Source organism: Mytilus trossulus, chromosome 13, assembly GCF_036588685.1.
Source record: "Mytilus trossulus isolate FHL-02 chromosome 13, PNRI_Mtr1.1.1.hap1, whole genome shotgun sequence".
Classification (NCBI taxonomy): Eukaryota; Metazoa; Mollusca; class Bivalvia; order Mytilida; family Mytilidae; genus Mytilus; species Mytilus trossulus.
Window position 1 is genome coordinate 19,243,741 of NC_086385.1, and position 62,637 is coordinate 19,306,377.

The 62,637-nt window shown below is 32.0% G+C and overlaps 3 long non-coding RNA genes across 4 annotated transcripts; all 3 read right to left on the minus strand.

Annotated features, from left to right (window-relative positions):
- Positions 1-11,186: 11,186 nt before the first annotated feature.
- On the minus strand, positions 11,187-18,888 carry LOC134695065 (uncharacterized). Its single transcript, XR_010102678.1, has 7 exons — positions 18,868-18,888; positions 18,099-18,166; positions 17,193-17,257; positions 15,386-16,568; positions 14,590-14,659; positions 14,200-14,258; positions 11,187-13,102 (listed from the first exon to the last, which is right to left on the minus strand). It is a non-coding gene; the product is annotated as an uncharacterized LOC134695065 (long non-coding RNA).
- Positions 18,889-19,083: 195 nt separating this feature from the next.
- Positions 19,084-21,550, minus strand: LOC134695066 (uncharacterized). Its single transcript, XR_010102679.1, has 3 exons — positions 21,478-21,550; positions 21,110-21,171; positions 19,084-20,218 (listed from the first exon to the last, which is right to left on the minus strand). It is a non-coding gene; the product is annotated as an uncharacterized LOC134695066 (long non-coding RNA).
- An 8,412-nt stretch (positions 21,551-29,962) lies between these two features.
- On the minus strand, positions 29,963-40,010 carry LOC134695407 (uncharacterized). Of its 2 annotated transcripts, XR_010102755.1 has the most exons (7): positions 39,913-40,010; positions 36,505-36,795; positions 36,162-36,277; positions 32,851-33,288; positions 31,932-32,369; positions 31,013-31,450; positions 29,963-30,531 (listed from the first exon to the last, which is right to left on the minus strand). It is a non-coding gene; the product is annotated as an uncharacterized LOC134695407 (long non-coding RNA). The 2 variants fall into 2 exon arrangements; XR_010102754.1 differs by lacking the exon at positions 29,963-30,531 and having other exon boundaries at positions 30,543-31,450.
- Between the last annotated feature and the right edge of the window lie 22,627 nt (positions 40,011-62,637).

Sequence of the window (62,637 nt, forward strand, 5' to 3'; positions counted from 1 at the left end):
TGGCACTTTGGGCGCTCCGTAAACATAGAAGACAGGAAGTGTACCCAAAGTCCCTTTAGTCACGTTTGTATCTACCTATTGACTAAATGTCTGTTAAATATTAGAAAGATTGAGAGATCAGGGGGCTCTCACCATCACCCTGTGCCCTTTGTCCTAAAGTTTGGACATTTTTTGACTGAAAAGTGACAATCTTAGCCCTCCGTAGATATTGAAGATGACGTTTTTCTGGAAAATCCATCTAATACAAACTTTATATATACAGAGTCAATGATTTGGTTGAATTTTATGGACATTGAAAGACCAGGGGGATCTCAACCTCATTTAAGCGGTCTCGAGTAGGTTTTCGCTATATATTTTGAATATCCAACTGGCACTTTGGGCGCTCCGTAAACATAGAAGACAGGAAGTGTACCCAAAGTCCCTTTAGTCACGTTTGTATCTACCTATTGACTAAATGTCTGTTAAATATTAGAAAGATTGAGAGATCAGGGGGCTCTCACCATCACCCTGTGCCCTTTGTCCTAAAGTTTGGACATTTTTTGACTGAAAAGTGACAATCTTAGCCCTCCGTAGATATTGAAGATGACGTTTTTCTGGAAAATCCATCTAATACAAACTTTATATATACAGAGTCAATGATTTGGTTGAATTTTATGGACATTGAAAGACCAGGGGGATCTCAACCTCATTTAAGCGGTCTCGAGTAGGTTTTCGCTATATATTTTGAATATCCAACTGGCACTTTGGGCGCTCCGTAAACATAGAAGACAGGAAGTGTACCCAAAGTCCCTTTAGTCACGTTTGTATCTACCTATTGACTAAATGTCTGTTAAATATTAGAAAGATTGAGAGATCAGGGGGCTCTCACCATCACCCTGTGCCCTTTGTCCTAAAGTTTGGACATTTTTTGACTGAAAAGTGACAATCTTAGCCCTCCGTAGATATTGAAGATGACGTTTTTCTGGAAAATCCATCTAATACAAACTTTATATATACAGAGTCAATGATTTGGTTGAATTTTATGGACATTGAAAGACCAGGGGGATCTCAACCTCATTTAAGCGGTCTCGAGTAGGTTTTCGCTATATATTTTGAATATCCAACTGGCACTTTGGGCGCTCCGTAAACATAGAAGACAGGAAGTGTACCCAAAGTCCCTTTAGTCACGTTTGTATCTACCTATTGACTAAATGTCTGTTAAATATTAGAAAGATTGAGAGATCAGGGGGCTCTCACCATCACCCTGTGCCCTTTGTCCTAAAGTTTGGACATTTTTTGACTGAAAAGTGACAATCTTAGCCCTCCGTAGATATTGAAGATGACGTTTTTCTGGAAAATCCATCTAATACAAACTTTATATATACAGAGTCAATGATTTGGTTGAATTTTATGGACATTGAAAGACCAGGGGGATCTCAACCTCATTTAAGCGGTCTCGAGTAGGTTTTCGCTATATATTTTGAATATCCAACTGGCACTTTGGGCGCTCCGTAAACATAGAAGACAGGAAGTGTACCCAAAGTCCCTTTAGTCACGTTTGTATCTACCTATTGACTAAATGTCTGTTAAATATTAGAAAGATTGAGAGATCAGGGGGCTCTCACCATCACCCTGTGCCCTTTGTCCTAAAGTTTGGACATTTTTTGACTGAAAAGTGACAATCTTAGCCCTCCGTAGATATTGAAGATGACGTTTTTCTGGAAAATCCATCTAATACAAACTTTATATATACAGAGTCAATGATTTGGTTGAATTTTATGGACATTGAAAGACCAGGGGGATCTCAACCTCATTTAAGCGGTCTCGAGTAGGTTTTCGCTATATATTTTGAATATCCAACTGGCACTTTGGGCGCTCCGTAAACATAGAAGACAGGAAGTGTACCCAAAGTCCCTTTAGTCACGTTTGTATCTACCTATTGACTAAATGTCTGTTAAATATTAGAAAGATTGAGAGATCAGGGGGCTCTCACCATCACCCTGTGCCCTTTGTCCTAAAGTTTGGACATTTTTTGACTGAAAAGTGACAATCTTAGCCCTCCGTAGATATTGAAGATGACGTTTTTCTGGAAAATCCATCTAATACAAACTTTATATATACAGAGTCAATGATTTGGTTGAATTTTATGGACATTGAAAGACCAGGGGGATCTCAACCTCATTTAAGCGGTCTCGAGTAGGTTTTCGCTATATATTTTGAATATCCAACTGGCACTTTGGGCGCTCCGTAAACATAGAAGACAGGAAGTGTACCCAAAGTCCCTTTAGTCACGTTTGTATCTACCTATTGACTAAATGTCTGTTAAATATTAGAAAGATTGAGAGATCAGGGGGCTCTCACCATCACCCTGTGCCCTTTGTCCTAAAGTTTGGACATTTTTTGACTGAAAAGTGACAATCTTAGCCCTCCGTAGATATTGAAGATGACGTTTTTCTGGAAAATCCATCTAATACAAACTTTATATATACAGAGTCAATGATTTGGTTGAATTTTATGGACATTGAAAGACCAGGGGGATCTCAACCTCATTTAAGCGGTCTCGAGTAGGTTTTCGCTATATATTTTGAATATCCAACTGGCACTTTGGGCGCTCCGTAAACATAGAAGACAGGAAGTGTACCCAAAGTCCCTTTAGTCACGTTTGTATCTACCTATTGACTAAATGTCTGTTAAATATTAGAAAGATTGAGAGATCAGGGGGCTCTCACCATCACCCTGTGCCCTTTGTCCTAAAGTTTGGACATTTTTTGACTGAAAAGTGACAATCTTAGCCCTCCGTAGATATTGAAGATGACGTTTTTCTGGAAAATCCATCTAATACAAACTTTATATATACAGAGTCAATGATTTGGTTGAATTTTATGGACATTGAAAGACCAGGGGGATCTCAACCTCATTTAAGCGGTCTCGAGTAGGTTTTCGCTATATATTTTGAATATCCAACTGGCACTTTGGGCGCTCCGTAAACATAGAAGACAGGAAGTGTACCCAAAGTCCCTTTAGTCACGTTTGTATCTACCTATTGACTAAATGTCTGTTAAATATTAGAAAGATTGAGAGATCAGGGGGCTCTCACCATCACCCTGTGCCCTTTGTCCTAAAGTTTGGACATTTTTTGACTGAAAAGTGACAATCTTAGCCCTCCGTAGATATTGAAGATGACGTTTTTCTGGAAAATCCATCTAATACAAACTTTATATATACAGAGTCAATGATTTGGTTGAATTTTATGGACATTGAAAGACCAGGGGGATCTCAACCTCATTTAAGCGGTCTCGAGTAGGTTTTCGCTATATATTTTGAATATCCAACTGGCACTTTGGGCGCTCCGTAAACATAGAAGACAGGAAGTGTACCCAAAGTCCCTTTAGTCACGTTTGTATCTACCTATTGACTAAATGTCTGTTAAATATTAGAAAGATTGAGAGATCAGGGGGCTCTCACCATCACCCTGTGCCCTTTGTCCTAAAGTTTGGACATTTTTTGACTGAAAAGTGACAATCTTAGCCCTCCGTAGATATTGAAGATGACGTTTTTCTGGAAAATCCATCTAATACAAACTTTATATATACAGAGTCAATGATTTGGTTGAATTTTATGGACATTGAAAGACCAGGGGGATCTCAACCTCATTTAAGCGGTCTCGAGTAGGTTTTCGCTATATATTTTGAATATCCAACTGGCACTTTGGGCGCTCCGTAAACATAGAAGACAGGAAGTGTACCCAAAGTCCCTTTAGTCACGTTTGTATCTACCTATTGACTAAATGTCTGTTAAATATTAGAAAGATTGAGAGATCAGGGGGCTCTCACCATCACCCTGTGCCCTTTGTCCTAAAGTTTGGACATTTTTTGACTGAAAAGTGACAATCTTAGCCCTCCGTAGATATTGAAGATGACGTTTTTCTGGAAAATCCATCTAATACAAACTTTATATATACAGAGTCAATGATTTGGTTGAATTTTATGGACATTGAAAGACCAGGGGGATCTCAACCTCATTTAAGCGGTCTCGAGTAGGTTTTCGCTATATATTTTGAATATCCAACTGGCACTTTGGGCGCTCCGTAAACATAGAAGACAGGAAGTGTACCCAAAGTCCCTTTAGTCACGTTTGTATCTACCTATTGACTAAATGTCTGTTAAATATTAGAAAGATTGAGAGATCAGGGGGCTCTCACCATCACCCTGTGCCCTTTGTCCTAAAGTTTGGACATTTTTTGATAGAAATTTGTTTTCCGGCTTTCCATATATATTTCTATTTATAGTTAAAAATATTTCTAGAGTTATTGGTTTTTCTTTTTGTCGTAAGAAACATTATACACAAAAGTACATCTTTGAAGTCGTTTTTATGACAAACCTCTATATTACATACAGACAAATAAGTCGCACGGAAAAGGGTTTATATTCGAGGACAACGAGAAATTGCGACAGCTTGAAAAGGTCATTTAATGAAGTCTACGTATCTTATCAGTCCTTTTGACTATGAAAATCGTGCTTTTTATAATTTCAAGTATTTAATTTTCTTATGATTTTTCACTAAATTTTGAATATCAAACTGGCTGCTAGCAGCCGGTTGGATATTGAATATCGAATAACGAATAACGAACCGGCTGCTAACTTCACATACATAGTAGTTTGTTAATTGCGTGCCGTGTGCCAAATGTCGCCCCTCCTCTAAAAAAGGACGGTATAAAAACTATTTTTCATATACAATCTTGCAAACGATTGTCGTCCAATTATAACACTCGTTACATTGTTCTTTGGTATATTTAGAATCCGTAATAAACCTTAATTATCTGGAAAATGAGATAATGAATTATCTGACGGTATTCTTCAGTAAATATAATCTGGCAAACGATTGTCGTCCAATCAGAACACTCGTTACATTGGTTTTTTTTTGTATATTTATCGGTCAATATCAGCCCTCGAGCCATGCGGCTCTTGGGCTGATATTGAACCTAGGGCTGATAATACCGGCACGGGACATTTGCGCTTTTTCATAGGACATTTGCGCTTTTTTTTGTGGACACTTGCGCTTCAAAACATAGGACATTTGCGCTTTTTAAAAATGGACATTTGCGCTTTTCACATAGGACATTTGCGCTTTTTTTATATATATATCTATGACTTCCCTTTTCTTTTATCCGGGCTTGGGACCGGCAGGTTTGACCGGGCAGAGTTAAAGTCATTCTTTATGGTTAAAAGTTTAAAAATCATTTCATAGCACAAACATGTCATATTGTTGATATTTGTTTAAAAGTTTATGTACAGCTAAAAGTACACATTCTTATGAAATAAAACCATGCATGTACTGTCATCACAATTACAGGTCAGTTATAGCTTGATATTCGAAGCCCAATGAGTGAACAAATCTTTTGCTAACACGACCGGTTGGTCGGAGGCCCGGTATTTTTATGTCTCCTGCAACGCGTTTAGCTTGTTGTTTGCCTCATTTTTTTCATTTTTTTTTTTTTTTTTTTTTTTCATTGATAACTAAAGATCACAACTTAATTTTTACAAAAGACAAAGATAAAAAAAGTAATAATTAAAATCATTACAATATATAATTACAAAAAAAATTTAAGACATTAATATGAGAACAAATTTAAGAATATGTTCATGGAATGTAGGAGGTCTGGTGTCTGACAAGTACGATAAAACTAAAGATCCTGATTTTATTTCTCAGATAGCAAACTATGACATAGTACTCTTAACAGAAACACATATTGGCTATGATACTAATATCCAATTTGAAAATTTTTTATTCTATCAATTCTGCAGACAAAAGTCGAAAAATAACAGGTTTTTCGGTGGTTTAGGTATCCTAATTAGACCTGAAGTAAGAAAAGGTATAAAATTCATGAATGATGGAACCTCTGAGTACCAATGGATAAAACTTTGCAAAAACTTTTTTCATTTTAAAAAAGACATCTTTTTATGTCTAATTTATTATGCGCCAAAAAGTACAGTCAATATTTTTGAAATAATTGAAAAAGATATTATTGAAAAATACAGTGAAAAAGGAGATATCTTGTTGGCGGGAGACCTTAATTAACGCACAGGATCAGAACCAGACCTAATAATAAATGATTCTGTCAAACACATGCCTATAACTGATAATATGTATGATGTAGATTATGTTACTGAGGGGAGAGTCAGTCAGGATAATATTATTGATACAAGAGGAAGGGAATTGCTTGATTTATGCATATGTAACCAATTAAGAATTGTTAATGGTAGATGTTGTGGTAATGTTAATGGTACTTATACATGTTTTAAACCAAATGGATGTAGTGTAGTCGATTATATTATAGTCTCACAATCATTGTTGTCACAATTATTATATATGAATGTAAATGAATTCATTCCATGTTTATCAGACTGCCATTGTAAAATATCTTTAAAAATCTTAGCGAACTTTGAAATAGAACGCAAGCAAAAAGAGTCAATTGATTTTCCAACAAGATATATATGGGACCATGAAAGTATTATTAAATTTCAAGAAACATTTTGTAATTCTGCTATTCAAAATTAAATTAAAAGTTTTATGAATGAAAAGCTTGAGCTTACCCCAGAAAACATTGATTTATACACCAGTAAAGTCCACACGATTTTTGATAAAGTATGTAAAGCATCCTTGAGAAAGAAAAAAAAAAGAAAATTCACAGAAAATAATAAAAAATGGTTTGATCAAGATTTGGAAAAACTTAAAAAAATTGTCACAAAAAAGGGCAATTTAATGTCAAAATTTCCAAAAGACCCAATTGTACGGGGCATTTTTATTATTTAAGACAAATAAACAATACTCAAACTGAGGAGAAATAAGAAAAAAGAATTCAAACAGCTTATCTTAGATCGCTTGGACAATTTGGAAACCGAAAATCCAAAAGAATACTGGTCTCTGGTAAACTCCTTAAGAGATGAACAAAAAAAATAATAACACAAACAATATAGATGGAGAGAATTGGTTCAAATATTTTTCTAATTTGGCATCTGTTTCTCCAAATCTGTCAAACAAAGTAAATGAAATTACAGAAAAACTAAAGAAATTGGAAAAAAATGTTGGAAGCTTTATTCCACTCGATTTTGAAATTTCTTTGTCTGAATTACAAAAGGCTTTGAAAAAGCTCAGATCTGGAAAGAGTCCTGGATTGGACAACATAAGTAATGAAATGTTGAAAGTGTCACAATCCCACATGGTCCCATGTTTTCTTAAACTATTCAATGCAATATTTAGATGTGGTCACTATCCGAAGTCTTGGTCTCAAAGTTTTATATATATATATGCCCTTTGTACAAATCTGAAGATCCCAATAAACCTGAAAACTATAGAGGCATAGCAATTAATAATAGTATTGGCAAACTGTTTAACATTATTTTAAACACCAGACTTGATAATTTTCTGTCAGAAAACGGGATTATACATCAAACTCAAATTGGGTTTTCTAAGAAATCCAGGACTTCAGATCATGTCTTCGTTCTAAAATGCATTATTGATAAATATTTAAATTGTGGTAGCAAAAAACTATATACATGTTTTGTGGACTTTCGTAAAGCCTTTGATAAAGTGCTTCACGTTGGTATCATGTTGAAATTGTTAGAGGGAAATATTGATGGCTTTTTCTATAGAATACTAAATAGTATGTATAACAATGACAGACTATGTGTGAGGGTAGATAATAAAATAACTGATTTTTTTAGTTCAAAAGTTGGAGTCCGACAAGGGGACGTTTTAAGTCCTAACCTGTTTAAATTTTTCATAAACGATTTGCCCAAAGCTTTAGAGGACAACTGTGACTGTTTACAGTTAAATAATAAATGTGTACCTTGCCTTCTCTATGTGGATGACCTGGTGCTATTTTCAGATAATAAAAAGGGGTTACAAACCCAACTTAATATTTTATACCAATATTGTAATGACTGGTGTCTTGAAATAAACACAAAGAAAACACAAATTATAATCTTTAATAAAAATGGGAGACTACTGTCAGATGAATTTAATACAGGTGCAAACAGAATAGAGTGTGTGAAATTCTATAAATACTTGGGATTAGTTCTTACTAATACTGGAAAATTTAATGCAGCTAGAAAAAACCTATATGATAAAGGACTAAAGGCTTCTTTTAAATTTAAAAAAAAACCATTAAGTCATGTTCTCCAACTATTAAGACTTTACTTCATATATTTGATCACACCATCAAACCAATAGCTTTATATGGCTGTGAAATATGGGGTATGTTAAATTTGACTCCAAAAAGAAGAGCCATGCAACTTTTTGAAATCTTCAAAGATTGGAACCTGATCAATTAAATCTTAAATTTTGCAAATATGTACTTGGTGTCTCCAAAAATTGCACAAATATTGGAGTTATATCAGAGCTAGGAAGATTTCCTTTATATATTAACATAGTAATTCAAATGTTTATGTATTGGCACCGCCTTGAAAACTCGCCCACTGATCTCTTAAGTGATGCTTATATTGAAAGCTCCTCTGATAAAGCTGTGTCTAATCAATCGTGGTATGCAAACATAAAGTTTTTTTAGTGAAAAACTTGGTTTTAATTTAGCACTTTGTAAAAAACTCAGTAAAAATAAATTCAAAATTTTACTTAGAAAATGTATCAAAAATGATTTTTTAACATATTGGAGCCATCAAAAAGACTTTATTAAAAAAGATGATCACAGTAAATTGAGCAACTACTTTAAATTTAAACATAATTTCACTTTTGAAGAATACTTCAATATTAAAAACAGAGACAAGAGAGTCATACTAACTAGATTTAGAATAAGTAATCATTGTCTCCGCATAGAGAGAGGTTGTTACGAACGAAAAATTGATGACCATGGAAAAAATATTACACTGCCAAGATCAGAGAGAACATGCAAGTTTTGTTCAATGAACTCGGTTGAAGACGAAGAGCATTTTTTATTTAAATGTACCCTTTATAATAAGGAAAGAAAACCCTTTCTGGATGAACTCTTTGCAAAATACCCATATCTATCCCAAATATCTGATAGTAATCTGCTTATTTGGTTTATGTCAAACGATAGCCTTCATTTTAACTCTAAATTATGTGAATTGCTATCCTCATTTTACACATTGAGAAACTAAGTATTTGCTTAACTGAAATTATTAAACTTATTTCTAGTCTTCACCAGTTCATTGTAACATAATATAAATTGTTCTTTTCTGGGCAGTAAGAGTTATCCTTCGTTCCATATATATACAATGTAGGCAACTGACTCTCCTCATAAAACAAATACTTTTGTATTGGTATTTTTATATGTATGCTATTTTTTTCATTTACATGTTGTACTGTTAAATCAATCATCCTTAATCAGAACGATAGTTGTATGTGTGAGTGTATGTGAGTGGGAGAGAAAGGCTTTTTATTTTTACTTTGTTTGATTAAATGCTTGTTATGAGCCCTATGATTAGGAAATAAAAATATCTTTATCTTATCTTAAATACTAGTAATCAAAAATCAAAAACCTAAGGTTGTAGACGCAAATTCCTGGAAAGAAGAGTCACTTCAGTTCCTATATTCCGAAGTTCCTTAATTATACAAAAGTGCCACTGTAATGGGGTCCGTTTTTGATATGTCAAATATAAAATTAGGTGGGAAACTTTTAAATGCAATATTCATGAATTAAATGAAGGTACTTTCGAGGAAACAATAAAATTCAGTTGAAAATATAAATATATGAAAAGGTGGGTATTTTGAATTTAAACAAAAATGTAACTAGTGTCGGATTCTGGGGGAGTACATGTGCTTAAATAAAAAATAATTTTCTGCATAAAAAGGTCCAAATTTTTTTTGCCTCGCTCCGCCACTGTCAATGATGATTGTGGCCAAGTTTAGTTTAATTTAGCCCAGTAGTTTCAGAGGAGAAGATTTTTGTAAAAGCTTTAAGCTTCTGTCAAAGTTTGGTACAAATCCAGGATAGTTTAAGAAAGTTATTAAAATTTCAAAAACTTTAACCACAGAGTGAAAATTTGTGGGGGCGACGACGGAATGTAGGATTGCTATGTTTCACTATTTCGAAAAATGTTGAAGGCTAGCAAAATTAAGACCACTTGTAAGTAATATACAAAAAAACAGGAAATAAATTTTTACAAAATTTCCATCTGAATATTAGCTTGATTGTAAACAAACTTCTGTACATGTTTAGTAGAGTTATTAAAATTTCAAAAACTGAGTGAATATTTGTAGAAGACTACAAAAGAAATGTAGGATGGCTTAGATAGTCTTGCTTTTGCCACTAAAGTTGCAGGCGCTATAAAAACATGAACTCATGGTCAGATGTACCTCATCAGACAAACATGTTTACCTTTATATAATCATTCTGTATACCAAATATAGTTGACCCTTTTTTGAATATCTCTTATAACTTTTACTTATAGTATCCAAGAAATAATCCTTATCACAAAATTTAAATATGAACAAATATCCATGAAAATAAGGTCAAGGTCAGAAGAACCTTGTTAGACAGACATGTGCACCATACAATCATTCCATCCATTAAAACATAAATAAACATGAAGAATTACCTTGTTTCAGAGAAACAAATACATAATCACAAAACTGAACATTAATCACTGAACCATGACTTGTTTAGGCTAGGCATTCCCTCAGGATGGTAATAATGAATTGCTGTTTAAAGTCCTGTGGAAATGCATATTCAGGACAGGTTCGTGAATATTAAGCCTACTTTGTGCAATCCACAAATAGAGCAGCAGCAAATGCCATTTTTTAAATCATTGGTTTTAACATGCCAGGGGGTCCAACTTGAGACCAACGCAATAACACAAGACCACTGATGTAATCTTTGTATGAAGGACATGTATACCTTTTTTATAATCTTATAATATACCAAATATATAGTCAGCCATATTACACATAAGGTTGCAACCATTTGATTTTCTGGGGGGAGGCTATGGTTTTTTTTTCCTGTGCAAACTTTTTTTTTCGCCTTTGGCGAAGCACAATATATTTTTTTAGCGACAAAACCAAAAACATTTTTTTTCTTTCAATTTTAGAATTACATAGTGGCAGCTGAGGGTGAAACCAAAATTTTTTTTTTCTCATGGTCCAAAACAAATTATTTTTTCACCAAAACCTGGAAACAAACTTTTTTTTCCAAAAAAAACTATAGCCCAAACACAATGATCAATTCTGTATGGTAGTGCTTAAAGCATCGTTTATTTTGGGTCTTATTCAAACCAGCAAAGAAATTACACAAAAAATTCTTAAAAAAGTTGAATGATGATGATCGACACCTAATGGAAATATAAATCATCTGCATGTGTGTCATACCGTGGACCACAGAAATCTCTTCCCCCTTTACTTATCCAAATTCAAATGAAATGAGGCTGGTTTTTCAAATATATTTTATTTACCAATTATAATTATTATGATATATCACAATGATACAAAATATCCAAATGAAACCAAACACAATCTGCTTTTGTTAGGTGTGTACGAATATCAAAAAACAAATTGATTCTAGGGATATGATTTTGGACACGTCTGTAAATTATCTCTACAATAAAAAAGAGGAAAAGGATCTGCATCATGGGTTTAGTATCATTAGCATAATATTACATTTATACAAAATAAATGTTGACATTACTGAGGATTCTATTTATTTTCCGGGTTGTTTTTATAATATTGTTTTGAATACTAATTAGGGGGAGATAATCCTAATGTAATTTCCAATTAAATAAGCATTATGAATTAAATTAAATCATGTCTAATTTTTGATACATGTATTAAATTCTGTAAACAGAGTAATTATTCTTTGTTTAATAAAAAAAACCTTTTTATTGCTAACCAAACTTATAAAAGAATTCCATAAACAACAGAATCCTCAATTAGTGCCAACTTTTAAAAATGACATTAAAAAAACATTACAATTCTTAAACAGAGGAAATTAAAGCTATGTTTATGCTACAATAAAAAATACATGAATCAAATTATTTTTTGAGAACAAACTCAACTTATTTACTGGGTTATAAAAAAACAAAATAGCAGAGACGTGGATTAAGAGGATTTTTCAGAGGGCCCCCTTCAGTGGGAAAAATTTGGTTTAATATTTAGGGAATCACTAAAACATGACTGGAGCAGGGCCCCGCTGAAGCAGTCAGTGCCCCCCATATTCCTGGAAAATTTCTGGATCCACCACTGACTAAATATCTTGATCTGTGCAAAAAATTATTAGATCACCAAGGATATGTTTAACAATTCATTTCATATTTTTAATCACATGCTGTTTTAAAATAAAAAGTAAAGTTTATTTACTCACACCAAATTTCTAAGCATATTAATCTTTATTAAATATCCCCCCCCCCAACCCCTTTCGGAGGAAAAATTTGGTTGATTGTACAGAAAAATGACTGGTGTTGGGCCCCTTTATGTTAAGTTCTGGATTCCCAAATAGGTAAAGTGAGTAAGTGTATGATATGTTTGTTTATCCATCTACAACTTTAACCCACAATTATCAAGATTAAATGGGACTTTCTCTAAACTTTCAAATAATCTTCAGTATCTGCCAACACTGTGTTCCATTGTTTTCACTTCAAAAAAGGTTGGGAAAACCCAAAATTTCATTATAATAAATTAAAAAACATACTGCCTTTAGTACAGAAAATCAGCTGAAAGTTTCAATGAAAATCTACCAAGCTGTGGATGAGAGCTGATGATGGACAAACAAACAAACAATACAAATCTTCTTTAACACCCCATTTCAAAGGCATATTTATGGGGATGTCTCCTCTCCCTGTTGCAAGAAAAATTTTGTTTAATCAATTGCGCTGGCCCCCTCTAAGAAAGTCCTTTAGGACCCCGCAAAATTTAAGTTTTAATGATTCATCAATTAAAAAACAATAATTGAATGCAAATGGAATACAAATAATATAAATAAAAAAATATCCAATTTGAAACTCAATACAGGAATAAAAACAATTTGTTTACAACTCATTCTGCCACAAGATTACTGTCTAAGGATTCTACTAAAAAAAGATAGTAACAGTTCAGCCATGGTTTGCAGGATATTGTCTGAAGATTGTACCACACAAGGCAGCAAAGGTGACACTTTCAACTGAAAAGAAATAAAGTCAAGTTTTAATTATTGTTTGATTTCGAATTAATTATTATTCTGGAATATAATAACATTTAATGTGCAATTTTTCAAATAAAAAAAGAACCTGATATCACTGAATGTGAAATATAAAAAATAGAAGATGTGGTATGATTGCCAATGAGACAACTCTCCACAAGAGACAGAAATTTAAAACAACTATAGACTGTATGACCGTCGACAATGAGCAATGCCCATAAACCATTATCAAGTCAACTATAAAAGATTCCCAAAATGACATCTGTAAAACAATTCAATCAAGATAACTAATGGCCTCATTTATGTACAAAAAATGAACAAAAAACAAATATGTAACACATCAACATACAACCCCAGAAACAGGCTCCTGAAGACAAAAATAAACTTTCCAAACTTTTCTGAGACTTAAGGTGGTACCTTACACTACAGGGAGATAACTCTGTAAAATCAGCTAAACGTTTTAATTACGTTGTGTTATTTAGGGAGGATTAAGCTTTTTAATGATCAAAAGTAGTGTTTGTAAAACTGCTATATAATCAGTGTAATTTATCTGATAAAATAGTTCGTTCAATGTTTTTGAAATTTTTATATTTTTGTCAAAGGGTCAAAAGTAATACTTTGTCAAAATTTTATGAAAATATAAACAAGCCAAATTAATTTTAGTGAAAGTGTTGGGTACCACTTTAACATCAATTTTCCATGAGTAATTATTTGAAATATTCAACATGATGAATGCAGAAGCTGCTGATAAATTCACTAAACAAAAAGTTAAAATAATTGAATACGGTATGTTATTTGTTGTTTAGTTGACACTTACTCCACACAAAATTTATGTTAAAAATGTAGGAATAAAATTCTTTTGAAAGTTGAAACGAATATATGAACCACTGAATGTAAGGCAGTTATTATGCATCTTTTTATAAAAGCTTTTCTTTTACTTGATATCAGGTGATATCCCCATCATATTTCTTGTTCAGGAAAGGGACAAAAAATCAGTAAAAATGGATACATAGATATCTAGGGGCATAGATACATGTATAATTAAAATTTAAATTGTTTGTTGATTAATAAATTCTCACCTTAAACAGCTCTCTTTACTCCTCAAGCAAGTTACCCAAAGGAAACTTGTGATGCTAACCTGTAAAACAAAGTTCAAGGTCAGTTATTCGCAACTTTAAAAAATATATATAGATCATAATAATTGATTAAAAGTTCTCGAATAACATACAAAATTCTGTGAGAAAATAATTGGTATTCAAAATCAAACTAATGGTTATGTTTTCTGCTCTTTGTATGTTTTTTTTATCTCTCCAACTCATTCTCGATTGCTATTTTCAATTCTATTAAGTTTGCAATACAAAAATAAACTTGTACTTTATCATATAGTATAGTATTTCAAACCTTTAAAAAAACAATTGATATCAATTACTATTAAATTATGAAAAAAAAATAAAAGCTTGTATACCTACCATCATGTTAACAATATCAGATATTCAAGTCTTACTCCCCACACCATGAAAACATTGTAATTTCAACAACCTGGATAAAAATGTTTTTAAGATTAAATTGTACATGAGATTTTTTTAAAAAGTGTAACAAAATTATGCCTTGTCACATTTCTTATGAATTTGTCTTATACTATCATTTTCTGTATGTTAACTTGATACCTAAGGTACAAAACAATTCAATTGAATACAAGTTGTTGTTCACATCCATTTGTATTTTTGTGCATCTGATGAGTTGAGCCTTTTTCAACTGATTTTTATAGTTCGTTCTTATGTTGTACTGTTATACCACTGTCCCAGGTTAGGGGGAGGGTTTGGATCCTGCTAACATGTTTAACCCCGCCACATTATTTATGTACATGCTTGTCCCAAGTCAGGAGCCTGTAATTCAGTGGTTGTCGTTTGTTTATGTGTTACATATTTGTTTTTCGTTCATTTTTTTTACATAAATAAGGCCGTTAGTTTTCTTGTTTGAATTGTTTTACATTGTCTTATCAGAACCTTTTATAGTTGACTATGCAGTATTGGCTTTGCTCATTGTTGAAGGCTGTACAGTGACCTATATTTGTTAATGTCTGTGTCATTTTGGTCTTTTGTGGATAGTTGTCTCAATGGCAATCATACCACATCTTCTTTTTAATGTGTTATAAAATTGTTCAGCATTGATGTAGATGTCCTCAAAATCAAACCCATTATAAACAAATAATTTAAAATGCCTATAATAATATGATCATTAGTTTTTTGGAATATTTCAACTCACCACATATTTTTCATGGTAAGGCCTCAGACTGGGTTGAAGATTTAATTGACCATCTTCCTTAAGAGCTGCTATCCTAACCTGGAAGGTGGTTTATGTCCTCATCTTATTGTCCATTTGCTTTCAGAAATAACATTATGTAAAAATAAATATCAGATGCACTTTTTAAGTCTTTTGAAATTTCACCTAATCAATTGTAGTTACCCACAATTTCTCCCACCCTCCAAATCTATTATCTATAGCTAGAGCTCTGCTTACATTTTTTTTTATTTACAGAACTCTAAATAAAAGTAATTTTAGCAAGTATACATCTGATATTTAAAGAAAATGTGTACAAAAGTGAATATTTTAATTAAAAAAGTTATATTCCATATAAACACTCAGGAAATTTCAAGTATAATGAGTATAACAAAGGAATTACCTCCCTTTTGTCCTGAAAATTTCATCCTGTTGAGACTCCACACCCTTTAAATATTTAACAATACAAAATTTGTATAATTAAAATAAAGAAATAATAATATGTAAAAACTACAACACATTTCAATAAAGGGATGCGCTTTAGCACATGATACGGCCGTTGCTCTTTTAAGTTTCACCAAAACTGCATAAAATCCCCCTTTTTTAAGTATAAAAATTCATTACTTAAGAAAACATAAAATCTAAAATTAAGCAAAAGGGAAAGGGAGCTTATGTCAATAGATATAAACAATTCACCAAAGTTTCATGGACATTGGTGAAAGCCTTTTTGAGTTATTGTCCAGGTGTGAAAAATCCCCCTTTTTTATGAATAAAGCCCCATAAATCCAAAACTTAAAATCTGGAATTTATAAAAATTGAAAGGGAGCAATAACAAAATGTATATAAAAATTCAGGAAACTAAAAAAAAACACTTTACATATTTTTTTTTAAATTCTCCATTCTATTAAGTTGACAAGTAAAATTTGTCTGTTCCATTTCATTTTCAAAGTAAAAATGAAATAGAGATACAGGGGGTGGGGGAATAACGAAGAAGATCTAACAATTGTAAATACAAGCTTCCAATCTAATTGAAAATGGAGAATCTTTACACCTTTTTTTTTTTTTTTTTTTTTTTTATAAAAAATTACATTTTTTGAAATATATACAAAAAAAATTTGAATAACATTCTTCAGTTTTATCACATAATCATTGCTGCAGCCACAGCTTCCTGAAATAGAAATAAACATTCTTAAACATATTTGTCAAAACAAGATCAAACCGATATACCGATTTATACAATTATTAGCAAAAAAGGATGATAAAATCAATGGTTGATGTGCATCATGTTTATTTTCCTATATTAGTTGTATGAATTAATGCATTGGTTTTCTAGTTTGAAACTGTTTCACATTTTGTTATGTTCAGGCAGGGCCTTTAAAACTGGTACTGTAAAACCAGAAATTATTGCATGCTATTCTTGTGATTTTTCAACAAATGGACAAATATGCAAGATAAATAATCCCAAGATTTCAGAAAAATCTGGCCTCAAAGTTTTGCATTAGAGATTAGATTTATAAATACAAGTTCCTATTGTGATATTCAACCAGTTGAATTATTTACATTCATATAGGTTTTGCTGATTGCTGAAGGTCCTACAGTGATTGTAATTTGCTTCTCTTATTGATAGTTGAGTAGTTGGCAATCTTATAACATCTCTTTATTCTTAAATACCCAATCCAGATTACCAGTATAATTAAAACTATTAATTTGGAAAATATTTCAAAATACATGTGTTCATAAAAAAATACATGGTGAATTTAAAAGTTCATTAATCAATATTTTAGTTTCTTACCATAAAATTCAGCTCCAATGGCCGTTTCCCAGCTTCAATCCTTGCAGACAAGCTGTGGTGCTAACCTGAAATATAAAATACAAAATTGTTTTAAAGGATAACTTCTGAAATACTGTATCTATGATATATAAAATGGGTTATATATGCGATAGGTTTTGAGAACATTGGTTAGACATCAATCCAACAACACAATTCAATCCTAAAAGGAGTAGGCTTAAAAGGGTTAAGTTGGCCCTAAGAATTTTTTTTTTTTAAATCAAGCCCAAATACTACAAATTTAACATATATATTGTTCTGGTATCATTATTGATACAAAATAAACACTTCATTTTGGCACCTGACACTATAAACTATTTAGTTATGACATCTTGATTATGCAATTCTGGTGTATTCGCAAAAGCGCCAATTAAGGTCCAATTTTTCACAATTCAGAACAGTTTTTAGCATATCCAGTAATAGTTTACGTCTTTTTATTTAAATACATGTATTACCCTTGGTTCCTATAAGTTACGAAACATTTTGGATCAAAGGTATTCTTTAAGCTTTTAGGTAAGAAAATTCACAAAATTATAGCATTTTGATAATATCTCCCAATATAGCGAATTATGGAGACTACAATGTATTATAAAGAAGCGATTTATTTTAAGTCACATTAAGTTTCTTGAAATATATCCATTTAAGATCCAAATTGGGTTTGATATTCTATAAAAGTTGAAATTTAAAATCTATTATAAGGCCATACTTTGCCAAGAGACCATTGTCATATGATACTGATAAAATAAAGAGTATATACTGTTGACCAAACTCTTATAAACCTTTAACCCTAAAAAAGTCAGTATTCATTTTAAAATAATCTTATTTATAGATTTTTTTTTTTTAAACAGGATTAACAATACTGGTACCTACCTACATATTAGCTGTATTTGACCACCAAGTCTTATTCCCACACCATGAAAACATGCCACAGAAAGTACCTAAAAAGAAATTAACACATTTATTAATTTTACAAACCAATTTCTATGTCAACCTAAAGATTGATTTACACATTTTTCTGATTTCTTACTTCAAGTACCAATAGTATAAAATCCACATATTTTGTAAAGATTGAAAAACAAACAAAAGTAGTCAAGGTTTATGATTTGAATTCTGCACTCAACTAATTTGAATAATGAAAATGAGTTGTCTCCCATTGAATGAACAAATCTTGCTGTTAATTGTGCTAGTCTCCCCTTGAAAGTTAATTCCTATCTTAGAATTTACTCCTGCAATTGTAATAGAAATTCTTGTTAATGTACAATCAAGGGGTACAATCAAAATTACGTGATGGATATACACACACCGGAAGTTACAGTCGAACTCGCCGCTTGAAAGGTTAGTAGTTGCATTTTCTTGTTTATATCAATTAAATTTTGATTAATAAGTTGGCACACCGAATGTCGGATTATATGTAGTTTTAAAATACACAATTGTTTTTGCTAGAAAGCGTGCAGTTATTGAAAACACTTCGACACAGTTCCAAATTTTCAACGAATTTTTGTGTCGAAGTGTTAGCATTAACTGCACAATTTCCAGCAATGATAATTGTGTATTTCAAAACTAGATAGTATCCGACATTCCGTGCACTACCTTATTTATTAAATTTCATTGATATAAACAAGTAAATACGACTACTTACCTTTCAAGCGGTCTGCTCGACTGTTAATTCCGGTGTGTGTATATCCATCACATGATTTTGATTGTACCCCTTGACAATGGTATCCCAAAATATTAAACTGGTAAATAAATTATTGAAAGATGTTTTTCATGCAGAAAATAAGGATGAATATGTACATTTAACAAATATTTCTAGAAAATGTATAGAAATTGTTTGACTTCAATAAACTTGCCTTCTCAATTTCATGGTAAAGCCTCAGACTTGGTTGAACATTTTATTGACCATCTTCCTTAGAGCTGCTCTCCTGGCTGCCAGAGTGGCTGTCATCATTATCTTAATTGCAATCTTTTCGTTTTTGGTCCATTATTTATAGAAATAAATAAAAAAAATATCAGATGCACTCTTAATTAATCATGTATCTTGAAAATTTCACCAAATCAATTCTACCGATAGTGTCCCATAATTTCTCCCACCCTTAAATCTATTATCTGGAGCTCTGTTTACATTTTTTTTTATTTACAGAACTCTGAATAATAGTCATTGTTAGCTAGTATACATCTGACATTAAACAAAAAACTTATACATATGAATATTTAAGTAAAATAATAAATTTAAAAGAATGAGGAGTTAAACAGGGGAATAATTTATTACCTCCCTTTGCCAAAAATTTCACCTGTTTAGACTCCACATCATTGCTATATCTAACAAAAATACAAGATGGTATAGCTATAATAAATAATAAATAATTTGATATAAATTATTTAAATAATTAACAAAAATATTTAGTACATAATTGTTCACCTAGGTGGTTCACTTCCATTACTCCGATTTTCTCAACCAATTGAAAAAATGGACACCAAGATATATAACAAATCTTGCTTATTGTGGCATTTAACACTAAAAATCTGAATTAATCTTTTCTCACCAAGATGTGTTTTTTTCTATGCTTCTTGTGAAATAATCTTTTTTATAGCTAAAAACACTGCAAAAAATAACAAACTAATGAAGAAAAAAAGAGATACATCCAACAAATCAGAAAACCAAAATGTACATTTTAACAAAATAACATTATTTTTTTTTTTTTTTTTTAGATTCTCCATTTTTAACCTTCTGGAAATGTTTGATAACACATTGACCATAATTAAGATATGAAGAGTAGGTCTAAAAGTAAAATCGGAAAATTATGAAGTATCAATTTAGCCAACAACTTCCAGCTTTGTTGAAAATGGAGAATCTTTACAATTTTTAAATTTTTTTTTTGGTAAAAAAATATGAACATTTTTTAAAACATACACAAAAATAGTCTGAATTACATTCTTTTTGGTTTCAGTTGTATTGCACAATAATTTCCTGCAGCCACAGTTGAAGTCACCTGAAAAAGAAATATACATTCTAATATCTTTCAGAACAATATTCAATGCAAAGGAATAAGTAACTAGTTAATAAATGCACTTATGATGCATAGAACAATAGAACATTGCTTTTACTTTGCTTTGAAGTGATTCTGTAGACTGAATTTACAAACAACCAGTCTTCAGTAGCAAACAAGGGATGACAAGTAGTTGGTTGTTGTTCAACGTATTTATAGATTATCGTTGAGATGACCAATGATAATCTGTTTATCGCTATTTTACCTATGACGACCTTGTCAATTTCAATGTCAATTTTGTTAGCAACGCCACGTGGTCTCCTTAGTTTCTAGCGATAATTTTTCCATCTCAAGCGAGAAGCATGATATGAAAATTATCACAAAAAAGATCAAAGGAAAAATGCACAAAATAGCGATAATTGTTATTATTTCATGGTTTCATTATAAATCAAGCTGTTGGTTTTCTTGTTTGAATTGTTTCACATTTTGCCATGTTTCTAACTTTTAAAGTTAACTGTAAGGTATATGTTTGGCTCATTGTTGAAGGCCATAGTGACCATTTGTTGCTTACATATCATTTGGTCTCTGGGAGATAGTTGTTTCAGTGGCAATCGTACCACATGATGGTCCACATCCCATTCATTATACAATGTATATACGGGAACAATTTTAGAAAACTTACAGATAGTAAGATTTTCTAAGTAACTGAATAATTTTTTTATTTCCTTTATTTATCTTGATACCTCCCTTTAGATTATATCACAGTTATAGTTAAAATTAAAGTTTACGTCTCAAGATCTGCATAATTAAAATATAATACTTCTTTGCATAACATTCTAGGGTATTTACATGTTCTTGGCTAAATGACTCATTAATTTATGTATTGGTTCTTACCATATTAGTCAGCTCCAATGGCCATTCTCAGCCTCAATCCTTACAGACAAGCTGATGCTAATCTGAAATATAAAGTGTTAAGTCTTACCAGAATGGTTTCAAAAGATCACTGTTACCATATGAAATTATAAAGAAATAGGTTATATATGTGTAATAGAGTCTGAGAACATATATTAACTAGATAGCAATCCAACAAACTAAATAATTAGGTTCGATATTCAAAATTACGTTATGTTTGTACTGATAAAAAAAAATATGCGTTAACTAGAAACCAAACTCTTAGAAACTTTCAAGCCTGAACCACATAAAATTTAAAAAGAATATTTATAAAACATTTATTTTATTCGAAACTGTATACTGGCACCTACCTATATACTAGCTGTATTAGACCTCCAAGTCTTATTCCCACACCATGAAAAAATCTCACCAAAAAAAACACCTGAAATATATGAAAATTTACAATTCATATACTTTATATTTCAATTTCCCTGACATTTACCAAACATTATTCCAATTTCTTACTATAACATAAATAACTGTAAAATCAATATAAAAGATTAAAATCAAAAACAGTAAGTCTTAAGTGTATTTATTGAATTTTCAACTCCACAAAAATAATAATTTAAATATATTCCATTGTTTATAAAGGTAAATTATGAGTTATCTCCCATTGAATGGCAAAAATAACATTTTACATTAGCAACATCAACTCTATCATATGCCCTTAATATACAATTTTTATCAAATTACTGATTGTATAGAAAATGTTTGGCTTAATTAAACTTGCCTTCTTATTTTCTTGGTGAAGCCTCAGACTTGGTTAAGATTTATGTAACCATCTTCCTTGGAGCTGCTGCCATGGCTACTTTTCATGCTTTTCAACATAATTCTTTGTGATAACCAGTTCACTGAATCCATTTTAATATTCCAATGTCCTTTCCGTTGTATATAATCCAATATACAATTGTCCAAAGAATGTTCCAAAGCATCTCACAATATTTTCTTTTTACATTCATGGCAGCATGGAAGTAATTCTCAATATAAAAAAATAATTGTTTGAACTCATACATAAAACAGTAAAAATATCAGATGTGCTTTTATACATGTAACTTGAATTTTGAAAATTGACCAAATGGTTTTTTTTAAATACCCACAATTTCTCTTTCCATTTTTATTTAGAACTATGTTTACATTTTTTTTATTTACATAGCTCAAATTATTGCTCTTATATTAGTTAGCAGACATCTGATATGTAAATACCTAAAAAAAGAGGTTATAAAAAAAGAACAGAATATTTATTGGCTAACACCTATAAATCACAAACATTTTTTTAATATTTTGGAGCATAGTTTAATAAAATTTCCCTTGTTTTAAGTTTCTCTTCACACACATCACAAGTATGAAAATAATTCTACAAAAATTGATCATAGCCTGAAGTAGCTCAGTTGTGCAAGTTCATATTTTCCATCAACAAAGGAGAATGGTCTTTACTGAAATTTAAATATATGGAAATATAAAAGGTCAAACATTTGTGATGACGATTAACCTTAATCAATTTGCATGCTCATCATGTGAGTTCTAAACAAAAATTGTTACATTCTTACAAAGGTTTAAATAAAAATCTCCTAATACAAGAATAGAAAAAATTATAACTGCAGGAGTTGATTACACAAACGAGTACTGTCTGTAAATTTTAATAAAATTTCACAAATTTCGGGAAAATGGGGGGAAATTTCTCAACCAGTTTCATACTAGGAATAACACAACTTCAACGTGAGTGCAATCTTCCTTTGAAGTTTCAATGGTAAAAGAAACGCTGATAATATAAAATACAAATATAATACAAAATAGTGGTATGTTGTAAGAAATCTTTACATTTAGGATAAAATTTAGGATGAAATATTGTAAACTCAAAAAATCCTGTTTCTTTAAATTAAAAAATAATTGTCCAAATTCAAATTCCATGTAATAAAATCATTAAACTAGAATAGTTGAAGGAAATAGTTTCAAAATTTACAATTCAAAAGTAACATTTTTGTTCCCAAATTAAGTTTGATACATGAACCATATTAATCGGTGATGTCAAAATTTGTTTTTCATAAGAATGCTTCCAAAAAACTTAAGAGAAGAGAAATCACTGATATCTTGACATTAATAGAGATGGACTGACACAAGGTAAACTTTGGGAATGACTGGTTCCTTAAATGGAGGATAACAGTCAGAACTAGCTCCTGTCAATACACAAGACAGGAAACACCTCTTTTCTGCCATTTGGAAACAAATCCCATGTAATAACGTAAATAGTTTTTTCCATCTTCAAATGATAAAAAAGCAATTATTCTCCCCCAGGGGTGGTTCCAGCCATTTTTAAAGAGATGGGGCTCCCACCCAGGATAAAAGGCAGGGTTCAAACTAGGTTCTGTTCTCATTTAATTGCAACCAAAAAATTTGTACAGGTTCTGCAGATCCCAGTGTCTCGCTTACTTTTGCTGTTAATCCCAGGCTCAACAAAAATGAGGGGGGGGGGGAATATCAATAAAAATATTCCTCTCAGACTATCATTTGATTGTAAGAAGCTTCTGTCCAAGTTTGGTAAAAATCCAGAATAGTTTATGAATCTAATAATTGTTTTAAAAACTTTAACTTCAGAATATAAGGTTAAACTAAGTCCATTAATAAGCAAAATACGGAAAAACAGGAAATAAGTTTTAACTATTTTTTGTCTAGATACTAGCTTTTGATCATAAACAAGCTTCTGTCTAAGTTTGTTACAAATCCAGAATTTTTGAAGAAAGTTATTAAAATTTTAAAACTTTAGTGAATGTATTGTATCCTGGCATTTATAAGTAGAATATGGAAAAATTAATTTGTTTCATTTACAAAATTTACTTCTGGGTACTATCTTATGATCATATACAAGCTTCGGTGGAAGTTTTAGAAATCCAGAATAGTTTTAGAAAGTTATAAAAATTTCAAAAAACTTAAACTAAAGAGTGAATTTTTGTGATCGCCAATGATGACACTGCTGACAGAATGTAGGATGGCTAAGTCTCATGTTTTTTTCAATTAAAGTTGAAGGCTCGACAAAAAGTATTAATGGTCTAAAAAGAATGTAAAATAAAATTTGTTGAATAGTGTTTAATCAAATTTTGCAGAGGTACATGCTTCCAATTGGCTTCCCTCAGAGTTACATGCCTCTAATTGGGACCGCGCTGCCAGGGGTACTGCTTCTAATTAGCTTTAGCAGACAGAGGTATATATGTACTGCTTCAAATCAGCTTCGCAACAAGACAGAGGGTATGTGCTCCCAATTAGCTTCACTAAGAGGTACATGCTTCCAATTGGCTTCGCTCAGACAAACGTACTGCTTTCAGTGTCGAAATGGTACGGTATGCAAGTCTGTACTATATCCAGCCTAGTAAATGGTACATACATGTAATTGCAAGTCAAATGTCGTCCAAATATACAAAAACATATTTTATTTAACATTCTTGATCTAGTTTATTTTCGCATCTACCTTCACTCTCCTATTTATAATTTATCCTGATGGTGACATTGTGAAATGCAAATTATCATTACAGGATTCTGCAGTTCCCTATAGTTTCAATCCTGATGAAGGTGCCATAGGATCCAAAATATGGCTATCTTATCAAATTCACTTTAGCAATCCCTTAATTTTTTTTATTATCTTTTGATTAAAAGAAGCATGTCCTAGTTCTGTCAAAGTTTGGTAAAAATCCAGAATAGTTTATGAATTTAATAAATATCTTAAAAACTTTAACAGCAGACTGAATGTTATGTTAACTTGAAGAAAAACTAAGTCAGTTACAAGTGAAAAATACAGAAAAATGGAATTTTATTTTTACAAAATTTACTACTGGGTCGATGCCTCTGCTGGTGGACGTTTTGTCCCGGAGGGTATCAACAGCCCCGTAGTCAGCACTTCGGTGTTGACATGAATATCAATTATGTGGTCATTTTTATAAATTTCCTGTTTATAAAACTTTGAATTTTTAGAAAAACTAGAATGTTTTTATCCCAGGCATAGATTACATTTGCCGTATTTGGCACAACTTTTTGGAATTTCGGATCCTCAATGCTCTTTAACTTTGTATTTGTTTGGCTTTATAACTATTTTGATATGAGCGTCACTGGTGAGTCTTATGTAGACGAATCGCGCGTCTGGCGTACTAAATTATAATCCTGGTACCTTTGATACCTATTGACGGCTATTTTGCACATACATGTTTTTCAAATGCATTTTTTTTTACATTCGTTTAAAAGCTCAATTTAACAATTAATTAATCGAAAATATCTTTGGAAGTATAAATGCAACATTACCATCTATTTTTGCGATATTCGGATGCAGTTCAACCGTACAAAAGTTTTCTAAAACTGACATATCGCCTATTTACGTATACCTTGCCACAACAAACCAATCGATCACATATACATGTACTATCTTATCATCATAAACAAACTTTGGTCCAAGCTTGGTACAAATCCAGGAGAGTTTAAGAAAGTTATGATTATCAAAGTTTTTAAAACTTTAACCACAGAGTGAATGTAATATTTCCCAGGAGAAAAACTAAGTCCAGTTACAAGTAAAATACGAAGAAATGGAATTTTATTTTTACAATATTTACTTCTGAATACTATCTTATGATCATTTACAAACTTCTGTCCAAGTTTGGTATAAATCCAGGATAGTTTAAGAAAGCTATTAAAATTTTAAAAACGTTAACCACAGAGTGAATATTTGTGGACGATGCCAATGACGGAATGTAGGATCGCTATGTGTCACTTTTTCAACTTAAGTCAAAGGCTCGACAAAAGGAGGATCCAACCTCTCCAGAACTCCCACCCTCTGAATCTACCACTGCCCCTAAAGTATGGTACATGATCTAATTTGAACCTGCTTAGTTATAAAAAAGAAGATGAGGTATGATTGCCAATGAGACAACTATCCACTATCCACTAAAGACCAAAATGACACAAACATTAACAATTATAATATGTTTAAAGTGAATATTGTATGCAATTTTTAAAAGAAATATAAGGGGAATTTCGAAAAGAAATGTCAAAATCTTGTCATGATGAGTAATTGTTAAATGTGACGAAAAAGTTAAAATTAAAAATAGTTGTTAATTATGTACTGATAATTATAAACCAAATAGTTATACCAAACATTTTTAAGAATTACACTGATTTTAGAAAAATATGATGCCGAATGGACAAATGTCATTTTTAGAAATTTCTTAATTAAATTAAACTTGAAACAAGTTATCTCCCTTGCTTAAAAGTAAAAGTTTTCAGCTGTGTAAAGACAAAGCAAAGAAACAAACAACTATTTCGCTTAAATACAACATTCGAGGCTAATTGATGAAACTTGATTACAAATATTTTTCAAGCAAAATGTGAATACTGTGGATTCCTTATTATTGACAGTTTTTTTTATTATTATTATTCATGTGAATGACAAATTTTAGGTTTTCACAAAATTATTTTTTGGGGGATTTGTATGGAGAATTTGTAAAATGTCTGAATGAAGGCATATTATTGGGGGTTAGAGTTAAAAATGAACCCAAGAATGATATATTTGAAGCAAAATAATTAGATACTTCTGTTTAATACTAGGGATTTTTATCTAAATAACTCTAGGAAATGATGATAGTTTCAGATAAATAAGAATGAAATGATTTAAATACTTGTTCTTCCCACTTGGTCAAAGCATTAAGTGAATTTAATTTAAAAGGTAGATTATAATTTTGAAATGTAACTTTTACTTCACCATTATCTTGTTAGCAATCAGTGCTTTTAAGAAACAGATACCCTGAAATAATTTTGATGACGCTTAAGTATATAACATTTTGGGTAATTTTTCACAATAAGGTATTTGAATTCAATCTAAGATACAAATATATTTTTAATATTTTGGTTTCCAATACATCATAATATGTCAAATATAATTTAGAATTTGATTAAAGACCTTTGTTTTTGACATTGTTTCGAAAATTATAAAACTTTTTTACAGATTTAAGCTCAAAATTATAATTTTTTTAATACTTAAATTACCAAACAAATATCAAATATTTTCATTTCAGAATTACATATAAAGATTCCCTCAAAAGCAGAACACCATATCCTGAACACTTGAAAACCATGACACCATACAAAGAACCAATGAAAAAACAAAAGAAACAACCAGACCCTAGCAACTGCAAGCTACTCCAAAGAGAAACTATGTTAGTAATAGATAAGAAACGCAGCGCCTTGAGCTCAATGTATTTCTGAAATGGTCATTTGATATTTGCTTAAGTCTTCAAAAAAAAAAAATCAAGATGAACATTAATGTTCAGCTATGAAACTTTAAATGCAGATGACAAACTTTAATTTAGTTTTAAGTACAAATGTACTGTTATTCTCCAATTTGACAATCAAGATGTATTGAAAACAGTAAAATATTTAGGGAAGTTGTTAAATTACAAAACTGAAATTTCAGTTTTATCATTTAAACAAGTGTATCACCAAAAACTGCATGAATTGTTTTGAAAATTTCAACCACCCGAAAGCACTAACATTGCAAACAAGACAATGTTTAAAAATGTTTTATAAATATCTGTTGATCATTTGATCCAAGGACCTTAAACTGTTTTACAACCTAATAAACCTCATCCTAAGTTATTTCAACTATCACCCTTTCTGCATTGATCAATTTGATAAAGAAATTAAATAAATGGGCGTTCCACTCTGGGTTAATCTCCAACCTCTTTTTTTAGCTTCAAATGTTGTTGCATATATAAGTATGGAGATTTGTCACATTGGCACTCATACCACATCTTCCTATATATATCAATTTAACTATTGAAATTGATGGGCAAACCATTTTGCTGCATTTCAGAAGAAAATCTTGTTCAATGGTTAAATAGTGTTGTAATCAAATTAAATCAATCTTCTTCCACGGTTTTATCATTTTTAATATCCAGTTTTTAATGTATATTATAATTTGTATGCCTGAATCTTTTTTTGAGTTTTTTTCGGTCAAATTTCTAACTTGGTTGTTCACATGAAATGCTTAATAAAAATCTCTGTCATTTATGTATTCAAGCTGAATATGTTCTCAAAAAAAATACTTTTTGGTAATTTTTAAATATGAAATGAAAATTATTCCAGAATCCACCGACAAGAATCAAATAAGTACCACTTGTATTTATATCGGCATATTTATCTCAATATTTTTAAATTATGAGAAGGTGTCCATGGCTTTAATTAATCAAATTATTATTTGGCTACAGTTATAAATTATTGGATGAAAACTTTTACAACAAAAAAAAATTGCTCGACATAATCTTCCAGAATCGTTGATGGTGAATGTTTGGGATAATCATAAATATTTTTTTTTATTACAATATCTACTAATTTCAGAAATTCAAAATCTTATTCAATTAATCTGAACCAAACCATATTTTCCCCAATTACTAAATACTTTGCAGACATTTCTTAATTTTCAAGCATTTTTTTACCACTTCCCAAGGGTAAAATATACATGAATTTGATCTTGGCATAGTGTACCTGAATTTTACTTCACAAATTTAGAGCAAAATTGCATCATTTGTTGAAATACCATATCGTATTGTTACCCTTATTTTATACAACTTGCCTCCCCTTCTAATTTAGTGAATTTTTATTTCGCTACTCAGTGGCAGAATCCAGAACTTTTCATGAGGGGGCCCCCTCTAGTCATACTACTCCCTGGATCCACCTATGCTACTGTCATTCAAGATATCAGTGTTTTCATGTAAACCCGAATCATAATTTGTCATTTTACCTTATATTTTCTGTAAAAAACAATACATTATTATATTCTGGAACAGTTCAATTGTAAAAACTCTTAGAAGCATATCTTAATTTTCTAAAAAAAAAATATAGAAATTTTTTATTTGTAATCTTTTATTTAACACATTTATTAATTTGGTTATGCATGAAAAAGGTTTGAACATTTATTTTCATATTCGTTGATTAAAGTAAATTAACATTTCCAATAAAAAAAAAATTATTCAAGAAATTATTTACTAATTATTTTTAATAGTCCAATGGAATTTTCAAAAAATTTCAATATGTAAAACATTTTGAAGAAAGAGATGAAAAACACATAAAAATTTCATGTTGCATTTTGACAATTTTTGATAGAATAAATGCAGCACAGAATGAAAAAAACCCATTTTACTTACACAAGTAGTAGATAAGTTAACATATCAAATACTTGCTAACATTCTGTGGTGTCTGAGATCACCCTTTTTTTTGTTTTGGTTGGTGCTTGGTGTCAGATCATTCCTGGTCTTTGGTAAGGTTGTTGTGCCTGAAAGCATCCCTGATCTTTGGAAAGGTTGGTGCATGGTGTCTGAGATCATCCCTGGCTATTTAGTTTAGTTGGTTGCATGGTGCCTGAAAACCTCTTAGGTCTTTGGTTGGGTTGGTGCTTTTTGCCCTAGTTCATGTCTGTTCTTTGTTTTGGTTGGTGCTCAGTGCTGGAGATCATCCCTGGTCTTTGGTTGAATTGGTGCTTGAGAATCTCTCAGGTCTTTGAATGGGTTGTTGCTGTATAATATTTTGTTGTCAGTGTAGACAATTTTCCGTCACTTTTTTTGGTTATGTGTTGTCTTTTTTCACCACATGGTTTGAGATTGTACCTCTTGTTGATCAAAATATCTGACTGTTTTGTTTGAATTTTGAGGATAGTAGTAAAAATACTATTAGAGATATGCTATTCCCAGATGTTCCAGGACATGGATACCTTCATGATTACACTGTGTGTGCTGCTTCCTTGAAAAATGGTGAAAACAAGATGTCTCATGTTAAATTTTGTGAGGTAGGATATTTCTCGTGTTCCAGGGTGTTCTCAAATTACACCAGTTAATACTTCTGATTGATTTGTTCTGTGGTTTTACCTCATTGACAAAAATACACAGAGACAAAAATAATAAATACTGCATACCTATACATCTTCGTAAGAACTCTGAAATAGATATGAAGAAGAAAGATTAGTTATTTGCACTTCCATAAAAGAAATCTACATGCCACTCTTCTTCTGTCACAACATAGCCAAACTCTAGGGTGTATGACTGAGGTTGCATCTACAACAAAAACAAATTTGTAAATTATTAGTGTTTGAGAATGTTGGTGTCACTTCCATCAAATGAGTCCATGACTGAAACATCCTCTCGGCTGCATCTGCAAAAACAAATCTGTAGTGTCGTGGAGAACGTTGTTGTCACTTTCATCAAACGGGCCCTTTAACAAGCTCATGGTAGAGTGATCTTGTTACTATTGTATAGTGCTGCGGAAACTCTGCGCTACCCTCCCTGGCCTAGTACAACGGAGTCTATCCAACGTCTATGACTGTAACATCCCACTGCTGCAATCTGTGAAAAACAAAATAATAGAATTAATAATCTGTTGTTGAACTCTGAAATGAAATAAAAATACATATACAACATTACACATATAAGAAAAAAATCAATTAAACTTTATTTTATTTTCTTTGAGGTAAATTTCAAAAATTAAATACATATTTTTTTAATTTAACTTTGGTATCTTCCTTTTTTTATGTAGCTCTTGTTGACCATTATACCAGACTGTTTTAACTATTAGAGGTATTGTATTTCTAGAAGTTCAAGGACATGCATACATTCTTGACTACACTGTGTGCTGCTTCAATGAAAAAAGGTGAAAATAAGATGTCGTGTTAAATTTTTATGAGGTAGGATATTTTTTGTGTTCCAGAGTGTTCTCTCTCAAATTACACTAGTCAAACTTATTACTTCTGATCGATGTACTGTTCTTTGGGTTTTAACTCATTGACAAAAATACACCAAAAGACAAAAAATAATAAATATTTTATACCTATGCATCTTTGTAAGAACTCTGAAATGGATATAAGAAGAAAGATTAGTAATTTGTCACTTCCATAAAAATGGACATACAGAAGTCTATATGCCACTCTTCTTCTGTCACAACATAGCCAAACTCTAGGGTGTATGACTGAGGTTGCATCTACAACAAAAACAAATTTGTAAATTATTAGTGTTTGAGAATGTTGGTGCCACTTCCATCAAATGAGTCCATGACTGAAACATCCTCTCGGCTGCATCTGCAAAAACAAATCTGTAGTGTTGTGGAGAATGTTGGTGTCACTTTCATCAAACGGGCCCTTTAACAAGCTCATGGTAGAGTGATCTTGTTACTATTGTATAGTGCTGCGGAAACTCTGCGCTACCCTCCCTGGCCTAGTACAACGGAGTCTATCCAACGTCTATGACTGTAACATCCCACTGCTGCAATCTGTGAAAAACAAAATAATAGAATTAATAATCTGTTGTTGAACTCTGAAATGAAATAAAAATACATATACAACATTACACATATAAGAAAAAAATCAATTAAACTTTATTTTATTTTCTTTGAGGTAAATTTCAAAAATTAAATACATATTTTTTTAATTTAACTTTGGTATCTTCCTTTTTTTATGTAGCTCTTGTTGACCATTATACCAGACTGTTTTAACTATTAGAGGTATTGTATTTCTAGAAGTTCAAGGACATGCATACATTCTTGACTACACTGTGTGCTGCTTCAATGAAAAAAGGTGAAAATAAGATGTCGTGTTAAATTTTTATGAGGTAGGATATTTTTTGTGTTCCAGAGTGTTCTCTCTCAAATTACACTAGTCAAACTTATTACTTCTGATCGATGTACTGTTCTTTGGGTTTTAACTCATTGACAAAAATACACCAAAAGACAAAAAATAATAAATATTTTATACCTATGCATCTTTGTAAGAACTCTGAAATGGATATAAGAAGAAAGATTAGTAATTTGTCACTTCCATAAAAATGGACATACAGAAGTCTATATGCCACTCTTCTTCTGTCACAACATAGCCAAACTCTAGGGTGTATGACTGAGGTTGCATCTACAACAAAAACAAATTTGTAAATTATTAGTGTTTGAGAATGTTGGTGCCACTTCCATCAAATGAGTCCATGACTGAAACATCCTCTCGGCTGCATCTGCAAAAACAAATCTGTAGTGTTGTGGAGAATGTTGGTGTCACTTTCATCAAACGGGCCCTTTAACAAGCTCATGGTAGAGTGATCTTGTTACTATTGTATAGTGCTGCGGAAACTCTGCGCTACCCTCCCTGGCCTAGTACAACGGAGTCTATCCAACGTCTATGACTGTAACATCCCACTGCTGCAATCTGTGAAAAACAAAATAATAGAATTAATAATCTGTTGTTGAACTCTGAAATGAAATAAAAATACATATACAACATTACACATATAAGAAAAAAATCAATTAAACTTTATTTTATTTTCTTTGAGGTAAATTTCAAAAATTAAATACATATTTTTTTAATTTAACTTTGGTATCTTCCTTTTTTTATGTAGCTCTTGTTGACCATTATACCAGACTGTTTTAACTATTAGAGGTATTGTATTTCTAGAAGTTCAAGGACATGCATACATTCTTGACTACACTGTGTGCTGCTTCAATGAAAAAAGGTGAAAATAAGATGTCGTGTTAAATTTTTATGAGGTAGGATATTTTTTGTGTTCCAGAGTGTTCTCTCTCAAATTACACTAGTCAAACTTATTACTTCTGATCGATGTACTGTTCTTTGGGTTTTAACTCATTGACAAAAATACACCAAAAGACAAAAAATAATAAATATTTTATACCTATGCATCTTTGTAAGAACTCTGAAATGGATATAAGAAGAAAGATTAGTAATTTGTCACTTCCATAAAAATGGACATACAGAAGTCTATATGCCACTCTTCTTCTGTCACAACATAGCCAAACTCTAGGGTGTATGACTGAGGTTGCATCTACAACAAAAACAAATTTGTAAATTATTAGTGTTTGAGAATGTTGGTGCCACTTCCATCAAATGAGTCCATGACTGAAACATCCTCTCGGCTGCATCTGCAAAAACAAATCTGTAGTGTTGTGGAGAATGTTGGTGTCACTTTCATCAAACGGGCCCTTTAACAAGCTCATGGTAGAGTGATCTTGCTACTATTGTATAGTGCTGCGGAAACTCTGCGCTACCCTCCCTGGCCTAGTACAACGGAGTCTATCCAACGTCTATGACTGTAACATCCCACTGCTGCAATCTGCAAAAATCAAAATTATAGAATTAATAATCTGTTGTTGAACTCTGAAATGAAATATAAATACATATACAACATTACACATATAAGAATAAAATCAATTAAACTTTATTTTCTTTCCTTTCAAGTAAATTTCAAAATTAAATATTTCTTTTTTAATTTAACTTTTACTTTATTTTCCCACAAAATTTAGCTTTGTAAATGTTGTAAAAATACACAAATTATTAGTCTGTTTCTTTTGTTACCTTTTCTGAAGTTGGACACAGACTTCTTTTTAATGAGTTTTACGGTGCAAATTGCTGTGTTTGTTTTTTCTACATTGGCTCATAGAGGTATAAGTGTGGGTTGAGATCTCTCAAAACATGTTTAACCCACTGCATTTTTGCACCTGTCCCTTGTTAGAAGCCTCTGGACCTTGTTAGTCTCGTAGGTTTTTTAATTTCAGTTCATTTTAATATATGTTTGAGTTTAGTATGACATCCACTTTCACTGACCTAGTGAACATTTTTGTGTAGGGGTCAGCTGAAGCCTGCCTCCAGATGCTGGATTTTCTTGCTGAGTTGAAGAGTCATTAGTTGATTCGGCTGTTTTTTGCTCTTTGGTTGGGTTGTTGTCTCAGACATAATTCTTTTGTATAAGATTTGTACTTTGCAAATAATTACACTCAAGTGAGTAAAAAATTGAAGCAAAAACATTTGAGTTTTACCACTGAAATAATATTTTTTGTTGGCAAAACCGTTTTATTTTGACATTCTGTTCTTTTTATTATCTGACCAAGCTGAGCAACCATCTACTACAATGGTTCTTATTAAATGTTGTATGCATACAGACCAAAATGAGGTTGAATTGTGGTTTTCGAAAAAAATATGAAATCAGCAATGCTTTTCAGATCATTTTTACCAATTTAACTATAAAAATGACTGTTAATAATTACAAGTCATTTCTTCATTATTCCACTTTTATTAATATTTATAAAAAAAACAAAGTGCTGTTATTGTTTATCTAAATCATTGCAAATGCCTCTTTAAGTGATAAATTATCTAAATGTATTTTTTTTTAAGCAGAAGGTGGCTAAAATACACAAGGTAATGATAATTAAGTAATTTTTATAACAATTTGAAGCTCCTACCTAAGCTTAGGAATTTGATGGTTTCTTTAATGTTTTTTGAGTGAAAGTGACAAGCTCCAGGGGAGGATCCAGCCATTTTAAAAAGGGGGTTCCCAACCCAGAGTAAAGGGGGGGAGGGGTGGGGGAGTCAAACTATATGCTCCCATTCAAATGCATTGATAGGCCCCAAAAAAGGGGGGTTCCCAATCCAGATTAAAAGGGGGGGTCCAACTATATGCTCCCATTCAAATGCATTGATGGGCCAAAAAAAAGGGGGGTTCCAAATTCCAGACCCCCCACCCCTGGATTCACCACTGAGCTCATTGTGTAAAAGGCATATTCTATTGTGCAAACCATAAGCCTTGCTATCAACAATAAATTTGGTGAAAACTTTATCAAAAATGAAAGTCAAATCTTCTTATCACTAAAAAAAGGTTATATTGCCTTTTGTTCAAACTCATTTACACTCTGACGAAACTAAAAAAAAAATCAGTCAAAGTCAATCAAATGTTTAGCATTGACAATGCATATAACATTTCAATGGAACTAACGTACATAAGGTTCTTTGTGACTCAAGAGGTGAAAGCCCATAAAACTACTAACAATGACGAAATGCTTTCCATGTCTCCAACAAAGTTGTCACTAGTACCATTCAACTTCAATCAACATTGTGTTTGTCTTAGTCAAAGTCAAAGTGCAGTGCTAGTGAAATTGTCTCAACAGAGTAGAAATGAGTAAAAAATGTTTTTGAAGATACTTGAACATTTATAAAATTATATTTATTTCAAGATGTAGGACACACGTTTGGACATTTTAGTGTGCTGATTAGGGTCTCCATGCTGTGGTATTTTGTTAGAAGAATGGCATCCTACATCTTAGTCTTGGAATTTATTTTGAAAAATGAAGAAAATCTTTTGTTGTTTGTAAGCATGGCAAAAGGCAAAACAATTTCTGTATTTCTTTTATCTTAGTTATCAATTATATATGTGAGGGGGATAGGACCTATATTGGGACTCAGGAATCTGGTATTTTAAAGCACAGGATTTAGGGATTGACCCCTTCAGGATAAAGTTGTTTTTTTTTAAATTTCTTGATGTCAGGATCTAAATTTATTTAAATTTCGGGAGCTCAGGATTTTGTGTTTTAAGCCCGGGATTTCGGGATCAGGACCCCTCTTTAAGTTTTCAGAATTATTCCATGTGGTCAGAGTTATCTCCCATTGATCAAACAACTCCATATTTACTTACATTGTTAAATTTTGAAGATGACCAGAGCAACTGAATTAATTCTAAAGACCATTCAGGTAGTGGCCATTTTCCTCAATGATAAGAGTGACATTTTTCTCTTGTTGGGGAGTCAAGATTTCCATTATTTTTTTAAACCATAAATTGGCTTATTTAAAATTTGAAACCCCTCAATTTGAAAAGTTTTCTGTATGAAATTTTGTCGTTAAATGGTTAGGCATTGCACAAAACAGGCTCAAGCTTTATTTAAAAAAAAAATTTCACCCTGCAACATGCTCATGTGCTTAGGTCAGATATTTGTGTGTATGTAAGTTATTTGTCAGTCTGTTCATTTTATTCACAAATATTTTAGACTTTGGATGATTTACAAGTTCACGTATTGTATAAACATCAGACTATAGTTGAAACCTCTAGATGGTTTTGGTTATTTATTTTCCTTTGGTCACTGTCTTGTTGGTGTATACCCTTGATCCCATATTTTCCATAATGATGCTTAATATTTAACCAACAATAAGAATACTCACCAAGTATAATTTAAGATGAGGTTCTTACCATACTCTTTGGTAACCCCAAATATACTTAATACATTGCTTACTCTTCAAGGTCATACGGTTCTTCTTTCTGCTCAGTTGTTTGGTCCCTACAAAATATCATTTTATTTTAATATATGAAAGGATTGAAACTCAAAACTGTATTGTTCATCCTTTTTTAATAAAATGTTTATTCAGTCACATGTTTTCCTTGGTACATCTCCTTTAATCAATGCCATATTTCACCTCATTTCTAATATATTTATTTCAAGAAAGATAAAATTAAACACCACTTTTATCCTATAAAACAAACCTCAAAATTTTAACCAATACATACCCGAGTAATCATTTCCAATGCTGTAAAGCTTCATCATAAACTGATTGATGAAATGCAGCTGGCTGATTTTCTAATCATTGTAATGTTGACTATAGTCTGATTCTCTAATCATTGTAATGTTGACTCTAGTCTGATTTTCTAATCATTGTAATGTTCACTGTAGTCTGATTCTCTAATCATTGTTATGTTGACTATACAGTCTAGGTGTCTGTAAGTCTTCACATTTCTCTGGTTCAACAATTCATCAAAATAAGACTGTTACATTTTGTGGATAATAGTCTTGTATTTTCTCTGAAAAACCAAATGTAATTAACTTTTATATAAAAAATGTATTCAGAAGGTATTGCCAACAAATTCAGTTGGTACACTGTCAGTCTCCTAGACATATACATGAATGTGTCCCCTATTCCTGTTGTTGTAGGTAGATACTATTTGGAAGCAATACCTGGTCAAGTTACATGGATCTTTCAACTTGAAATGCATGATATATTTGCCACAGGGGGTTATGCACCCACAATCAATCATGAATTTTACCATGGTTACAGAACTTATAGTTACAGTTCGATGATGTTTATACAAGAATAATTACATTAGATGTATGTTTCATTATAATACGTTATTGTGATTGGCTAATTGCACATCACATGTTATTCCGTAAGCAATTGCATGAGACAATAACATTTCATTCATGATGACACGAGGTCCCACAATAAAGTGCACAGGTGAATTTAAAAATTAAACTTTATGAAAATCGTGTTTTTATAATCCTAGCTAAAAAATGTAATTATAAGTATTGAATGTTTCTTTTTGTAACTTTATAGGGTTGTAAAAGCGTTGACCGTGCGTACATTTTTAGAATGAAGCGCTTCCGCGCTTCATACAAAATGTACTTCGGTCAAGGCTTTTACACCCCAATAAATTTACAAAAAGAAGCATTCAATTCTTAAGTAAAAGCTTGAAAACATAACAACTCTAATAAATCAATAAACTTAAAGAAATGGGGTAAAGTCATCATATTGTAATTTCACATGCAACATGAAAAATTAGTGAAATCATTCAATTCTCCAAAAGTAATTTTCTGGAACTTTTAAAATCTAAAATCCAACACAGATCACATTGAATCAATTAATTGCCTTAAAATTCTTTCAAACATAATTCATGTCCCCTAATATTCTAATGAAACAAGAATGTGTCCATATATAGTACACGGATGCCCCACTCACACTATAATTTTCCATGTTCAGTGGACCATGTAATTGGGGTCAAAACTTTAATTTGAAATTAAAATTAATAAGATCATATCATAGGGAACATGTGTACTAAGTTTCAAGTAGATGTGACTTTAACTTCATCAAAAACTACCTTGACCAAAAACTTTAACCTGAACTTTGCACTTTCATTTTCTATGTTCAGTGGACCATGAAATTGGGATCAAAACTATAATTTGGCATTAAAATTAGAAAGATCATATCATAGGGAACATGTGTACTAAGTTTCAAGTAGATGTGACTCAGTTTCACTTCATCAAAAACTACCTTGACCAAAAACTTTAACCTGAACTTTGCACTTTCGTTTTCTATGTTCAGTGGACCATCGTAGGTGGGGCATAAAAATACCTAGGTCTTTGTCCAAGTAAAAATCAATTTAAACTGATTTGGCTTCTAATTCTAACCTTTTGATCACACGACCATATTACGGTTCAAATTCTAACCTTTTGATCACATGACCATATAGGTGTAACACAACAATCTACTCATTTCACACTTTAGTAACTGGCTGTGCAGAAAAATATCTACTGACAATTAGAACATACTCACCCCTTCTCGTCCAATGAAAAGTCAGTTTTTTGCCCTCTAATTTTCATAGTACATGGTTTTCCATGCACTATAAAATGCTATACATGAATGACTTTTCATTGTCAGTTAATTATGAAAGTGAACTCTTAATAACTGCACTAATGAAGTGTACAAGCACCTGAGGCATTTTCCCAATGAAAACAGCCTACTGATTAAAGATGAAAGAGCAAACATTAAAACAAATTATTTTGAATTTTGCAAATTTTCATAAATTTTCTAATGGTCAACATAATATAGAGTAAACAAAAACAATGGGAGTAAGGATATAGGTAAAATGATATTTATTTGTTATAAACCGGGCATTTGAGGGATTTTTTTTCTTTCAAGAAAACAATTTCAGACTGATGATATATAAAGCAAAGGATTTTTGTTTATGGAGAAACACAATACATATAAAGTTATCAATAAAAAAAGTAAGCATTTAACGTTGAATGGTCTGAATTTAAATGCTTATACATATATATTTATAAAAAAAAATCAAATTTCAAAAAGGGGATATATATAACATTTTGTTGCTTTTTTAAAATAAAAAATTCTCAAGATATATTACTATTAAATTTTACCTGAAGCAGAAGAAAAACAATGTATCCATTCGGTCCTCACAAACTATGTCAGTGCTATTTCATTCCATCCATTGAAATGATTACCTATGTTTTACGTTTGGTTCATTAAAGAATGTGAACTCTTTTCAAGGTTTGAATATTACAATGGGAAAGGCTAATTTTGTAAGGTCACTCAAAAGTGTGAATATGTTCTAAATTGGTCAGACAATACTAGGTCATGTTTTATGAAGATTTAAGCCCTCGGCTTCGCCTTGGGCTTAAATCTTCATAAAACATGACCAAGTATTGTCTAACCTATAAAGGACATACTGCAAATAAATTATGTAACTGAACTTTACTCAGATCAATAACAAAAACGTGAAAAAAGTGTTAAAACAATTGAGATTAAACCATGTACATAATATTTATTACCACCAAAACGGCTGTAAGTAAATCGAGGATCAAGGACAATATAATGGAGAATCAAGTCTTCTACTTTTTGAATTATGGCTTTATCATCTTTAAAAAATACAAATAGACTGCATCTACTATAAACTTGAAAACTGTAAACTTGAGAAATATAATTCCATGTATCAGTAAAATACGAAAAAGTAAAATAAATATTTTCAAATCTTTGCTATCGATAGTCAGTGAGCAAAAATATGCCATCTGCATTTTCAGTTGGTGCAACCTTTTCAAACATCACGATACTTGCTACAGCATCGACTCAGGTACTTGTTTTGTAGTAACCAGTGCATGCTCTAGTTTATTTTTTGTTATTTATTCCGATGTCAATGAACACGATTGATTGTTGGTTACTTGGTGTCCAGTGGCAAATATTTCATGCATATTCAGGACGATCAATGAACACGAGCCAACTTATTAAATTTCATCAGATAGTCTTCTATATCATATCTTAATTTTTCGAAAAAGATTTCAAAAGTCGTGTTTTGATCCATATTTTTAATAATGAAAATAATCTGGGAAAATACCAAGGGGTTAATATCTACCTTGAGTATGTGTGGTCTTTTGCTTCTGTAAACTGCATGTGTCCATCTTGTTCGTTTGGAGACAAAGTGCTATTTGAAACACTTCGGGGGGGAGTTTTCCACTGGTCAACAATGAAGGGTCTAAAAACTCCAAACCAATGAAAAATCACAAAATAAGACACACCCTCGGTATTAAAACTGCTCACAAAATTTATTTGACAACAGCTAGCCTTTTTTAACAATAAAATTTAGATCTCAAATCGAGCATAAAAAGGTGTGATAATACATTTGATATAAAAATGACTTGTAAAGATCTTTTTTATCCTAAAGACTCATGAAATTAAGAGACCGTGGCATTTTATACATAAACAGTTACAAATAATAAATAAGAAACAACACGAACTCCATTAAAAAGTTACAATTAAATATGTATCATAATCTAGTTGTTCTTTATCACTTAGATCACATTTTTTTCCCAGATCCATCAATAGAACAAACACTACCAGCTTCAATTGGCAACTTGTGACTTCCACATCTAAATTTATTAATAGTATACATCATTGCAATTCAGCTGCCAGATTCTGCAAAAATAACAGTATCATCAGCATATATACTAGTCAACAAAAGAAACGATACACGACTTTAGAATAAAATTTATCAAAGAGTATTAAAATTTTAACAAAATGAGTTACACTATTTCCAAAGGCTTTCATTTGCAATGTATGCAATTGTGATAATGAAAATCAAAACCTTTCGGAGAGTACCTTAATTCCATGTAAACGATCATAGGGTGCAAATTATTTTTGTGGAAAGTTTGATACAAAATCGTCACACAATTTTCTAAGTACCAAATAGAATTATCAAATTCGTTAAAAAAATATTCATAACGCTAATCAAGTTAATATGTTCATGTTGTAACTAATTATATATAATTGGTTGAATTGAAAAAAAATGGGTAAAAAATGTGTTTATGAAATCTCAAAAATGCAAAAAAATAAATTGTTTTCGTCTCAAATCAATGTTTTAGATATGAAAACAACACACTGTAACTTTAGAACCTTTCGGGTTAGTTTTAAGATTGTTAACGTTCTTTTTAATTTCACTTTACACATACAGTCAATGGTAAATCAATTGATAATGTTTACATTTTAACGATTTCTTGTTGGGCAGAACTTTGCTTTACAAAATAACAAAGAAACTGTACGATTTTTAAAAAAGAATTAATGTCAAACATTGTCTTTATTGTCATTGAAAGGTTGACATCATTAGTTAGAACTTCTGTTTTTAAAATTGTTGTTTTATGTAAATTTTGTCAAAAAACTTGAATTTCACAAAATGACGTCACGAAAGCCCCAAAAAATCTTTTTTTTAAAACGGATTTATATTTTCCTGGTCATTTAATATCACTACCTTCAATATTGGTCCTATAAACGAGAAACTTCATCTTTAATTTGAAAAAAGTCTTGTATCGTTTCTTGTGTTGACTAGTATAGTAACAAATACAATTTAACCTTCAATATCATCATTATCAAACAGCAAGTGAGAAATAGTACACACATCATTAAGACCATCATAGGCATCTGATAAGAACTATGTCAGATCATTAAGAAAAAATGAAAATATTAAATGAGAGAGGTTTTCTCCTGGTCTGACTCCTACATTTTGAGCAAAATATTCAGAGAAATTATTACCTTCTCTTATACATGATTTTGCATTTTCATACAGATTCTGTACAGCAATAATCATTTTACCATCAATATCATTTGGTAACTTGCCATAGTTAACTATGGCAAAAATTGTTACGAAATGGTATTGATGATAAAATGCTTATTGCTGTACAGAATCTACTAACCAAGTCCGTCCGTCCGTCAGTCCTGTTTCTTGTCATCGCAACTCCTCTCAAACCGCTCAACAGAATTTCACGAAACCTTTTCAGATAATAAGGACATACTATGTATATGTGCATATCAACGGGAAATTGCGATTCAATTTTTTTTCCAGGAGTTATACGCCCCTTTGAACTTATTTACTTTAATGTACTACTGCAACAGTTTGTCATCGCAACTCCTCTCAAACCACACAACAGAATTTAACGAAACCTTTTTAGTTAATAAGGACATACTATGTAGTTGTGCATATCAACGGGAAATTGCGATTCAATTTTTTTTCCAGGAGTTATACGCCCCTTTGAACTTATTTACTTTAATGTACTACTGCAACAGTTTGTCATCGCAACTCCTCTCAAACCACACAACAGAATTTCACGAAACCTTTTCAGTTAATAAGGACATACTATGTAGTTGTGCATATCGACGGGAAATTGTGATTCAATTTTTTTTCTAGGAGTTACGCCCCTTTGAACTTATTTACTTTAGTGTACTACTGCAACAGTTTGTCATCGCAACTCCTCTCAAACCACACAACAGAATTTCACGAAACCTTTTCAGCTAATAAGGACATACTATGTATATGTGCATATCAACGGGAAATTGCGATTCAATTTTTTTTCCAGGAGTTATACGCCCCTTTGAACTTATTTACTTTAATGTACTACTGCAACAGTTTGTCATCGCAACTCCTCTCAAACCACACAACAGAATTTCACGAAACCTTTTCAGTTAATAAGGACATACTATGTAGTTGTGCATATTGAAGGAAAATTGCGATTCATTTTTTTTTCTAGGAGTTACGCCCCTTTGAACTTATTTACTTTAGTGAATTACTGCAACAGTTTGTCATCGCAACTCCTCTGAAACTACTCAACAGAATTTCATGAAACCTTTTCAGATAATAAGGACATACTATGTAGATGTGCATATCGACAAGACATTTTTATTCTTTTTTTTTCTAGGAGTTATGCCCCTTTGAACTTATTTGCTTCAATGTACTTCTGCAACAGTTTGTCATCTCAACTCCTCTGAAACCACACAACAGAATTTCATGAAATTTTGTAGATAATAAGGACATACTATGCATGAAGATGTGCATATTGACAGGAAATTATTATTCAATATTTTTTCTTATACAATTTTTTTCCTTACACTTATTTAATTTCTCCAATGACAATGTGGGGACGTGGGGTATGTGAGCGTGCTCACTAAGGTTCTTTTATTGATTTAGGGATATACGGCTGGCGGGCATGTGTGTTCAATTACATGAAAAGCCTTGGAAGAAATATTTTCAAATGTTTCCTGTGACTAAATGAAGGCCAATTGCAATTTTCATGATTTCAGATATCTTCTTGTTGAGTTAACATCCTTTTTAATATCCAAAAGTGGTACTTGTACTTCTAATGTGCTTCAGTTATTTCTCTATGAACAGAAATTGTTAATTATATACTGGTATAAAAAGTTTGATTACACTAAGTGTGTTTATACGACTGCAAAATATTTTTTGGGATCGTATAATGGTATGATGTCATCGTCTGCGTCGTCATAGGAAGACACATTTAGTTTTCGAACAATTATTTGAGTTTAAGTGAATGGATCTCTATGAATTTTTTAAGAAGGTTTATTACCACAAAAGGAAGGTTGGGATGATTTTGGGGATGATGGTCCCAATCGTTTTGGAATAAGGGGCCCAAAAAAAGCACTTTCTAGTTTCAGGATAATAACTTGTGTATAAGTATATGGTTGTCGCTTTGACGTATTCACCATTTCCTTTCTCAATTTTATGATTACTCTGAAATTGTACCAATTTTTTTAATACTACAAGAAGAAGGTTGAGATTCATTTTGGGGGGTTATTGTGCCAACAGTTTAGGAAAAAAGGGACAAAAAACATGCATTTTTGTAGTTTCCAGACAATAAGTTGTGTGTGAGTGTATGGATCTCTCTAAAATAGTAAAACAAGGTTCCATACTACAAAGGAAAGGTTGGGATTGCATTTGGGGGTAATTGCTCCAAGAAGGGATTCAAGAAGTAAGGGGGATTTTTTTTCCAATTATTGAAAAAAAAAGTTTCAAGAAGAAAAATTAAACCTTCAGTTGCACAATAGATTTGTAAGATCTTAAATCACATTTATTTTGTGTCAGAAATTTGATCACAATCCTAATTCAGACAGAATCAAGCTTGAATTTTGACCATATTTGCCCCAACTTTTCAGGTTTCAAACGCTGCGGTCGTATCAGGCTGCCCTTGGTGAAGCATTTCAGTAAATGGCTTATCACACTATTGGAGTAACAGATTTATTTCTAAATTTTCTGTTTCTGAAATGCTGGTGATTATAATCTATATAGGACTGTATAAATATAGTAAGAAATTAAGAGGGAAGAAAGATACCAGAGGGATAGTCAAATTCATAAATCAAAAATAAACTGACAACGCCACGGCTAAAAATGAAAAAGACAAACAATAGTACACATGACACAACATAGACAACTAAAGAATAAGTAACACGAACCCTACCAAAAACTAGGGATGATCTCAGGTGCTCTGGAAGGGTAACTGTTATGTTTTAGACATTTTGAAGATAATTACAGATAAGTTTTATAGATTTATAAAAGACATTGTATTAATGATAAATTAAATTTTTGTGTTATTTTTTTCTTTTCTTTGGTTAATTGTTTGTAAATTTTTGTGGTAGGTTGGTTTGTTATTCTGTAAAAAAAACACTATTTTTTGGAATGCTATATATATATATATTTTTAAGTAAGCTCCTTAAAGAACTTATATTGTATATTAATAAACATACAATGTATATTCAGATTTCGAATTTTGGGAACAGTTGGGATCCAAAGGGTCCTAAATTAAACTTTTGTTTGATTTCATCCAAAAATTGATTTCTTGGGTTTCTTTGATATGCTGATGATAACAACGTACTTAGATTTTGGATATTGGACCATAATAGGTAAATGTCCAATTTCAGTTCTTTGACCACATTCATTTTGTGTCACAAACCTATGCTGTGTCAAATATTCAATCACAACCCAAATTCAGAGTTGTTTAAATTTTAAACGTATTGTCAAGACTAGCTCAACTGTTCAGGGTTGCACCTCTGCAGAAAAATCCGGTTTGCTGTCACTCTGACAGCCTTGTCGTTGAAATTACATTACAGTCTTTAACAATATGCAAATCCCATATAAGGTATAAAAAGCTAACATTTTTATCTCAACTGGCTAACCTTGTACAAAATTTTTAACCAAACACTTTAACCTGAAGCTGGACAGACTGTCAGACCGACAGATGGACAAACAGACTATATCAATTAGTCAAATTATAATAAAAGCAATGACACATTAAACAGAACATTGTTTAAATAGAACGTAGGAGTACAATGAAATTTTTGGATAATATCTCCGAAATTTAAGCATTCAGAGTATATCTGACATGGGTAAAAATGTTCATCAGGAATACATTTGTATATTTGTTCTTCAATTTCCAGATAAATCAGACAACAATTTAGAAAAAAAGTAATTTTAAGAATTTTTTGCAGTTTTTGGTTTTTATCTTTATATTAATATAGATGCAGATAAACTGCAAACAGCAAAAAAAATTGAGCAAAGTAAGATCCTTAAATAGGTCCACATGACTAAAACTGTCAATTGACCTGTTAAGGAGTTCTTTATAGTTATTTTTAACATATTTTTTTTGTAATCTTTCACAAAATCTTCTCTGAAACCACTGGATCAATTCTTATGTTGGACTGTTATACCACTGTTCCAGGTTAGGGGGGTCCCTATAACCCCGCCACATTATTTATGTATGTGCCTGTCCCAAGTCAGGAGCCTGTAATTCAGTGGTTGTCGTTTGCTAATGTGTTACATATTTGTTTTCTCGTTTGAATTGTTTTAAATTGTTGTAAATTGTCATATCGTGGCCTATAATAGCTGACTATGCGGTGTGGGCTTTGCTCATTGTAGAAAGCAGTACGGTGGAGACTTAATGTTTGCACTCTGTCTGTCTGTCCATCTGTCAATTTTCCATACTTTTTTGTCAAGCCTGCGACTTTTGTCACAGAAATCTCGACATAGGGATAGTGATCCGGCGGCAGCATTAGCTCACTTCTTAAAAGCTTTATATTGTAGAAGGTGAAAGACCTGGATGCTTCATACTTTCTATATAGATGCTGTATGTTACGAAGTGTCCGTCAGTCACATGTCCAATGTCCTTGACCTCATTTTCATTGTTCAGTGACTACTTGAAAAAAAAGAAGATTTTTTGTAATGTTGAATTCTCTCTTATTATAGGTAATAGGATAACTATATTTGGTATGTGCGTACCTTGCAGGGTCGTCATGACCGTCAGACAGTTTTCTCTTGACATCGACCTCATTTCATGGATCAGTTTAAATTTTGGTGGTCAAGTCCATATCTAAGATACTATAAGCGATAGGTCTAGTATATTTGGTGAATGGAAGGACTGTAAGGTGTACATGTCCAACTGTCAGATGTCATCTGACCTTGACCTCATTTGCATGGTTCATTGGTTATAGTTAAGTTTTTGTGTTTTGGTTTGTTTTTCTTATACTGTATGCAATAGGTCTACTATATTTGTTGTATGGAAGAATTGTTAGCTGTACACATCTGCCTGGCATGGTTCATCTGACCCTGACCTCATTTTCATGCTTCATTGGTCAATGTTTAGTTTTCTTGGTTAATGTTAACTTTGTGTGACAGTTGTAATAAACCTTTATATATTTAGGACTACCAACATAATATCAATGATTAGTAAAGAAGGCGAGACATGTCAGCGTGTGCACTTTTGTTTCTTCATGCTTAAAGATATTGATTTGAAATTCGGTATATAGTTTTATCATGACAAGTTAAAGATCAATTTCGAATTATGCTCCAGTCTAATGATTTTTAGGCAGTTAAGCTGCCTCATGCGAGCACACTAGATTTGTGTTCTACCTAATACATGCTGAAAAACGTGCCATTGTTATTATCTAGCTGGATATTATGTTATTTATAACTAATTGGACAGTATTTTCATACTTTTAATTCTGGATTACAAAAAATATGACCAAAAAAACCTTAAATGATCGTCGAATCACACAAAAGTTTTGAAGTTGCACATAGGAAGTACAGCACATTAGGAATCCTTATGTAGTTTATTATCCCCTGAGCTTTTGGCTAAGATGTCAAAAAACAACTGTATGAAATAGATTTCCCAAATGGCAAAAGTCGTAGGAATATTGTTTGTCGTCAATACGTAGTACAACTACGTCAGTGGTTTATTCCCGATTGTCCCACTTTTTAAAATTTTAGAGTTCTGATTGTCCCACATGAAAAATTCTGAATGTCCCACATTATTTTATGCAGTAAAATGTTCTTAGATAAACAATGCAACTGTTGTTTGTTTTGCTAAATAAACAAGAATTAATTATTGCACATTTAATATTAATCTTATAAAAGTATGAAAAAATGTTTTTAAACATTGAATATACTCATATCTTTACTTGAAAACGAACCATTTAAACATTAAAGTTTCCATTAACAACATGTGAACATGGAAAACGTTTCAGCATCTCCTTTTCATTATGATATAAGCATTTACCGTAAATTATAACTTGTTAAATATAAAGACTTTATATAGAATCATATTCAAATCAGTGTGGTCCTGGCCATTGATTGACGACATAAATTATCCCATTGACTGGGACAGATTAGGTGAATGTTTGTCGGTAACAACCACTGCTCACTATGTACTTGTTAAATACACTGAATCTGTGGGGTCACCAAAGGTTCTCAACACCTAAATAAAGCAATTCGAAAAACGAATCCGGAATAATACAATGTGTTGATTTATATCAATTATATAAATCAAAACATAAAGGTTATTCCTGAATAATTTTTCGAATTCTTTTATTATTAGAGGCGTTAAGAACCTTTGGTTGCCCACAGTTTAAATTCTATAATAAGTAAGAAGTGAGGAATGGTCGTTCACCTAATCTGTCCCAGTCAATGGGATAATTTAGATCGTCAATCAATGGCCAGGACCACACTGTTTTGAATATGATTCTATCTACAAAGCAAAATGTTTATTAGTTAATTATATCCAAACACGATGTATAGTCGCCATCTCCATCAACATATAAAGAAAGTTACGATTATCACTGATAAGTTACTATTATCATGTCCAAGTAACCACCATCGTATAATCCAGTTACGATTATCATACGTTACAAAATTATTGGAATAAAATATCGGTAGTTATTATTTCGGTAATCGTGAAGGCCGCATGATATTAATAACATGCACGCCCAACAATATGGTACATTCTTGAAAACAACGCGTGCACACGGAGAAATTAGAAGAAGTAAAATTTACTTGATTTTGGCTTCGCCAGTTTTTGATAGTGGTAACTCCAAATACCATGACCAGTCCTAACACTCGATATTCCATGCATTTCCTTTGTTTTTGTTTCTTTTGGCTAGGTGGAATTTATGAAAAATTCCTACCAAAAAGTTTTCTAGTAGGTTCCCCCACCCGCCAAATGAGTCTGCTCTTTTGAATATTTCTGCTAGGAATATATAACAGAGGGACGAAATATACCATAGGGACAGTCAAACTCATAAATCGAAAATAAACTGACAACGTCATGGCTAAAAATGAAAAAGACAGGTATAACCGTATAAGTAGACATACAATGGTACACATGACAACTATTTAAGAATAAGCAACACGAATCTTATATGTATGTGTCGTTCACACGGACATTTAATTCGAATTGAATTCGAATCGAATACGGATCGAATTCGCTAATTGCGTTTACACACTCTTCTTTTTTAATTCGAAATAGACGAATTGATTCGAATTCGCGAATTTGATCCAATTCACATTAGAAATACGCTTTTGTGAATAATAATAATAATAATAATAATAATAATAATAATAATAATAATAATAATAATAATACTGATTTGGATTAAACAAATTTTCAATAAGGCTCTCTACATACAATGTTAACAATATGAATAAAAAATAATTAATCTACTATGAGGGTTTGGATGGGGTTAAATGATTAGAGAATAATGCCCTTAAAAAATGAAGATTAGAGAATAATGGGCAAAAAAAATAAAGATTAGAGAAATGCGTGGTCTAAAAATATAATGAATATTGAATGATTAATAAAAGAAAACGCTAAAAATTAACTGTTAACAGAATTTTCCCTTCTTAAAATTTAAAGAAAATTATCAAAATTATCATTGTAAAAATATTATAAAAGTGAAAACAAACTTGATAAACCTTTTTTGGTTTCGTGATAACAGACTATAGGATTCAGTCAATGTGAACTGGTTTCCGATACTTCTACTCGGACTTTCAATTCAGTAGCGGATCCAGAGGGGGGCGTACAGGGCGTACGCCATTCACCAAACAGAAAGTAATGCTCTATAGACTATTACACTCTCATGAAAAAAAGTTCCACAGCAATAGTATCTAACTACGGAAACATGTTTAAACCCAAACGCCCCAGCCTATTTTAAAATGATATAGCTGAATAATGATCCCCAGTCAGTATCTATCTATAATACTAAAATTACGAGGTCCAATTTGTCACCCGTCATCACGTAAAAACGATGAATCAAAGAATTCAACCTTATATATAACTAATATAGTACAATAGTGTTGATTAAAAATTACACCACTCCAGGCCCATTTGTTTTCCACGTAATTAATACTGCCAATAAATAAGAAGTTCCGAGTCGAGTCCGACACCGATACCAATAGTATATTCAACTGTTACCTATTCCTACATGATCTGTATGTTCCGCATTTGACAGGCGCACCACCAAACGGTGTATTTAGAATTTTGCTGTATACTGTTAAAAAGTACTCCACGGCCCTTTTGTTTTGCAAATTAATAATATTACCAATAATTGATAGGTTCCAGGTCGACGGGTTCAACATGTTCAAACAGAAAGATTTTGAAAACAGAGAAAACTAAATTTTCACATTATGATAGAGAAAGAATAAAAATATAATATTCATAGTCTTAGGAAGACACAGATTATCCGAAAAAAACGTTTACTCAGCGTTGTCTCATGTAACAAACTCGAAACATAAAACTCGAACAATTCGCGAAATGTCCACGCAACTCTTCAAAACTTTGCATGAAAATTCTATGACGTGATATATTTCAGTACTGGTTAACATGGCTGTCTCACTTTAAGATTTGCATACTTATTTTCCAAAAAATATGATGCACGAAAATGTCCCATCGGAAAGTTAATTTGAAAACTTGAAACATTTCAGTTCAAAAATAAAATTTTGACAGATAATTCATTAAATTGTAAGCACTATTGTTTTGTACTAAGTGTCAGCTCACAAAGTTTGAATTAAAAAATAAATTGAGCTACATATTCAATTCAAAGCAATAGATTTGCAATGTCTTGCGGAAATGTCCGAGTTAAACTTTCATGCCTTCACAAAACTTTTACGGCCAAAAAATAGAGATTTGATTTCGTGAAGATTATTTTTCGGCTTTGATAACTATACCAATAAAAAGTACTTTTGAATTTGTCTTGCAAGTTTGTCCGTTATCATAATTTGACGTCGCCACAAGCGTAATATGCTAGGGACGGCATGAACTGCATTCGCGTGTTCCTTCCTCCACTAAATATAAATGTCCTGCTTTCAACAAAACGAAATGATACACACATTAAAAAAATGCACATCTATAAGACGATCAAAAAGTAAGAAAACGTCAGTATCATAACTATAACTATAAGCTATTGTATGTCACTGCTTGAAAAAAATCATACTCGGGATGAATATATAATTCAGCAACATTCCTCCAAAAAACACGTAATTACTAGCAGTAAAATTGAATATCCTATGCTAATTATAAAATCATATTGGATTCTCACGGCATTTATACTTGTTTGTTATACTTTGCATTTACCCAAAAAGGAAAGCAGGAAGAATTAGATAGTGTGGTTTCCAATTTAACGTCATTTTTCTGTTACACTAAATGGTAGCAATATCTGACGTTGCGTCGGTATCAATTTTCTTGCACCAGATGCGCATTTCGACAATACATGTCTCTTCAGTGATGCTCGAGGCCAAAATATTTGAAATCCAAAGCTTATATAAAAGATGAAGAGCTATAATTCAAAAGGTGCAAAAAGTATAGCCAAATCCGTGAAAGGAATCAGAGCAACCTGCCTGCTGGGTGTGGCCTTTATGTCTTCATTTGCTTTTTTTGTCTTTTTTAACTCATGTCGGTCGTATTTCAAATTCAATCGAATAGCCATGCGTATATCTTGTTAACAACAAGAACTCTGTGAGGTTATTCTTACTTAACTTACAACAAACGTGTGAGAATTTTATATGCCTATGTTTTACTGACAAATCACACATTTAATGTATCAGTACATACATGTAGCTCTTGGATCCAAACTATCATTTAATGATAGAAACTAATAAGGAGATACAGCATCTTAAATGTCCTACCCTTACACCTTACCAGCTACTACAAAATATGAATGCCCCACGCCAGGAACCGTTTAAAAAGTGCATATTTCACTTATTTTATGTTTTTAGTCCTAAAAAGGGGACAACAAAAATTTATGGTGATTTTTATAATGACTGGTAGACTGCTATTTAAAAGTACGGTCAAATGCTTCAATGTTATTTATAAAATTGAAATTAAGATTTTTATTAATATTTTGTATATAGGTATCCCTCAATAATGTATAGCATGGACAGATTGAGAAGAATTGGTATTCATCCTCAATTGCTTGTCTGTCACAGGATAAGCAAATGCGTTTACTTCTTTCAATCTTTCAATTGCTAGGGAATGGGCACTTAGTCTAAATTTACTGAGAACTGATCGGTCAGTTTTGAATTTACATATATCAATATATGGGGGCCTTTTTCTAATTCTATTAGTATGACAAAAGAAATTTAAATTTTCACATTTATTGATAGAACAATTCATAATTTGATAAGCCTGGTCATAGATTCTTTGTTGGATACTATTTATGTGATATTTTAAATTAAAGGTATCAAAAGTGAGATGACCAAAACCTAATTTATTTAACCAGTCTTTTACAATGTTAACACATTTACTTGTTTTTCTATGTTATTATATATTTTAAATACTTTAAATTTGCGGAAACGTAGTATTGGGACTTAAAACAATTAGCGGAAATACAATACGCCCTATTTAGCATAGCATGTTAAACTGTGCAACTGAAATTTGATTTTCATCCTCGTTTAAGTAGGTGGAATACTGCATCAGTGTAGACTAGTGATATACGTTGATGGTGATAGGTGTACAGAGTGGTGATAGATATACACAGTGGTGATAGATATACAGAGTGATGATAGATATACAGAGTGATGTAGATATTCAGAGAGGTGATAGATATTCAGAGGGGTAATAGATATACACAGTGGTGATAGACATACAGAGTGGGGATAGATATACAGAGTGGTGATAGATGTACAGAGTGGTGATAGATATTCAGATTGGTGATAGATACACAGAGTGGTGATAGATATTCAGAGGGTCGATAGATATACAGAGTGGTGATAGGTGTACAGAGAGGTGATAGATGTACAGAGTGGTGATAAATAGTCAGATAGGTGATAGATATATAGAGTGGTGATAGATATACAGAGTGGTGATATGTGTACAGAGTGGGGATATATATACAGAGTGATGATAGATGTACAGAATGGTGATATGTGTACAGAGTGGTGATATATATACAGAGTGGTGATATATATACAGAGTGGTGATAGATATTTAGATGGGTCATAGATATACAGAGTGGTGATAGATATTTAGATGGGTCATAGATATTCAGAGGGGGTGATAGATATACACAATGGTGATAGACATACATAGTGGTGATAGATATACTGAGTGATGATAGATATTCAGAGTGGTGTTGGATATTCAGAGGGGTGATAGATATTCAGAGGGTCGATATATACACAGAGTGGTGAAAGGTGTAAAGAGAGGTGATACATATACAGAGTGGTGATAGATATTTAGATGGGTGATAGATAAACACAGTGGTGATAGACATACATAGTGGTGATAGATATACAGAGTGATGATAGATATTCAGAGTGGTGTTGGATATTCAGAGGGGTGGTAGATATTCAGAGAGTAAATAGATATACAGAGTGGTGAAAGGTGTAAAGAGTGATGATAAATGTACAGAGTGGTGATATATATATATACAGAGTGGTGATAGATATTCGGAGGGCTGATAGATATTCAGAGGGGTGATATATATACACATTGGTGATACACATATAGAGTGGTGATAGATATACAGAGTGGTGATAGATTTACAGAGTGGTAATATATATTCAGATTGGTGATAGATATACAGAGTGGTGTTATATATTCAGAGGGGTAATAGATGTACAGATTGGTGATAGATTTACAGGTTGGTTGATAATAGACAAAGTTGTGAAAGCTTTTCAGATCAGAGGTAGATATACAGAGTGTTGGTATTCAGAGGGGTCATAGATATTCAGAGGGGTGATATATATACACATTGGTGATACACATATAGAGTGGTGATAGATATACAGAGTGGTGATAGATTTACAGAGTGGTAATATATATTCAGATTGGTGATAGATATACAGAGTGGTGTTATATATTCAGAGGGGTAATAGATGTACAGAGTGGTGATAGATTTACAGGTTGGTTGATAATAGACAAAGTTGTGAAAGCTTTTCAGATCAGAGGTAGATATACAGAGTGTTGGTATTCAGAGGGGTCATAGATATTCAGAGGGTTGATAGATATACACATTGGTGATAGACATACAGCGTGGTGATAGGTGTACAGAGTGGTGATAAATATACAGGATGGTTGATAATTGACAAAGTTGTGATTGATATTCAGATCAGAGGTAGATATACAGAGTGTTGGTATTCAGAGGGGTGATAGATATTCAGAGGGTCGATAGATATACAGAGTAGTGATATGTCTACAGAGTGGTGATATATATACAGAGTGGTGATAGATATTCAGAGGAGTGATAGATATTCAGAGGGGTGATAGTTTTTCAGAGGGTTGATAGATATTCAGAGGGGGGATAGATATACACAGTCGTAAAAGTCATACAGAGTGGTGATAGATATATAGAGTGGTGATATATGTACAGAGTGGTGATAGATATTCAGATTGATGATAGATATACAGAGTGGTGATAGATATACAAATAAGTGTTAGATATTCAGAGGGGTGATAGATACTCAGAGTGTCGATAGATATACAAAGTGGTGATAGATGTACAGAGTGGTAGTAGATATATACAGAGTGGTGATATATATATACAGAGTGGTAATAGATATACAGAGTACTGTAAAATATACAGAGGGGTGATAGATATATTCATTGGTGATACACATATAGAGTGGTGATAGATATACAGAGTGGTGATAGATTTACAGATTGGTGATATATATACAGAGTGGTGTTAGATATTCAGAGGGTTAATAGATGTACAGAGTGTTGATATATTTAAAGGGTGGTTGATAATAGACAAAGTTGTAATAGCTATTCAGATCAGAGGTAGATATACAGAGTGTTGGTATTCAGATGTGTGATAGATATTCAGAGGGGTGATGAATATACACAGTGGTGATATGTGTACAGAGTGGTGATAGATATACAGGGTGGTTGATAATAGACAAAGTTGTGATTAATATTCAGATCAGAGGTAGATATACAGAGTGGTGGTTTTCCGAGGGGTGATATATATTTAGAGGGTCGATAGATATACACAGTGGACTGGTGATGGATGTACATAGTGGTGATAGATATTCAGATTGGTGATAGATATACAAAGTGGTGATAGATATAACGAGTGGTCTTAAATATTCAGAGATGTGATAGATATACAGAGTGGTGATAGATATTCAGAGTGGTAATAGATATTCAGATTGGTGATAGATATACAGAGTGGTGATAGATTTACAGGGTGGTTGATAATAGACAAAGTTGTAATAGCTATTCAGATCAGAGGTAGATATACAGAGTGTTGGTATTCAGAGGGGTGATAGATATACACAGTGGTGATATGTGTACAGAGTGGTTATAGATATACAGGGTGGTTGATAATAGACAAAGTTGTGATTAATATTCAGATCAGAGGTAGATATACAGAGTGGTGGTTTTCCGAGGGGTGATATATATTTAGAGGGTCGATAGATATACAGAGTGGTGATATGTGTACAGAGCGGTGATAGATATACAAAGTGATGATAGATGCACAGAGTGGTAATATATACACAGTGGTGATATGTGTACATAGTGGTGATAGATATACAGGGTGGTTGATAATAGACAAAGTTGTGATTAATATTAGATCAGAGGTAGATATACAGAGTGGTGGTTTTCCGAGGGGTGATAGATAATTAGAGGGGTGATAGTTATTCAGAGGGGTGATAGATATTCAGAGGTGTGATAGATATACACAGTGGCCTGGTGATGGATGAACATAGTGGTGATAGATATTCAGATTGGTGATAGATATACAAAGTGGTGATAGATATAACGAGTGGTGTTTTAAATATTCAGAGATGTGATAGATATACAGAGTGGTGATAGATATTCAGAGTGGTAATAGATATTCAGATTGGTGATAGATATACAGAGTGGTGATAGATTTACAGGGTGTTTGATAATAGACAAAGTTGTAATAGCTATTCAGATCAGAGGTAGATATACAGGGTGTTGGTATTCAGAGGGGTGATAGATATACACAGTGGTGATATGTGTACAGAGTGGTTATAGATATACAGGGTGGTTGATAATAGACAAAGTTGTGATTGATATTCAGATCACAGGTAGATATACAGAGTGGTGATATTCAGAGGGGTGATAGATATTCAGAGGTTCGAAAGATATACAGAGTGGTAATATGTGTACAGAGTGGTGATAGATATACAGATTAGTGATAGATATACAGAGTGGTAATAGATATACAGATAAGTGTTAGATATACAGATAAGTGTTAGATATTCAGAGGGGTGATAGATACTCAAGAGTGTCGATATATATAAAGAGTGGTGATAGATGTACAGAGTGGTAGTAGATATATACAGAGTGGTGATATATATACAGAGAGGTAATAGATATACAGAGTGGTGTAAGTTATTCAGAAAGATGATGATATACACAGTCGTTATAGCTATACAGAGTGGTGATATATATACAGAGTGGTGTTATATGTACAGAGTGGTGATAGATATTCAGATTAGTGATAGATATACAAAGTGGTGATAGATATACAAATAAGTGTTAGATATTCAGAGGGGTGATATATACTCAGAGTGTCGATAGATATACAGAGTGGTGATAGATGTACAGAGTGGTATTGGATATATACAGAGTGGTGATATATATACAGAGTGGTAATAGATATACAGAGTGGTGTAAGTTATTCAGAAAGATAATAGATTTACACAGTCGTTATAGCTATACAGAGTAGTGATAGATATACAGAGTGGTGATATATGTACAGAGTGGTGATAGATATTCAGATTATTGATAGATATATAAAGTGGTGATAGATATACAAAGTGGTGATAGATATACAAATAAGTGTTAGATATTCAGAGGGGTGATAGATACTCAGAGTGTCGATAGATATACAGAGTGGTGATGGATGTACAGAGTGGTAGTAGATATATACAGAGTGGTGATATATATACAGATTCGTAATAGATATACAGAGTGGTGTAAGATATTCAGAGGGGTGATAGATATACAAATTGGTGATACACATATATAGTGGTGATAGATATACAGAGTGGTAATAGATATTCAGATTGGTGATAGATATACAGAGTGGTGTTAGATATTCAGAGGAGTAATAGATGTACAGAGTGGTGATAGATTTACTGGGTGGTTGATAATAGACAAAGTTGTAATAGCTATTCAGATCAGAGGTAGATATACAGAGTGTTGGTATTCAGAGGGGTGATAGATATACACAGTGATGATATGTGTACAGAGTGGTTATACATATACAGGGTGGTTGATAATAGACAAATTTATGATTGATATTCAGATCAGAGGTAGATATACAGAGTGGTAATATTCAGAGGGGTGATAGATATTCAGAGGTTCGAAAGATATACAGAGTGGTGATATGTGTACAGAGTTGTGATAGATATACAGATTGGTGATAAATATACAGAGTGGTAATAGATATACAGATAAGTGTTAGATATTCAGAGGGGTGATAGATACTCAAGAGTGTCGATATATATAAAGAGTGGTGATAGATGTACAGAGTGGTATTAGATATATACAGAGTGGTGATATATATACAGAGTGGTGATATATATACAGAGTGGTAATAGATATACAGAGTGGTGTAAGTTATTCAGAAAGATGATAGATATACACAGTCGTAATAGCTATACAGAGTGGTGATATATATACAGAGTGGTGATATATGTACAGAGTGGTGATAGATATTCAGATTAGTGATATATATACAAAGTGGTGATAGATATACAAATAAGTGTTCGATATTCAGAGGGGTGATATATACTCAGAGTGTCGATAGATATACAGAGTGGTGATAGATGTACAGAGTGGTAGTAGATATATACAGAGTGGTGATATATATACAGATTCGTGATAGATATACATAGTGGTGTAAGATATTCAGAGGGGTGATAGATATACAAATTGGTGATACACATATAGAGTGGTGATAGATATACAGAGTGGTAATAGATATTCAGATTGGTGATAGATATACAGAGTGGTGTTAGATATTCAGAGGGGTAATAGATGTACAGAGTGGTGATAGATTTACAGGGTGGTTGATAATAGACAAAGTTGTAATAGCTATTCAGATCAGAGGTAGATATACAGAGTGTTGGTATTCAGAGGGGTGATAGATATACACAGTGGTGATAGATATACAGAGTGTTGATGGATGTACATAGTGGTGATAGATATTCAGATTGGTGATAGATATACAAAGTGGTGATAGATATACAAAGTGGTGTTAAATATTCAGAGTGGTGATAGATATACAGAGTGGTGATAGATATTCGAGAGGTGATAGATATACAGGGTGGTTGATAATAGACAAAGTTAGATAGATATTTAGATCAGAGGTAGATAAACAGAGTGTTGGTAGATATACAGAGTGGTGATAGATATACAGAGTGGTGATATAACTTCAGAGTGTTGATAGATATACAGAGTGGTGATAGATATACAAAGTGGTGATAGATGTACAGAGTGGTATTATATTTACAGAGATGTGATAGATTTACAGAATTGTTATAGATATACAGAGTGATGATATATATATATACAAAGTGGTGACAGATATAGAGAATAATGATGGATATACAGAGTTGTGTCAGCTATTCACTGTGGTGATAGATATTCAGAGGGTCGATAGATATACAGATTGGTGATAGGTGTACATAGTGGTGATAGATATTCAGAGGGGTGATAGTTATTCATAGGGTTGATAGATATTCAGAGGGATGATAGATATACACAGTGGTAATAGATATACAGAGTGGTGATAGATATACAGAGTGGTGATATATGTACAGATTGGTGATAGATATTCAGATTGGTGATAGATATACAGAGTGGTGATAGATATACAGATAAGTGTAAGTTATTCAGAGGGGTGATGGATACTCAAAGTGTCGATAGATATACAGAGTGGTAGTAAATATACAGAGTGGTAGTAAATATACAGAGTGGTGATATTTATACAGAGTGGTAATAGATATACAGAGTGGTGACAGATATTCAGAGGGGTGACAGATATTCAGAGGGTCGTTAGATATACAGAGAGGTGATATGTGTACAGAGTGGTGATAGATATACAGAGTGATGATAGATGTACAGAGGGATTGATAGATATACAGAGTGGTGATAAACATACAGAGTGGTGATAGATATACAGAGATGTGATATATGTACAGAGTGGTTGTAGATATACAGAGTGATGATATATATACAGAGTTGTGACAGATATAGAGAATACTGATGGATATACAGAGTGGTGATAAGTATACAGAGTGGTGTTAGATATTCGCTTTGGTGATAGATACAGAGTGGTGATATATATATATATATATATATATATATATATATATATATATATATATATATATATATATATATATATATATATATATATATATATACAACTCGTCTAAACATCAACCCAACAATATATATATACAGAGTTGAAATAGATATACAGATTGTAAGATATTCAGAGGGGTGATAGATATTCAGAGGGTCGATAGATATACAGAGTGGTGATATGTGTACAGAATGGTGATAGATATACAAAGTGATGATAGATGTACAGAGTGGTGATAGATATACAGAGTGGTGTTAGATATACAGAGGGGTGATAGATAATCAGAGAGTCGATATATATATACATAGTGGTGATTGATGAACAGAGTGGTAGTAGATATACAGAGTGGTGATAGGTGTACAGAGTGGTGATATATATACAGAGTGGTGATATTTATATACAGAGTGGTAATAGATATACAGAGTGGTGATATGTGTACAGAGTGGTGATAGATATACAGAGTGGTTGATAATAGACAAACTTGTGATTATATTTAGATCAGAGGTAGATATACAGAGTGATGGTAGATATACAGAGTGGTAATAGGTGTACACATTGGTGATATATATGCAGAGTGATTATAGATGTACAGATAGGTGATATATATACAGAGTGTGATAGATATTCAGAGGGGGGATAGATATACGCAGTGGTGATAGACATACAGAGTGGTGATAAATATACAGAGTGATGATAAATGCACAGAGTGTCGATAGATATTCAGACTTTTTGCCCTGTGACTTTCTACATTCGTTTTAAATACATTCAAACAGAGTCTCAGAGGATTATGAACTTCCTTAGTTTACTATTGTCATGTCAATTGACTGTCTGGAAAAAATAAATAATTAAAACTTGTAGAATGAAATTTTAAAAAACATGTGATTTATTTACCTTTATAAAAAGAAACAAAGTGAAAGTGAGATTTTTTTCTTATAAGTATCTTGACTTTTAATTTTGTAACGAGTGCCTCAGTTTTAATAAATTATCTTGTCTTGTCGGTAAACGGACAGAAAGTCACAGGACATAAAGTCACAAATTTGATAGGACAAAAAGTCACAAATATTTTTTTGACAATTGTTCAAATATATTTTGAAATATTTTCTTTAAGTTTTTATTACATATAATCCTTTTTAAGTTAAGAAAAAAGGTCATAAACCTTGATAAATGAAGATGTATTAAATTTTAATCATGCAAAGAATATTTATATTGGCAAAATGAAGCCATTTAGGTTCCAAGTCACTTTGACATTTTATTTTCATAACAATTACTTGATCGTTATTGATATTTATTGAGAAGATTTTTATTACAAAGTTTGCTTGAAACTTCAAGAAAAATGTGAAAAAAATATTTTCAAAATAAATGTGTTCACGTTCAAAAGTAATCTCAAAACTGAATTGTGACTTTTTGTCCTGTGACTTTCTGTCATACGTTCGCCTTGTCTTACAAGTTTGATGAATTTATCTTGTCTTGCCAATTTTATGAAATCATTTATTTTTACTTATAAATCGACTAAATAATTGAATTGTCTCCTCCATTTTTCATGCTTAGGACCAGCATTTTACAACTTGGTAGAGTTATTTTAATTATGTACAAAATATGCTGAAACATCTGTGTTTGTTACAACACAGAGACAATACCAATATCATCAAGAGGTATGTGAAATTCAGATGGATTTTTGGTTGAACTGGATGAAGTTCCATTCTTTCTTTGTACACGGATTGACGAACACATTTTAGATTTCTTTTCTTTCTTTTCTATATGTTCTTCGTCAATTTTGAAGAGCTCTGAATTAATTATTATAGAAGGATATTTCCTGTTAGAAGGATATAATTCAAGAAATAAAATTCATATCACTGGATTGTGATTTTGTGTCTTGTGTGTTAAAATATGCTAGTTTTTGAGTCAAGATTCTTTATTTCTTAAACACCATAAAGATACAATGGTACAAAGAAGTTCATCAAAAGTCATATATCATAACACAAACACACATGACAAGATGAGATGAAAATAACAAATAATATATAATAAACAGTATAGTAAAGAAGAGTGGTGATTAACCAGGAAGACTCACTTGAAAAGTTATAATCCTGATAAATTTGCACAGCTTTTTCAACTTATTTTTAATTTTTAACTGAAATAGTTTTTAAATTTTAGTATGTTACATCTGTGTAAGAAAAAGTATCCAAATATTGTGCTTGAAAATTTGCCAAAGAACTACACTGCAAAGTGTAATGAAATTCATCACCAATCTCGTTACAATGACATACGTTACAATATCTAAGGTTTCGCTCAATCTTATTTTCCATCTACCAGTTTCGATGGGTAACTTATGGTTACCCGTACGAAATCTACAATATGTAATTCTATCTTTATCATTTAAAATATTCAGATATTCCTCAAATTCAAAATTTTGTTAATACAATTTGTAGGCCAAACGTTTTGGCGAACAGTCAATATCAGCTCTCCATTTCTGTTGAAACTGATCAAATAACTTTTGTTTTAAACTAATACCCAACCACTTAGAATTGAAATTTCCTTGTGACAACCAAATATTGCTGTATCCACATTTATCTAATATATTTTTAATGTGTTTCAACCAACCTGACCTACTGTTATCATCCCCGTTAACCATTTTTGACCAAAAATTAACCATACGCAGCTGTGTATATAAAGACATGGGATAAATACCAAGTTCACCATAAATCATAAAATTGGGTGTCGACTTCTTAAGGTTTAATAATAGTTTACAAAATTTTAGATGCACTTTTTCTATAATATCAGTATTACTGAAACCCCAAATCTCACACCCATACAGGAGAATTGGCTTCACAATTTTATCAAAAAGATCATATTGTGATTTCACTGACAAGTTGTGCAACCTCCCATTTTTCAATACTTCATACATTGCTTTATTTGCTTTTCAACTAAAATCTTCTTAGCACTCATAAAGCTACCTGTTCTTGAAAAATTCAACCCAAGATATGTCAATTCATTGACTATCTCCAATGCATTTCCGTCATATATAAAGTTAATATTTTTGGGTAATCTACCACCAGAAAAAAATATTATCTTAGTTTTACTTGTGTTAACTTTTAATTTCCAGGTACTGCAATATTTTTATTCAAAGAATATATCTAATTGCAACTGTAGATTGGATGCATTATCCGAAAATAACACTGTATCATCTGCGTATAATAACACATTTTTAATTTTCAGTTTTAAGTAGATATCAAACTCATTCTCTATTTCATCAGTAATACAATTTAAACCACATACATTTTTTTCTTCAATAAACTGTTGAAGGTCGTTCAAATACAATGAAAATAAAAAAAGAGACACATTTTCACCCTGTCTTACACCGATATTGCATGAAAAGTATTCTGACATTTAACCATTATACATAATACGAGATTTAATACCAGTGTACATATTAAAAATTACATTAAACATTTTACCGTTAATATCATTCACAAGTAATTTATGCCAAAGACCCTTTCTCCAAACAGTATCAAAGGCTTTAGCAAAATCTACGAATGCACAGAACAGTTTCTTTTTCTTATTTTTCATGATACTAATAAGCATGTAGATAACAAATAAATTATCTGTAGTAGAATAACCTTCTCTGAAACCAGCTTGATTCGGACATAGTAAACAAAAATCATCGGAAAATTTATTCAAACGTGAATTC